Source organism: Nicotiana sylvestris, chromosome 1 (genome assembly GCF_000393655.2).
Source record: "Nicotiana sylvestris chromosome 1, ASM39365v2, whole genome shotgun sequence".
Lineage (NCBI taxonomy): Eukaryota > Viridiplantae > Streptophyta > Magnoliopsida > Solanales > Solanaceae > Nicotiana > Nicotiana sylvestris.
In genome coordinates this window covers 146,952,108-147,024,196 of record NC_091057.1, presented here as the reverse complement: position 1 = coordinate 147,024,196, position 72,089 = coordinate 146,952,108, and the positions used below count along the sequence as shown (strand labels likewise).

The 72,089-nt window shown below is 35.5% G+C and overlaps 2 protein-coding genes and 2 pseudogenes across 2 annotated transcripts; 2 read left to right on the top strand and 2 right to left on the bottom strand.

Annotated features, from left to right (window-relative positions):
• Positions 1 to 23,312: 23,312 nt before the first annotated feature.
• On the top strand, positions 23,313 to 25,476 carry LOC138887227 (acyltransferase Pun1-like). Its single transcript, XM_070168951.1, has 2 exons — positions 23,313 to 24,208; positions 24,743 to 25,476. Exons 1-2 carry the CDS (start codon positions 23,423 to 23,425, stop codon positions 25,346 to 25,348), a joined length of 1,392 nt encoding a protein of 463 aa, XP_070025052.1. The 5' UTR covers positions 23,313 to 23,422; the 3' UTR covers positions 25,349 to 25,476.
• A 127-nt stretch (positions 25,477 to 25,603) lies between these two features.
• On the bottom strand, positions 25,604 to 33,865 carry LOC104215336 (AAA-ATPase At5g17760-like; annotated as a pseudogene).
• Positions 33,866 to 37,252: 3,387 nt separating this feature from the next.
• LOC138887220 (acyltransferase Pun1-like) lies at positions 37,253 to 39,323 on the top strand. Its single transcript, XM_070168946.1, has 2 exons — positions 37,253 to 38,066; positions 38,601 to 39,323. Exons 1-2 carry the CDS (start codon positions 37,281 to 37,283, stop codon positions 39,207 to 39,209), a joined length of 1,395 nt encoding a protein of 464 aa, XP_070025047.1. The 5' UTR covers positions 37,253 to 37,280; the 3' UTR covers positions 39,210 to 39,323.
• A 4,910-nt stretch (positions 39,324 to 44,233) lies between these two features.
• LOC104248575 (AAA-ATPase At5g17760-like) lies at positions 44,234 to 45,972 on the bottom strand (annotated as a pseudogene).
• Positions 45,973 to 72,089: the final 26,117 nt, after the last annotated feature.

Here is a 72,089-nt window from a genome sequence, read left to right as displayed (position 1 = left end):
AATTTTTCATGAATTTTGAGTGTTGGTTCTGGTTTCTTCGCATTTGCGATGTTCTGGTCGCAAATGCGACCATTGCATTTATGAAGAAGCCTCGCATTTGCAAAGCCTGGGCGGCTGGGTAATTTTTCACATATGCGATGAGCCTGCCGCATTTGCAAAAGCTAGTCTTCGCATTTGTGCAGATTTGGTCGCAAATGCGACCTTAACAGGAATCATCCAGGTTTGCAATCGCGATAAGTTTTTTGCATTATGTGAACCCCCCTGTCACAAATGCGACATATGCAACCTGTTAAGTGCTGAGAATTACGAGTCTTTGCTTCATTTTCATATATTTTAAACCCTAGCTTCGATGAGAGGCGATTTTGAGAGGGGATTTTCATACCAAATCATTGGGTAAGTATCTATAATTTTCCAACTATAGTTCATGATTTTATACAAGATTTAACATCAAATTCATGAGAAATCTATGGAAAAATTTGGGGATTTTGTCAAAGTTTTGAAAAATGAAAATTTAGGATTTGATAGTCGAATAGGACTCAGATTTAAAAACAAAACACATATTTGGACTCGTGAGGCTATGGGCGGGTCCGGGGTTTGACTTTTTTTGGCTTTTTAGAAATTGAATAAAAATCACAGCTTTACTAATTGAAATTATTTTCTCTTGCATTGTGTGATGTATTCAAGTTGCCATCGGCTAGATTGAGCCGAGTTGAGGTAAATTGGTAAAGGAAAAACTAAATTTAAATATTGACTTAGCCGAATTAAGGTAAGTGTCTTGCTAACTTTTTCGAGGGAATTTTTTCTCCTATTTGACATTGTTTTCTACATGCGGGGGTGATACATATACGAGGTGACGAGTGTATATGTATGTGCCAGAGTTAATCATGTTCGGAGGTAGATTATGTTATAACTGTGTCTTGTATAATTACATAACCTTCTTGCTTCATGCCTCACTTGACTTCTAGATATTAAGAAAATATTACTAAATATTAGAAATCGAGAGTTAGCCTAATATAACTTGATAAATTTGATGGAATTCTGAGAATACATTGATGCGTCTAATTCGGTCATCTCTATGCATAATCGTTAGTACATTGCTACGACTGATATTTTGAGATGCTATATTCCATACTTGTGTTATTGATAAATTGTGGGATTTCTGGAAGTACTTGAATTATATGGACCTTGAGGGTTCATTGAACCATTGTTGGTTTGGAAAGTAGTGATTGAGAATTTGTTTGGAATATTCGTTTGAACACTCTTCTCGATGTTATTTATACTTCCTGCCTTGCCACTTTATTGATATTCATATGCTTGGTAAGGAAAAGTGTAAAGCACGAAGGGTGATGTCGTGCCATATTGAGAGTAAAAGCATGAAGGGTGACGTTGTACCATTATTGAGAGTAAAAGCACGAAGGGTGATGCCATACCATATCATGTGAGAGTAAAAGCACGAAGGGTGATATCGTGCCATTTCATTTATATTGTTATGATTGTGTGTTATCGTGAGGTCATGGCACGATGTGTGTTTCCGTACAGGCAAGGATGAGGGACATGCATTATGTTTGATATCTGTCTTCCGTGTATATGTTCATGTCTTTACCTTGAACTGTTATTGTCATAATTATCGATCTGATGTGACTTGTTGCTATTGTTCCGTCATTGATCATTGTTTTAATTGTTGTCGTGTTGCTCATACCTTCTACTTGCTTAACTTACAAATACCATGCCTATTTCCTGCTTTTATAATTATGCTCATATTGTATCTATTCTGTTGCACTTTAGTATAAGCCTTCCATGTTAGCCATTTTATGCCATTACTTGTCAACTTTTAAAGATCATGTATTTCTGTCTCATTTGTTATATTTGTACTTAGGCCTCCAATATGCTAGTTAATTGAAGTTGATATTCCTTGTTTTCCAATTGTTGTTACTACTCACATGCTTTCTGCTTAGTCTTTTACTGTTGCCCACATGTATAGCTTTGTCCATTGTTGTTACTTGCGTATTTCCTACTTTGAAATTCCTGTAATCGATATTTCTGTCATCTGGTTGGTTCTATTATACGTACATTTGGAAGGATGAATTGAACGCATGAAAGGTGTTGTCGTGCTGATTGATTTGACACATAAATTATTTATATATGGTAAGGAAGAGATAGAAGCACGAAGGGTGTTACTGTGTCGTTTGACTTTATATCTTGGATATACTTCTCATACCAGGAAAGATTGTAAATCTTCTACTGTGATTCCTTTTAGTAATTGTTGATTGTCTCGCAGAGTTATATACAATACTTTTATTTGTTATGCTTTGAACTGCTTTTACTATTAATCTAATGTACAGGTTATAAAAATAAGCATCTTTTAACTAAAAGCCTCTTCACTAATTTGACGAGGTTAGAAAAATACTTAGCAGTACATGGGGTTGGTTGTACTGATACTATACTTCTATACGATGTGTATAGATTTCTGAAGCAAAGTTGCTGGTGATGTCGGGTGCTGATTCTGAAGATGTTCGCGCATTCCGGATATAGCTTTCTCTTGTCCTTGGTAGCTTAGGTTTTACTATTTTGTTATGTATCTTTCAAACATAACATGTATTTATTCGTACCAGCTTTGTAAATTCCAAGTCTTAGAAGCTCATGAGTCGTATTACTAGGTCTTAGGTAAATTTGTAAATGTTTAGTTACCTATTCTCTATTTTTCTTATAATCTCAGTTGAGTTGTATTTTCTGTTAGTTGGCTTACCTAGCGGGTTGAGTTAAGTGCCATCATGACTTGTGGTTTTTGGATCCTGACAGAAACAATAAGAAATTTACGGAAAGTTAACAACACAGAATCAAGACAGTTAATACAACATGAAAGGAAACAAGGATTTACACGGGAAGGAAACAAAACAACCAAAACAAATACAGGAAATAGAGAAAGATCAGCAAGGGCCACTCCCGAGGTACCGCCTCGTAGTACTAAATCATAAAAGTAACTCCGAGCCTTTATATTTAGTTTTGAAAATTATTTTTTTTCAAAATATCACGCTGCGTTTTAGCGCACCTTATCACACCGCATGAGTTCTAATTGTTCCCCTACTAGCCACACGAATATCTCACCATATGCGTTTCAACACCCAGACCTTATACCACCACATGCGTATCAATATCACAACGTATCACAATTCGCACTTCAAATGCCCAATATCACAACTTGCTAGAAAAATCCGACAATAACAAAAATATCACAATAAGGAGCCCACGTCTCAACCACAATCTACACAAGTCTCAACAATAACAACCGGAGAGTAACTCAATAAAATGACATTTCACAACTTAAACTTTGCCTCAATAAAAATGACGGCTTTTGCAACTCAATACCATACTCAACAACAAGATATTCCAAGAATCGCAAATTTCAAGTAAAGAATCCCACAATTAATTAATGAATACAAAATTAAAGAAAGCGAGTAATTCAGCTAAACATGTATGGCTTATTGCAAATAAGAGATAAGGCAAGTAGGCATGTAAAATTAGACTAAACATGGTGACTATAACATGTTAAAATAACTCAATTAAATCATGAAAGGGAAACTACGTAGGCAAAATCAAAATTTTAATATTTAGCCCGTGTACGCACTCGTCATCTTGCATACACGGCATTCACATTTCACAATTATCATAACATGACCAAATCCTAAGGGGAATTCCCCCCCCCCACAAGGTTAGACAAGTTACTTACCTCAAACCATGCTAAATCAATCGACTAGAAGGCCTTTCTCTCGATTTTCAAACTCCGAACGGCTCGAATCTAGCCAAAATAATTTCATACTATAAACGTAACTATATGAAACTAATTTAAATAATAAAATTATGATCTAAGCAAAGAATTAAAAAATTAACTCAAAAAGTCAACCCGAGCTCGCGTCTCGGAACCCGACCATAAATTATAAAATTCGAACTCACATTCGATTTTGAGTCCAACTGTACAAGAATTATTCAAATCCGGCCTCATTTTGCCTTTCAAAACCCAAAAGCTTAGTCTAAGAAGTTTTACCACCTTTTCCCAATTTTCCAAATCAAATCATTAATTACATGATAAAATCAACGATAGATTAGTGTAATTTAATCATAATCGAATTAAGAACTCTTACCCCAAAAATTCCTCTGAAAATCCCTCAAAATTTCGCCTCAAACCGAGCTCTCTAAGTCCAAATTCTGAAATATGAAATAAACACCCGAGGCCCCTAAGACCTCAACCTAGTATACCAACAAGTCCTAAAACATTATACGAACATGCTAGAAGCGTCAAATCACATTAAACAACACTAGGATCACGAATCGCGCATCGATTCAAACCTAAGAAACTTATGAACTTCCGAATTCCAAAACTAATGCTGATTCATACTAAATCAACTCCGATTGACCTCAAATTTTGCACACAAGTCATAATTGATATTACAGACCTATTCCATATTTTATAATCGGGATCTGACCCCGATGTCAAAAAAGTCCACTCCCGGTCAAACTTTTCAAATTTCTCCAATTTCTAACTTTTGCCAAATCACACTGAAACGATCTACAGACCTCCAAATCAACATTCAGACACATTCCTAAGACCAAAATCACCATACAAAGCTATCAGAACCATCAAAACTCTATTCTGGAGTCGTCTTCATACATGTCAAACTACGGTCAACTCCTACGAGTTGAACTTCCAACTTAGGGACTATATGTCCCATTTCATTCCGAAACTCACCCGAAATCAAAACCAACAACCTCGGCAAGTCACATAACTATAATGTAACATAGAGGAAGCATAAATTAAGAGATCGAGACTAAAGTACTCAAAACGACCGGCCGAGTCGTTACAAAATTAGAAGCTTAAGTTATTGTTACAAATTTAAGAAGGTGTCAGAAGTTCAAATCTATTTACTTCCAAATTTTGGTAAGTATCAAACAAAAGGAGTAGTCTCGACTATTAAAGTACAGTCAAACCTCGTTTGTTCCAGATTTTTTTGGTTGTTATAGCAAAGTGTATAAAGAACATATATTATAACATAACATGGAAATTGGTTCCAAAAGAAACCTGGCTTTTGTAATGAATGATTGTTATATGACGATGTTGATTGTATTTGTTAAAGGTACTATCTTGCAAAAAAAGAGTGGCATTATTTGGGATTGAAGATAGCAGTTGAATCAGGAGTAGAGAACCCAACACGGGCTGAAGTTGTTAGTGCACTTCTTTACAAATGTGCAACAAAGGCAGCTGCAATATCAAGTTCTGGAAATATACAACCATCTAAGTTGGTTCACTACTTAAATGTATGTATGATGATCAAACCTCGTCTACCACAAAGTGCAATTGGAAATCTATTATCCATGTTCTCCGCAGCAGCTACGTGTAAGGGTGGCAAGTGGGTCGGTCCAGGACCGGGATCGGCCCGGGATCGTGGCCCATGTGGGCTCTGGGCCTAAACGGTCCTAGCCCATTTAAGATCGTGACGGGGTGATGTGGGCGTACTAGTGGGCCGGTCTTGTGGTAGGGGCCCACGAGACCGGGACCGTTTGAGCCTGTGACCTGTTGCTAAACTGGCCGGTTCAACTTGTCCTAAACGGGTTCAAATGGGCCCAACGGCTATTTTAAAAATAAAAATTCCAAATTTTTTTAGCCGTTGCAACATTTAAAAATGGCCGTTGGCCTACAAAAATAGCCGCTTGAGCTTTCTAAAATATCCATTTAACTCCCCTAACTTTGTTTTAATCCCAAACTTTTTATATTTACACTTTTCCCCTATTTTCAACTATAAATACCTCCTCATTCTTTTATTTTTCTCACAAAATCATCAATCTCTCTCTAATTTTCTTCTATAATTGGTTACTTTATTGTTGCAATTTGTGTGAAAAATTGTGAAGTTGGTGAATTGAAGTATTCAACGATAATTAATTTTTAACAAGTTGTTCATCAATTCTGTAAACGACCTTCCAACTCTTAAGTTTTAATATTATAGTTTTGTTTTGTTTTATTTACTTTTTTATTGTTTGATTAATTAAGATGTATTTTTCGTTAAAAAAATATTTAGTAAAAATAAGGAAAAATCCAAGAGTGGTGAATCTAGTGGCCAATCTATTCCTCCTCCAATTCCCCGGGTTCCCCTACCCAAACCCCATACCCGTCCCCACTTACTCCTATTCTTGATAGTGATAATACTTTATTACAATTTACTGAGAATCAATATATGCATAATGTTGGTGGTGCTGAACGCTTGATGATGAATATATGAATGCTCTTTATGGTAATCCAACTATTGATGAAGATAATGAGCATGAAATAGATTTGGATGAAATGCAATAGGATGACGATACACCCACTAGTCATGTTGCTGAAGTTAACCCAACTAATTCAAATGATGCCCCGTCTGACCCCCCGTTACTACCCCTACTTTTTCTAGTCAACCTTCTAAACGGGCCAAAACATCTCTTGTTTGGCAATGTTTTATTCAAATAAGAGAAAAAAATAAAGCTAAGTGTAAAACTTGTGGCAAAAAGTTAGCTTTTAACAATGTTACTCGGGGTGGGGGTGGGGGGAGGGGGGGAGAACTTTGAGGAGACACATATTGATACACCCTCAAGATAAAGCCAAATATCTTCATGTGAAAGTTTCGGTCGAGGGGTTAAGTGTACCTAGTCAGCCTGATCCTAATACCGGGTCAAATCAATTTCAATCGGGAATTAATACTATTACTGGTGGTATTTTATATTATGATCGACAAAAAGATACGGAAGAATTGGCAAAAATGGTTACTGTTATGTGCTTACCCTACAATTTTCCTTCTAACCTTCACTTTGTGCATTATATTAGAAGAGTTTTTAATCCTACTTATAAAAGATGGCCTCGCACAATCGTAAAGAGCGATATTTATAAATATAAACATGAATATGAACAATATTTGCGCTATTTATTTACTCATATTAATTATCGTGTTGCTATTACTACTGATATTGGTAGAAGCGGTAATGACTGTGATTATCTTACTGTTATCAGTCATTGGATTGATGAGTATTGGATAATGCAAAAAGCGCATTATCACTTATAGAAGAATTAATTCACGTCACACAGGGCAGTTTATTTCTAGCACGGTTACGAATATTTATAGATATTTTTGCATTAGTGATAAAATAATGCCAATTTCAATGGATAATCCTACTAGTAACACTAATGTTGTAGCCTTGCTTACCACTATACTAAATCCTGCATTTAGTAACATTTTTCATGTTAGATGTATTTTTCATATTTACCATTTAATTGTGGGTGATGGTATGAGAATTTTAAATGTTGAAATTGAAAAGGTTAAAATGGATCTTTACTGGGTTTTTTTATTCAAACCGTAGAAGTAGACTTAGAGAGTATTTTAAAAGATTCGATGAATTTGGCCTAAGAGAAAGAAAGTTTCCTATACCTTGTCCAACTAGATGGAATTACATGTAAGAAAGTTTAGTTGTTGCATATGAATATAGAGACCTCATAAACTCAATGTTTAATGCTTATGTAAGTGATGATGATGAACACCTTACAAATGCGGATTGAGCTAATGTTAAAATGGTTTTAGAATTTTTAGAAAAAATTCATATTGCTACAAATGAATTTTCTGGGCAATATTATCCTACTATTTCTAACTGTTTAGTTTATCTTGCAGAACTTGCAAATTTGTTTGCTTATTTATCAGAGGGTGGGGAAATTTATGAACAAATTATTGATTCTATGACAAATTATTTGCTCAAGGTTCTAGTACTAGTGATTGTTCACAGCTAAATGAGCTTGAAGTTTATTTGTCACAGGGAATTGAGGAAGTGAATCTCGACGGCTCCTTTAATATTTTGGAATGGTGGAAGGACAAAGAAAAACACTTTCCGATTCTTTCAAGGATGGCCCGAGATATTTTAACCATTCAAGCTTCAACAGTGGCATCGAAGAGCGCTTTCAGTCAAGCAAGACTTCACTTGGTGATTGTAGAGTGTCTATGAGGGAGAGCTTGAAAAAATCAGTACTTTTCAGAGATTGGATCTGTTTAGAATGAAGAAATTTTAGACTTGCTGAATCACAACCAGAGGTAGACGAAGCTTACGAAGAAAAGCTAGCTGAACTTGCGGAGGATGCAGCTTCACCCGGAAGCGGTGATGAACAAACCTCTTTTCCGCCACCACCAACGGAAGTTCCTCCGAACCTTGAAAGATTTATGAAATTTATAAGAGATACCATGCAAAATTAATATGTGACTTGTATTTTGGCACATCTTGATTAGTTCTTTTTTCTTCTCAATGGTGGTATTAACATCTTGTTGTACTTATTCCATTGGGGGAAGGAAGGCTAAAAAAAGATATTGCCACGTTTTATTATTGTCATAATAAAAAATATTATAACGCATTCCTTTGAATATCTCTTTACAATATTTTATGTTTTAAATTTGAACTCACAATTCTATAATATAGTTTTTACAAGGAATTGCCTTAACACATTTTTTAAAAAAATAACAAATTTGAAAGTTGGGCACACTTAAGCCCACATAGGCTCCATACTGTCCCACTTAGCCCGGGACTATTAGTTCGTGGTCCCGGTCCGGTTCTAACAAAAAGCTCACGAAGCCCGGGACCATTTAAAATCGGCCCACGAAGCCCGGACCCACTTAGGACCAGCCCGTATAGGCCCGGGACTGGCCCAGAATACACCCTTAGCTACGCAAGATATTGAGTTGCCAAGAATGGTTCATAATCCGAGGAAGGAAGTTGAGGTACAAGAATTACTTCTTTTTGAAAGATTACAAAACTGGGCGAGGCGTGGATGCGCGAGTGATGTTGTAGAAATAACATATGTCTACATTTGAATGTGATGAGGAACTCCTTCAATTTGCCTCCTCCTCAGGAGTTTGAAATCTGCATTTCTGTTGATTTTGTATAATTTTACTACGGTATTTTATGGTTAACACTGATATTGTTCAACTTTAAGCTACTAAGTTATTTCAATGTTCAATATTAAGAATTTAATCCTATTGCCAATTATCTGAGTTATATATTTACTCCCTTGAAATTTATGATTTTAAGCATGTTATAACATTTGTTAAAAATTCATAACAAAAATGAAATTTGTGGAGTTTAAGAAAGAAAGAAATTTATAATTTTAAACACGTCATTATACAATGTAGATTTTGGATGGGGAAAACCTGAAAGAGTGTGTCTAGCAAATGGTCCTTCCAAGAATTACTTCTTCTCGAAAGATTACAAAATTGGGCGAGGCGTGGAGGCGCGAGTGATGTTGCAGAAACAACATATGTCTGCATTTGAATGTGATGAGGAACTCCTTCAGTTTGCCTCCTCCTCAGGAGTTTGAAATCTGCATTTCTGTTGATTTTGTATGATTTTATTACGGTATTTTATGGTTAACACTGATATTGTTCAACTTTAAGCTACTAAGTTATTTCAACGTTCAATATTAAGAATGTAATCCTATTGCCAATTATCTGAGTTATATATTTACTCCCTTGAAATTTATGATTTTAAGCAGGTTATAACATTTGTTAAAAATTCACAACAAAAATGAAATTCGTGGAGTTTAAGGAAGAAAGAAATTTATAATTTTAAATACGTCATTATACAATGTAGATTTTGGATAAGGAAAACCTAAAAGAGTGTGTCTAGCAAATGGTCCTTCCAAGAATTACTTCTTCTTGAAAGATTACAAAACTGGGCGAGGCATGGAGGTGCGAGTAATGTTGCAGAAACAACATATGTCTACATTTGAATGTGGTGAGGAACTCCTTCAGTTTGCCTCCTCCTCAGGAGTTTGAAATCTGCATTTATGTTGATTTTGTATGATTTTACTACGGTATTTTATGGTTAACACTGATATTGTTCAACTTTAAGCTACTAAGTTATTTCAACGTTCAATATTATGAATTTAATCCTATTGCCAATTATCTGAGTTATATATTTACTCCCTTGAAATTTATGATTTTAAGCATGTTATAACATTTGTTAAAAATTTATAATAAAAATGAAATTCGTGGAGTTTATGGAAGAAAGAAATTTGTTATTTTAAACACGTCATTATACAATGTAGATTTTGGATGGGGAAAACCTGAAAAAGTGTGTCTAGCAAATGGTCCTTCCAAGAATTACTTCTTCTTGAAAGATTACAAAATTGGGCGACGCGTGGAGGCGCGAGTGATGTTGCAGAAACAACATATGTCTGCATTTGAATGTGATGAGTAACTCCTTCAGTTTGCCTCCTCCTCAGGAGTTTGAAATCTGCATTTCTATTGATTTTGTATGATTTTATTACGGTATTTTATGGTTAACACTGATATTGTTCTACTTTAAGCTACTAAGTTATTTCAACGTTCAATATTAAGAATTTAATCCTATTGCCAATTATCTGAGTTATATATTTACTCCCTTGAAATTTATGATTTTAAGCATTTTATAACATTTGTTAAAAGTTCATAACAAAAATGAAATTCGTGGAGTTTAAGGAAGAAAGAAATTTATAATTTTAAACACGTCATTATACAATGTAGATTTTGGATGGGGAAAACCTGAAAGAGTGTGTCTAGCAAATGGTCCTTCCAAGAATTACTTCTTCTTGAAAGATTACAAAATTGGGCGAGGCGTGGAGGCGTGAGTGATGTTGCAGAAACAACATATGTCTGCATTTGAATGTGATGAGGAACTCCTTCAGTTTGCCTCCTCCTCAATAGTTTGAAATCTGCATTTCTGTTGATTTTGTATGATTTTATTACGGTATTTTATGGTTAACACTGATATTGTTCAACTTTAAGCTACTAAGTTATTTCAACGTTCAATATTAAGAATTTAATCCTATTAACAATTATCTGAGTTATATATTTACTCCCTTGAAATTTATGATTTTAAGCATGTTATAACATTTGTTAAAAATTCACAACAAAAATGAAATTCGTGGAGTTTAAGGAAGAAAGAAATTTATAATTTTAAACACGTTATTATACAATGTAGATTTTGGATGGGAAAAACCTGAAAGAGTGCGTCTAGCAAATGGTCCTTCCAAGAATTACTTCTTCTTAGAAGATTACAAAACTGGGTGAGGCGTGGAGGCGCGAGTGATGTTGCAGAAACTACATATGTCTGCATTTGAATGCGACGAGGAACTCATTCAGTTTGCCTCCTCCACAGGAGTTTGAAATCTGCATCTCTGTTGTATGATTTTGCATGTTTATTTATTTGGTCCCTTAATATAATTACTATGTGGAATACGTTCCTTTTATTTTGTTTTCTTGCTTTGTCTGATTTTTCTGATATGTAACTCTCACCCAACATATAATTTGTAATTGTATGTTTCATCAATATGATTACTACGGTATTTTATTATTAACATTGATATTGTTCAACTTTAAGCTACTAAGTTTTTTTAATGGTCAATATTAATAATTTAATCTTATTGTCAATTATCTGAGTTATATATTTATTCCCATGAAATTATGATTTTAAGCATGTTATAACATTTGTTAAAAATTCAGAAACTAAAATGAAATTCGTGGAGTTTAAGGAAGAAAGAAAGATTTTTCATATTTTAAATACGTCATAATAGTTACGTGACTATAAAACTTTCGAAACTTATAACTTTAGTTATTGCAAAACACAACAAGAAATTTATGCTCTCTAACCAAAGATAGTATAGTTTAATTATCATGTCCATAAGGGTTGAACGTTAGCGAGGTGGGACGGGTTTGAGAGTTTGCGATTGTAGGGCGGGTTCAATTTTTAATTAAAAAAATAATGCGGGGTGGGACGGGGCGCGGATGGAGATTTAATTTTTTGAACTGACAGAATCTGTTTTGATATCAAAACTTGCTTAACTACACAAGTTGTATATATGAGGTCAATCCTATAATTTTCTTTCTCTGGCGGTTCCTCAACAAAACTATTTTAAAAAATGCATAAAGTTTAGTTTATTAATAGATGCACACTAAGCTTTCAACACCCACTAAATGTTTTCATTTAATCTCTAAACGAACGTCAATTACAGACAAGTTTTCAATTTTATGTCAATATTTTATTAAAAGACATAACTTTTTATATACCCAGAATATTTTATTAAAAGACATTATTTCTATATACTCAGAATATTTGACACTTTTTACCTTCCAAATTTCAGACTAAATAAATAGTGACTTATGATTATAACGTACTTTGCGTTGATATAATTAACTCAGCATCCAATTTCACCTTAACAAATTGATAAAATTCAAACTCAGATGATTGAAAGAAACCAAACAAATAAGATGCTAAGATTTACTCAGAATCAGCGCTTACACTAAATTATATTAAAAATTTATTAAAATAAGATTAAATAGAAACTAAGATAAGATGTACTATATTGATTGTGTAACATGGGAATTTTTTTTTTCTCTTAAACGAAGTCAGTATTTATTTGCTCGACTCGATCCAAAATTAAATTCTTTTTTCTCTTGGTGCTCATGCACTAAACACTCATCAATTGCTCACACCCGACGTATTTTCTCTCGATTTGAAAAAGAAAAGAACAAAACAAGATCAAGGAGAATGATTCAAGTGTTATTCAGTGTTTAAATCCTATCCGGGGTGGGGCGGGGCGGGTCGGGGCAGGTCGGGTGTAAATTGTGCGGGTTCAAATAGAACCCGTCCCGCGCCCGCACCGCCTGCCATTCCTAGCTATTAGGATTTTTTAGAGAAAGCAAATGACAGTCAGCAATGATGGCATGATAAATTTACATAAATAAATTACCCGCTGCAAACGGCTGGCAGCAACAGAAAGCAAACGGACAACTTTGGAATGTTAATTAGGACTTGTAGAGGACGTGACTTTCTGGTTTTTAAGATATCACACAGTAAATGAAAATATGTAGCAAAACTAGGAAAAACTTAAAAATTTGAGAAAAAAATAAATATATTCTTGGGGAGTTATGAACATAATTAATAGAGGATTTATATGGGGAGGGAAAAAGTTTGAAAGAGACAATAATTAGATATTAAGATATCTATTAAAGAAACGGTTATTGTAGTCTTATAGAGATTTTTGGGCTACTAAAAATACGAAAAATACAAAAATGAGGGGGAAAACTCAAAAAAAGGAGAAAAAAGATAAGTAAGTTTGCCACTCACACCTCTCTTTCCCACAATTATATATAGATATAGATTCAATAATACCAATCAACGGAGAAATAGTAAATCCAATGTGTAAGATCTAGTCTAATGGACAAAGTATAGTAAGAGCATTAACTAGCATCTAATAGCAATGACTCATTAAGAAAGAATTTAAAAGAACTGCCTCACGAGAATTTGTTATTAGTAGATTTATTTATATCATATTATCCTGACGCTTCTTAAAACAAAATTTGACACTAATAATATGCCTAGAAAGGGATTTGAAACAAATTCTACTGTCCTAATATACAAAAACTTTCTACAAATGGATATGTGTTATGAATATAATTCTATTTAGAGTGAATGTCTGTCTTGTAGAGAGTTTTACTTTGTGGCTAAGTTATTTTCCCCCTATAAATAGAAGGGTCTTACCCCATTGTAAATCATCCCAAAATTCAATAAGAATTTCCTCTCTCTTTCTCTGCAATATTGTTCTTCTACTTTTATTGTTTTATAACACGTTATCATCACGAGACTCTACCGTCTCAAGAAGCTCTTTGAGAATATTAAGGTATAACTTTTCTCCTCTTTTTAATTATGACTGACAATATGAAAAGAAAGTTTGTTGCCCTTGTAATTTCGGGCAAGAACTATATGACATGGGTGTTGGATGCTGAAATCCATTTAGATGCAATGGGTCTTGGAGACGTCATTAAAGACAAAACTAAAGTCATCCAAGACTGTGCTAAGGCCTTGATTTTCTTGCGCCATCACCTTGATGAAGGGTTGAAAATAGAATATCTCATCATTATCAAGAATGTCTCTGGCCAAAAGAGGGTTATTGAGAAGTTCCCATCTTTATCTTGTGGCCTGTATTGGACAAGAATTAGTGCAATTGAGGCACATTCTACCGTAAACCAAAAGGTTACTGATTCCAATACTTTTGTACTTTGACATGATCGATTATGATGAGACGAATTATAGAAAACTCAAATGGGAATCCATTAAAGAATTTAAAGATTCTTTTAAATAATGAATTTTCTTGCACTTCTTATTATCAAGGCAAGTTAATTATTAGACCATCACCAACAAAGGTTGGAATTGAGTCCCCGACGTTTTTGGAACGTATACAAGGGGATATTTGTGGACCTATTCACCCACCCAGTGGGTCGTTTAGATATTTTATGGTCTTAATAGACGCATCTTCTAGATGGTCTCATGTGTGCCTATTATCATCTTGCAATCTCGCGTTTGCAAAATTAATGGCACAAATAATTCGATTACGGGCACAATTTCCCGATAATCCAATTAATTCTATTAGACTTGATAATGCTGCTGACTTTTCATCCCAAGCAGTTAATGATTATTGCTTATCATTTGGGATAAAAGCGGAACATCCTGTAGCTCATGTTCACACTCAAAATGGTCTTACAAAGTCTTTAATTAAACGTCTGCAATTGATAGCAAGACCGTTACTCATGAAAACGAGGCTGCCCACTTCTGTTTGGGGTCATGCCATTTTGCATGCAGCAATACTAGTTCGTCTCAGACCGATAAATTATCATAATATTCCCCGTTGCAACTAATTTTGGGTCATGAACCTAATATATCCCATTTAAGAATTTTTGGATGCGCAGTATATGTGCCTGTAGCACCGCCATATCACATCAAAATGGGTCTGCAAAAAAGATTAGGAATATATGTTGGGTTCGAATCGCCCTCCATCATTTGCTACCTAGAAACATTGGCGGGGGATTTGTTTACTGCACGATTTGCAGACTGTCGATTTGATGAGACACTTTTCCCAAAATTAGGGGGAGAAGTTGGTGAAACCAAACGGAAAATTTTGTGAAAAAATTCATCATTATCTCATCTTGATCCACATACCTCTATTTGTGAAAAAGAGGTGCAAAAGATTATCCATTTGCAAAGAATCACAAATCAAATTCCAGACGCATTTACGGATTTGAAAAGGATAACAAAATTGCATATCCCTGCAGAGAATGTTCCAATCCGTATTGATGTTCCTATTGGATTATCTTCTAGTGTCATAGCTAATGAGTCAAGAGCACGCCCAAAACATGGCAGACCATTAGGTTCATAGATCGAAATCCTAGAAAAAGGAAAACAAATGATCAAAATGACACTACGAAAGAACCTCATGAAAAAATCCACGATTTAATAAATTCTGAGATTCATGAGGAATCCACTAAGCCCGAGGCTCAAGAAAATAAGGAACTATCAATAAATCCAATCGATATTGGGACAAAGTTGAATCGAGTGGATATAGTGGTGGATTATGTCTTTGCATATAATGTTGCATCTAGCATTATGCAAGAAAGTGAGGATCTTGAACCTCAATCTGTTGGAGAATGTCGACAAAGACTTGATTGGCCAAAATGGCAAGAAGCAATCCAATTAGAGTTGAAATCACTTGCAAAACGTGAAGTTTTTGGGCCTGTAGTCCAAACACCTAATGGTGTTAAGCCTGTTGGCTATAAATGGGTTTTTGTACTCAAGAGAAATGAGAAAAATGAGGTACAAAGATATAAGGCACGCCTTGTTGCACAAGGATTTTCACAAAGGCCTGGTGTCGATTAAGAAGAGACATATTCACTCGTTATGGATGCTATAAATTTCCGCTATCTCATTAGTTTTGTTGTCCACGAAAAGCTTGACATGCATTTAATGGATGTGGTTACCGCCTACCTTTATGGCTCACTTGATAATGAGATATATATGAAAATTCATGATGGATTTAAAATGCCAAACGCAAATAATTCAAAGTCTCGGGAAATATTTTCAATCAAATTGCAAAGATCGTTGTATTGTCTAAAACAATCAGGACGAATGTGGTATAATCGTCTTAGTGAGTATTTATTAAAGGAAGGCTATCTAAATGCTGCCATTTGCCCATGTGTTTTTATAAAGAAAACAACATCGAAATTTGTTGTACTTGCCATATATTAAGTACTCCGATGGTTTTTCGATCACTTGATGCGAATAAGGATCCATTCCGGCCTCAAGAAAATAATGAAGAACTACTTGGTCCTGAAGTACCATATCTTAGTGCAATTGGTGCACTAATGTATCTTGCTAATACTACAAGGCATGACATAACTTTTTTAGTTAATGTCTTAGCAAGATATAGCTCTGCTCCTACAAGGAGACATTGGAATGGAATCAAACACATATTGCAGTATCTAAAAGGGACTACCGATATGGGTTTATTTTATGACAATAATTGCAGTCCTGATCTTGTTGGTTATGCTGATGCTGGGTATTTATCTGACCCACATAATGCTCGATCTCAAACAGGTTATGTGTTTACCTGTGGAGGCACTGCCATATCTTGGCGATCGACTAAGCAATCAATTGTGACTACTTCATCTAATCATGCTGAGATAATTGCTATTCATGAAGCAAGTCGAGAGTGTATGTGGTTAAGGTCTATAATACATCTCATTCGAGACAAATGTGGTTTGAAATGTGACAAACTATCCACGATTTTGTATGAAGACAATGCAGCATGCATAGCTCAATTGAAGGGAGGATTCATAAAAGGAGATAGGACAAAGCACATTTCACCAAAGTTATTTTTCACACATGATCTTCAAAAGAATGGTGATATCAATGTACAACAGATTCGTTCAAGTGATAATATGGCGGATTTGTTCACAAAATCTCTACCGACGTCAACCTTCAAGAAGCTAGTGTACAAGATTGGGATGTGAAGGCTCAAAGATGTGAATTGATGCTCTCATCAGGGGGAGTTAATGCGCGTTGCACTCTTTTTCCCTACAAGGTTTTGTCCCACTGGGTTTTCCTTGCAAGGTTTTTAACGAGGCAACCAAAAGACGTATTATTAAATATGTGTACTCTTTTTCTTTTTTCTAGAATTTTTTTCCCATTGGGTTTTATTTTAGTTAAGGTTTTAATGAGGCACATTACTTATCGAGTAGACATTCAAGGGAGAGTGTTATGAATAGAATTCTATTTAGAGTGAATATCTATCTTGTAGAGAGTTTTACTTTGTGGCTAAGTCAATTTTCCCCTATAAATAGAGGGGTCTTACCCCATTGTAAATCATCCCAAAATTCAATAAGAATTTCCTCTCTCTTTTTCTCTGCAATATTGTTCTTCTACTTTTATTGTTTTATAATAATATGTTAATTAATGTCAAGAGAGATATGGGGAGATAGTAACTGTAGTTAACTGAAAATTTGACACAAATAATATAATGCGCCTATTAATTGTTACTTCTAGTTATAATATATGTCACTTTCATGCGTTAATGACATTTAAATCCTCTGAAATCTTGTCCTTTCCTTTCCGCCGGTATCTACATTGTAGCCCGACTATATTCGGATTTGCGTTGCGTAGGGTCCCATTTGGGGGGAAGCGTTCCCTATCAAGTATTTTTCCATACCAAAGCTCGAACCCTAGATCTCTGGTTAAGGGAAGAGCAACCACATCCGCTATCCTTTGGTGGTTTTCCTTTCCCTTTGTTTCCTCCTTTTTTAGCTCTTTCAAATTATATTGAGAAGTAGGTTTTGGTAGCCAAACTATTTGGTCCCTAAAAATTAAAGAGCATTAACCTCACTTTTTCACTAGAAGAGAAATTAAATACGATTAGACTGCTTCCACATTTTACACGTTAGAAAGTCGCTGTAATGGCAACTTTCATTTATTTCAATAACGAAATATCTCTGAATTCTAGATGTCTCATTTTGAATAATCTTTCAATAAAATTTGAATTTTATATATAAATAATGTGAGGTCCATCCCATAAATCAAGAAAGATAATATTCTTCCTTTGATTGGCAGTAACATTTTTTTTTTGCACTATCAAATATGGTACGCCGCAGAAAAAAATGTCAAACGTAGTAGGCGTGAGAGAGTGAAGTTCTACCTATAAAAGGAGAGATTCGGCTCTCATTTCTATACACGAACAAAGAGAGAAAAGAGAGAGCAAGGTATTCCATAGACTATAAGAAAATAGTCTTTGAAGAAAAATAGAGTGTGAGAGATATTGTAGTGAGGTGAAAAAGCAAAAGAGCAATTTTTCTTTTGAGGGTGTAGTGGTTTTAGGAGTATTTGTACTCGTTACTACACAATATAAAATTCCTCGCTATAGTGATATCAGTTGATCTTCTTGGTCGTGGTTTTTTCCCTTATTCAGAAGGATTTCCATGTAAAATCTTGGTATTATTTTTGCTGCATTTTTATTCTTGCTGATTTAACCATAACTTAGTGGTCCGCGTTTATCACTAATACCGTGAATATTATTTTTACGGTGTTTATTCCCAACAAGTGGTATTAGAGTCAAGGTTTTGTCTGAGTATGCTTTGTGGTTGCAGCACAGTCTGAACTTCCACATCAGCAAAAATTACTTTGGTCTCCTAATAAATAGTATTTGTATTTGTGATAAACAATGGAAGCCAACACTAGTAGAATGGTTACTTTGAATGACACATATTATGCCATTTGGAAGGGCAAAATGGAAGATTTGCTCTATGTCAAGAATTTTCATTAACCTCCCTTCACCACTATAAAGCCTGATAATAAATCAGATGAAGAGTGGAATTTGTTACACAGGCAGGTTTGCGGCTTTATTAGACAGTGGGTTGACGATAATGTTTTGAACCATATTTCTGGGGAGACACATGCTCGGACACTATGGGAGCACCTTGAAAGTTTGTATGTTCGGAAAATTGGAAACAACAAGATGTTTTTGATAAAGCAGATGTTGGGTTTAAAATACCATGATGGTTCGCGATCATAGATCCTCTAAATAATTTTTAGGGGATCATGAACCAGTTATCTGCTATGGGCATTAAATTTGATGAAGAAATTCAAGGTCCGTTTCTACTTGGTTCCCTACCAGATTCTTGGGAAATTCTTAGAACTTCATAATCAAATTCTGCTCCAGATGGTGTGATCTCCATGGATCTTGCCAAAACCAGTCTTTTAAATAAAAAGATGAGAAAAAAATCTCAAGGTTCCTCTTCATCAGATGTATTGGTGACTGACTCTAGGGGGAGAAACAAGAATCAGAGTTCTCAAAATAGAGAACATAATAGAAGCAAATCCAAAAGCAGACTTAAAGATATTGAGTGCTCTCATTGCAGGAAGAAAGGGAACATAAAAAAGTTCTGCCGGATTTTGAAAAAGGAGAATAGAGGCAAAGAAGAACATAAAGAAGATGGAAATCGTGTGGCCACCGTCACTACAGAAGATCTTGTTACTGTCCTTGATGCGGATCTGATAAATATTGCTTGTGATGAGTCAAGCTAGGTTGTGGACAGTGGTGCCGCATCTCATGTGACATCAAATAAGGAATTCTTCTCATCCTATACTCAGGGTGACTTTGGAACTTTGAGTATGAGTAATGAGATTGTATCTAGGGTGGCTGGTATTGGAATAATTTGTTTGGAAACTAGTTTTAAACAATGTAAAACATGCACTTGATGTTCGTTTACACTTGATCTCTGTTTGTGTTTTGGATGATGAGGGATATGTCAGTACCAATGGTGCTGGAAAGTGGAAGCTCACTAAGGGTTCCATAATTGTGGCTCGTGGGGAAAAGCGTTGTGGTCTATACTGGACTACGGCCTCTACCTATGTTAATATGGTGAATGCCGTTGAGAGCAATAACTCTTCAACGTTATGGCATAAGAGGCTTAGCCACATTAGTGAGAAAAGACTAAATGTTCTGGCCAAGAAGAAATTGTTGTCAAATTTTGAAAGTGCAAAATTAGAAAAATATGAGCACTACTTAGCTGGAAAACAAAAAAGAGTTTCTTTCCAGTCTCATCCTTCTTCAAGAAAGACAGAGTTGCTTGAGTTGGTGCATTCAGATTTATGTGGTCCAAAGAAGACAAGGACTTTGGGTGGTGCACTTTATTTTACTACCTTTATTGATGACTGCTCAAGGAAACTTTGGGTCAACATCTTGAAGACTAAAGACCAAGTGTTGGGTATCTTTAAGCAGTTTCAGGCTTCAGTTGAAAGAGAAACTGGAAAAAAGCTGAAATATATTCGTACTGATAACAGTGGTGAATATTGTGGACCATCTGACGAATACTGCAAGCAACAGGGTATCAGGCACCAGAAGACTCCTCCTAAGACTCCTCAACTTAATGGTCTAGCAGAAAGGATGAATAGGACCTTGATGGAAAGAGTCAGATGTTTGCTTTCTGAAGCAAAGTTGCCGAATTCCTTTTGGGGTGAGGCTTTGTTGACTGGCACACATGTTATTAATCTATCCCCTACGGTTGCTTTACAAAGTGATATTCCAAACAGAGTTTGGTATGGCAAGGATGTCGCCTATGACCACTTGAAAGTGTTTGATTACAAAGCTTTTGTACATGTGCCTAAAGATGAGAGGTCAAAATTAACTGCCAAGACAAGGCAATGCATCTTCATTGGTTATGGCCTTGATAAGTTTGGTTACAAGCTATATGATCTAATTGAGAAGAAGGTTGTGATAAGTCGTGATGTTATCTTCGTGGAGGATCAACTATTGAAGATATTAACAAAGCGGAGAAGCTAAAATCTCCAAGTTCTGAAGGTTTAGTTAATCTTGATCAAGTTCCTCATACAAATGCGGATGAAGTTGGTGGGCTCAATGATGACGGTGATGCCCAGAACCATATTCCGGATCAACATATTGATGGTAATGGTGATAACAATGCTAATATTGATGAGGTATATGCTCATACTCACGAAGCTGTGGGCGAGTTAGATATTCCACTCAGGAGGTCTTCTAGACCTCGTACTCCTTCCTCCCGTTATTCATCCAATGAGTATGTATTATTCACTGATGGGGGAGAACCTGAATGTTATGCGGATACCATAGAAGATGAGCATAAAGATCAATGGATTGAAGCCATGCAAGATGAGATGAAATCTTTGCATGAGAACCATACTTATGAGTTAGTGAAATTGCCTAAGGGCATGAGAGCTTTGAAGAACAAGTAGGTGTTCAAAGTTAAAGCTGAAGAACATAGTTTGAAGTCCAGATACAAAGCTAGATTGGTTGTCAAGGGATTTGGTCAAAGGAAAGATATTGACTTTGACGAAATATTTTCTCCTGCCATGAAAATGTCCTCCATTCGGACAGTTCTTGGTTTGACTGCCAGTCTTGATTTGGAGATTGAGTAGATGGATGTAAAGACTGCTTTTCTTCATGGTGACTTAGAAGAGGAGATTTATATGGAACAACCTGAAGACTTCAAGGTAAAAGGTAAAGAAAATCTTGTATGCAAACTTAAGAAGAGTCTATACGAAATGAAGCAAGCTCCCAGACAGTGGTATAAAAAGTTTGAGTCTATTATGGGGGAGCAAGGCTACAAGAAGGCTTCTTCTGATCACTGTGTATTTGTACAAAGATTTTCTGATGATGACTTTATCATCCTCTTGCTATATGTGGATGATATGTTGATTGTGGGCAGGAATGCTTCCAAGATTGACGAGTTAAAGAAACAGTTGAATAAGTCTTTTGCAATTGAAGACTTGGGTCATGCTAAGCAGATTTTAGGCACGAGAATTACTCGTTCGAGAAATGAAAGAAAATTTTACTTGTCATAGGAGAAGTACATAGAACGTGTACTAGAGCGCTTCAATATGAAAAATGCTGAGTTGGTTCGCACACCCCTTTCTGGTCATATGAAGTTGAGCAAGAAGATGTGTCCTACAACAATGGAGGAAAAAGAGAGAATGGCCAAGATTCCATATTCCTCTGCCGTCGGAAGTTTGATGTATGCAATGTTATGCACTCAACCAGGTATTGCTCTTGCAGTCGGTGTTGTTAGCAGATTCCTTGAAAATCCTGGAAAGGAACATTGGGAAACAGTCATGTGGATACTCAGGTACCTAAGATGTACTGTAGGAGATTGCTTATGTTTTGGAGGATCTGATTCAATCTTGAAGGGCTACACGGATGCTGATATTGCAGGTGATCTTGATAATCATAAATCTACTATGGGATACCTGTTCACATTTTCAGGGGGAGCTATCTCATGGAAGTCGAAGTTGCAGAAATGTATTGCACTCTCTACAACTGAAGCAGAGTATATTGCCACTACAGAAGCTGGTAAGGAGATGGTATGGCTAAAGCGGTTTCTTCAAGAGCTGGAATTACATCAAAAGGAGTATGTCATCTATTGTGATAGTCAAAGTGCAATAGACTTGATCAAGAACTCCATGTACCATGCAAGAACAAAGCATATAGATGTGAGATATCATTGGATTCGTTAGCGCGTGGGGAACGAATCTTTACAGGTCAAAAAGATTCACACGAGTAAAAATCTTGCGGATATGCTAACCAAGATAGTACCAAGAGACAAGTTCGAGCTTTGCAAAGAACTTGTCGGCATGCGCTCAAACTAGAATCTCTGGTGTTACCTCCTTCAGGCGAATGAGACTGGAGGGGGAGATTTGTGGGGTCCATCCCATAAATCAAGGAAGATAATTTTCTTCCTTTGATTGGCAGCTACCATTTTTTCTTTTGCACTGTTAAATATGGTAGGCTGCAAAAGAAAAAGAAGTCAAGTTTGGTAGGCATAACAAATCTGTATGAGAGAAAAATGTCAAACGTAGTAGGCGTGAGAGAGTGAGGTTCTGCCTATAAAAGGAGAGATTCAGCTCTCATTTTTATACACCAACAAAGAGAGAAAAGAGAGAGAGCAAGGTATTCCATAGACTATAAGAAAATAGTCTGTGAAGAAAAATAGAGTGTGAGAGATATTGTAGTGAGGTGAAAAAACAAAAGAGCATTTTTTCTTTTGAGGGTGTAGTGATCTTAGGAGTATTTGTACTCGTTACTATACAGTGCAAAATTCCTCGCTATAGTTCAGTTGCTCTTCTTGGCCGTGGTTTTTTCCCTTATTCAGAAGGGTTTCCACGTAAAATCTTGGTGTTATTTTTGCTGCATTTTTATTCTTGCTGATTTAACCATAACTTAGTGGTCCGCATTTATCACTAATACCGTGAATATTATTTTTACGGGTTTTATTCCCAACAGATAAACCTATAAATATCATTTTATAGCATTTAAAATAAATATAAAAATATGTCATTTTTTAGACATATGAAGAAATACCATCATATAAATTAAGATAGAGGGAGTCATCATATATATAGATAAACCTATAAATATCATTTCTACTTTTATTTTTCCCCGGTAAGTGTACATACCTAATTGGTAATACTCAGTATTTCCTTGTGCGCGCGTATATAGTCAACAGTGTCAAAATAATTTCCAATTGTGTGTATATATATGTGTCCATCAAAATGGCGCAGGCAATCAATCTATATCAGTTCATTAACCATGGCCACGGCTTCGGCATTATTATCATCGCCATCACTTGTTTCCATTTGTGACAAATCCTTCATCAAACCTTCTTGTCTTACCCCTCCTAAGCTTAGACTTCACAAGCTCTCTTTCGTCGATCAATTCCTCAGTAATAAGTATATTCCTGTGGCCTTTTTTTACCCTAAACCGCAACGAGAAGAGTCAAACAATAATTCCCAACTTTCCCATATAGCTGATTTATTGCAGAGATCTCTATCACAAACTTTAGTCTCTTACTATCCTTATGCAGGAAAATTGAGAGACAATGCTACTGTTGAGTGTAACGATATAGGAGCTGAGTTCTTGAGTGTTCAAATAAAGTATCCCATGTCTGAAATCCTTAACCATCCTCATGCAACTGATGCAGAGAGTATAGTTTTTCCAAAGGACTTGCCTTGGAAGAATAATTATGAAGGTGGTAATTTACTTGTGGTCCAATTAAGTAAGTTTGATTGTGGGGGAATAGCCATTAGTGCATGTTTATCGCATAAGATTGGTGATGGTTCCTCTGTGATTAATTTCCTTAATGATTGGGCTAATGTCACTCGTGATCATACATTTGTAGTTCCTTCTCCTAGATTTGTAGGAGATTCCATTTTCCCTTCACAAAATGGTCCTCTTATTGCTCCACAAAGTATGTCTAATGTCAGTGAGTGCGTACAGAAAAGACTCATTTTTCCTGCCGCCAAGGTAGATGCTCTTCGAGCTAAGGTAATATACTACCACCAGTTTACTAGCTATTTATATATATATATATATATGTCTTCTAAAATTTGTGCACAACTTTTTAGAAAGATATCGATACTCCCTCTGTTCTCATTTATATGGCGTAGTTCGACCTTTGCACCAAGTTTAAGAAAGAACCAAAAATAAAATTAGTCGTGATATTTGTGTGACTATAAAACTTATCATTCAAATTTAGGGATGTGCCAGAAGTTCAAATTTATTTATTTCCAAATTTAGAAAAGTGTCAAACGAAGGGAGTAGTCTCAACTATTAGGGTACAATCAAACCTCTTTAGAACAACCTCGTTTGTTCCAGATTTTTTTGGTTGTTACAGCGAAGTTTATAAAGAACATATATTATAACATACATGGAAGTTGGTTCCAAAAGAAACTTGGCTTTTATAGTGAATGATTGTTATATGACGATATTGACTGTATTTGTTAAAGGTACTCTTAAATGTGTCACCTACTTAAATAAATTTATCTTGCAAAAAAAGAGTGACATTTTTTGGGATTGAAGATAGCAGTTGAATCAGGAGTAGAGAACCCAACACGGGCTGAAGTTGTTAGTGCACTTCTTTACAAATGTGCAACAAAGTCAAAGGCAGCAGCATCAAGTTCTGGAAATATACAACCATCTAGGTTGGTTCACTACTTAAATGTACGTACGATGATGAAACCTCGTCTACCACGAAGTACAATTGGAAATCTTTTATCCGTGTTCTCCACAGCAGCTACGCAAGATATTGAGTTGCCAAGAATGGTTCGTAATCTGAGGAAGGAAGTTGAGGTAGCGTACAAGAAAGACCAAGTTGAACAAAATGAACTGGTCTTAGAAGTAGTAGAATCCATGAAAAAAGGAAAATTACCATTTGAAGAAAACGACGAAAATAGTACGTATTTTTGCAGCAACCTTTGCAAATTCCCATTATACAGTGTAGATTTTGGATGGGGAAAACCTGAAAGAGTGTGTCTAGCAAATGGTCCTTCCAAGAATTACTTCTTCTTGAAAGATTACAAAACTGGGCGAGGCGTTGAGGCGCGAGTGATGTTGCAGAAACAACATATGTCTGCATTTGAATGTGATGAAGGACTCCTTCAGTTTGCCTCCTCCTCGGGAGTTTGAAATCTGCATTTCTGTTGATTTTGTATGATTTTACTACCGTATTTTATGGTTAACACTGATATTGTTCAACTTTAAGCTACTAAGTTATTTCAACGTTCAATATTAAGAATTTAATCCTATCTGAGTTATATATTTACTCCCTTAAAATTTATGATTTTAAGCATGTTATAACATTTGTTAAAAATTCACAACAAAAATGAAATTCGTGGAGTTTAAGGAAGAAAGAAATTTATAATTTTAAACACGTCATAACAATTACACGACTTCGAAACTTGTAATTTTAATTATTGCAAAACACAACAAGAAATTCATGCTCGCTGGCCAAAGATAGTATAATTTAATTATCGTGTCCACAACATCTTCACTCTTCGTAAGTTTCTCACCAACCTCAGCAGTGGTAACTTGAACACTTTCAATCAACTCTTGTATTTCTTGAAAACAATCATAATTATTCAAATCATAAATTTCCAAATAATTAGTTGCCAACACCTTAAAACTTTCAATTGTGAGGTAAGACATGTGAATATGCTTGTCCATTCGTCCAGGTCGCAACAGAGCTGGATCAAGCTTCTCCTTATGATTCGTCGTAAATATAATAACCCTCTCATCTCCAATACTCGACCATAGCCCGTCTATAAAATTCAGTAATCCACCAAGTGTAAGCCTATCTTGATCTCGTGAACGAGAATGACCATATACTGCGCGATTTTTAGTTCTATCTGGCAAATCAATGCTACAATCAATGTCTTCAATGACAAGTATATATAGACCTATTTTTGGTGCTCATCAACAACCTTCTCAAATCTGCGTCGCTCGTTATATTAGAAAACTCTAAATCATAAACGTCAAACTTTAGATAATTAGCAATTGCTGCAATCAAACTTGATTTCCCTGTCCCTGGCGGTCCATACAATAAATATCCTCTTTTCCTACTCTCTTATAAAAATCATGTTGCGGAAGCCAAATGTATATAGTGTGAATAAGTCACAACTACTATACCAAAAATTTTGACAGCCACTAAATAATAAATAAGACAATAAAACAATAATAAAGGGAATACCAGAATTTACGAGGTTCGGCTAATTTTGCCTACTCCTCGGACACAACCAATATTTTATTCCACTCCAAAAATACAAGTGAAATAATACTAAAGAGAGAAGATACAAATGCCTTAAACAGAGGAAAAGGCAAATGAGAGGTGTGTTTAAATCCTAAACATTATGCCTTCTTTTATAGGGGGAAATCCCCCCAAACTCAAGAGCCCACCGATGTGGGACAAAGAATTTGCCAAACTTCAACAAATCTCCACCTTGGCAAAATTTCACATCTTCAATTTTCTCTCAATAACAAATTTCAAATTTTTGATTGTGTCTAAATCTTCAATCTTCAGTGTTCAACAATGTTGATCAAATCTAAACAATGTTGAAACTTGATCGCATTCACCACCTTTGTCAGCATATCAGCAGGATTCTCCGTAGTATGAATTTTCTTCACCGTGACTCCTCCTTCTTCTATGATTTCTCGTACGAAATGATACCGAACATCAATATGCTTCGTCCTTGCATGATAAACTTGGTTCTTCGCTAATTGAATAGCACTTTGACTATCACAAAAAATTGTGATACCTTTTTGTTCAACACCAAGCTCCTTTAGCAATCCTTGAAGCCAAATTGCCTCCTTCACAGCCTCTGTAATAGCCATGTACTCTGCCTCTGTTGTAGACAAAGCAACTGTTGACTGCAAAGTAGACTTCCAACTAACTGGTGCCTTTGCAAAAGTAAACACATAACCAGTAGTTGATCTTCGTTTGTCCAGATCACCCGCAAAATCTGAGTCACAATATCCAACTACAGACTGATTGTCTTCCTGCTCAAAAACTAACCCGACATCTACAGTATTATGAATATACCGTAGAATCCACTTCACAGCTTGCCAATGCTCCTTCCCTGGATTGTGCATATATCTGCTAATAACTCCAACAGCTTGTGAAATGTCAGGCCTTGTGCAAACCATTGCATACATCAAGCTACCAACAACATTTGCGTATGGTACCTTTGACATATACTCTCGTTCAGCTTCATCCATTGGCGACATAGTAGTACTTAGCTTAAAATGGGAAGCAAGTGGAGTACTAACTGGCTTAGTCTTGTCATCTATGCCAAAACGTTGAAGTACTCTCTTCAAATATTCCTTTTGAGATAAACAGAGTTTCTTTGAACGTCTATCTCTAATTATCTCCATGCCAAGAATTTTCTTTGCCTCACCCAAATCCTTCATCTCGAACTCCTTCTTCAGTTGAATCTTCAACTTATCAATTTCTTCCGAATTCTTGGAAGCTATCAACATATCATCAACATATAGGAGAAGATATACAAAGGAACCATCTTTAAGCTTGTGCAAATACACACAATGATCGTATTTGCTTCTCTTGTACCCTTGCCGCAACATAAACTCGTCAAATCGCTTGTACCATTGTCTAGAAGATTGTTTCAATCCGTACAACGATTTTTCAAGTTTGCACACCATATTTTATTTTCCAACAACTTTGAATCCTTCTAGCTGAGTCATATAGATTTCCTTCTCCAAGTTTCCATGTAAAAACGCAGTTTTTACATCCATATGAACTAGTTCCAAATCTAATTGTGCTACAAAAGCCAACATAATTCTAATGGAGGAATGCTTTACAACTGGAGAAAACACTTCATTGTAATCAATTCCCTCCTTTTGAGCATATCCTTTGGCCACCAATCTTGCTTTGTAGCGAACATCTACTTGGTTAGGAAATCCTTCTTTCTTTGCAAATACCCATTTGCACCCAATTGCTTTCTTTCCCTTCGGGAGATTGGCCAATCTCCATGTATGATTCTGATGAAGGGACTGTATTTCATCATTCATGGCAATCCTCCACTTATCTTCTTCTGAACTTTGGACAGCGTCTTTATAAGTAGTAGGAACATCATCAGCTACAATTGAGGTTGCACAAGCAACCGTCTCTATGAGACGAACAGGTTTCGTTATTGTTCTTTTTGGCCTGCTGGTTGCTATTGATTCAAGTTGTTGTTGAGGTTCCTGAGTTGGAATCTCCTCTACTGGCTCTCCTTCCAGAGGGTAATCTTCATTTGTTTCCTCCTCTGCTTCTTGTGTAGGAAAAATAAATTTTCCCTCAAACTCCACCTGCTTAGAAGCACCTTCATTTTGTTTGGTATCTTCTGTTACCTTATTTACCATAGCAGATTCATCAAAGGTAACATCCCTGCTGAATATTACTTTCTTTGTCATAGGACACCATAAGCGATATCCTTTGACTCCAGAAGTAATTCCCATAAAAATAGCCTTCTTTGCCCTTGGATCCAATTTTGACTCTGTCACATGATAATATGCAGTTGAGCCAAACACGTGCAAAGAGTCATAATCTACAGCAGGCTTTCCATACCATTTTTCAAATGGTGTCTTGCCATCAATAGCAGCAGATGGTAGACGATTAATGAGGTGGCATGCATATGTAATTGCCTCAGCCCAAAATTCTTTGCCCAAGCCAGCATTGGACAACATACACCGTACCTTCTCCAGCAAGGTCCGGTTCATACGTTCTGCCACTCCATTCTGTTGTGGTGTATGTCTAACAGTGAAGTGTCGGACGATGCCATCATTTTCACAGACCTTATTGAAATGATCATTTTTGTATTCACCTCCATTGTCTGTGCGAATACACTTGATCCTCTTGCCTGTTTGATTCTCCACCATCGTCTTCCATTTGAGAAAAATTCCCAACACTTCATCTTTGCTCTTCATTGTATACACCCATACTCTTCGGGAAAAATCATCAACAAAGGTTACAAAATAGTGCTTCCCACCCAATGAAGGTGTTTTGGAAGGACCCCAAACATCAGAGTGTACATAATCCAAAATGCCTTTAGTATTATGGATCGCTGTACCAAATTTAACCCTTGTCTGTTTCCCTTTAACACAATGCTCACAAAACTCCAAGTTGCAAGCCTTGACTCCTTTTAACAATCCTTGATCTGATAGAGTTTTCAAGGATTTTCCTCCAGCATGTCCCAAGCGCATGTGCCATAGCTTGGTTGCTTCTGCCTCTTTGTCGTCACTGGATGTCACTGTCGCTGTCCCAATAACTGTACTGCCACGATAGCGGTACATATTATTATTCTTCCGATTAGCCTTCATTACCACTAGTGCACCGGAGCATACTCTCATCACTCCATTTTCTGCAATGATTTTGAACCCTTTTGATTCTAGGGCTCCCACAGAGATGAGATTCTTCTTCAAATCCGGTACATATCGAACATCTATCAATGTTCTGATCATTCCATCATGGTTCCTTAATCGTATTGAACCAATGCCATATGAGGTAAGAGGGCTGTTATCCGCTGTGTGGATGACTCCATATTCTCCTTCTTGAAATTCCACGAACCAGTCCCTGTTGGGACACATATGATAGCTACAAGCCGAGTCCATCAACCATATGTCTGATGATGTTGATGACTCTGTTGTAACTAATGAGAAATCTGAATCATCACAATCAGCTACATTTGAATCCATAATGGCCTTTCCATTGTTATGTTTGGCCTTATTCTTCAACTTCGGACAGTCTTTCTTCCAATGCCCTTTTTCTCGACAAAAGGCACATTCATCTTTGCTATGTCTGGATCTTGACTTGGATCTTCCCTTCTTAGTCCTCATTTGATTTTGAGGACGACCCCTCACAAATAGTGCTTCTCCTTCTCCGCCCTTCTGTTTTTCTCGCTTTCTTTGTTCATAGCTGTACAAAGCCGAACAAACTTCTCTGAGAGAAACTTCGTCATTTCCATGGAGTAGAGTAGTTTCAAGGTGCTCGTACTCATCAGGAAGTGACGCCAACAACATCAAGGCCAAGTCACCATCATCATAAGTTGTATCCATATTTTGCAAATCTGTGACCAACTTATTGAAACTGGTGATATGTTCATTCATCGTGGTACCAGGAACATAGGTGAAGTGAAACAGTCTCTTCTTCATGTACAATTTATTTTGACTATTTTTCTTTATCCTTCAGTGCTTTCCATAATTTACTTGCAGAAGTTTCCTTTGTGTATGGATATTTCTGCTCTCTAGCAAGGAAGGATCGAATGGTACCGCAAGCAACACGGTTGATAATTTTCCAATCTTCTTCTCCAATAATATCTGGTCTCTTTTCTTCAATGGCAAGATCTAGCCCTTGTTGAAAAAGGACATCTAGAACCTCGCCTTGCCACATCCCAAAATGCCCGGACCCTTCAAAAATTTCTACCGCAAATTTCGCATTTGACACAATTCTTGTCATAAGCGAAGATGCCAATGATGACGTATTATTGACACTTGATGTAGATTCTTTTTGTTTATTGTCTCCCATATTTGACACAAATATTATTTAATAGCTGACGACACAAATCAAGATTATTTCCTTTCTGATGTAGAAGATCAGACTAAGCTACAACCACAGAGCATACTCAGACAGAACCTTGACTCAGTTACCAAGATAAATCTTTTCTGATGTGGAAATCAGACTATGCTGCAACCACAGAGCATACTTAGACAATATCTTGGCTCTGATACCAATTGTTGCAGAAACTAAATGTATATAGTGTGAATAAGTCACAACTACTATACCAAAAATTATGACAACTACCAAATAATAAATAAGAAAATAAAGCAACAATAAAGGGAACACCAGAATTTACGAGGTTCGGCTAATTTTGCCTACTCCTCGGACACAACCAATATTTTATTCTACTCCAAAAATACAAGTGAAATAATACTAAAGAGAGAAGATACAAATGTCTTAAACAGATGAAAAGGCAAATGAGAGGTGTGTTTAAATCCTAAACATTAGGCCTTCTTTTATAGGGGGAAAATCCCCCCAAACTCAAGAGCCCACCGATGTGGGACAAAGAATTTGCCAAACTTCAACAAATCTTTCCTCTTTAAGAACCTATCAAGATCCTCAATTATGGATTTCTTTAGTGCTGGTTCTAATGCTAGTGTATCAAAAGTTGAAGGGTGCTCAAGATTAACTGAATCCCAAGGTTTGGAATTATAAGTAAGAATATTGGCTAGAGAATGCAACTTAACAACTTTTTTCTCATGAAACATGTCTTTGGCTTTGTTGAGTACAAAAGGGATGTAACGATTCATGATTTTGTCCTTGTATTGCTTGTTAAAACTTAGCTCAAAATAACGTTTCTCGTTAGGAAACATACCAGTATCATATTCATATTTTGTCATGGTCTTTTTTTCAGTATCGTGAACAAACCTCCAAACCAATTCAATTCCTTCAAAGGAATCAGTAATTTTCCAACAATTGGCGAATTTAACGTTCACTTTTGGGTCTTTAGGCCTTTTGCTAACGTTGAAATTGGGGGCTGTTTTGGCTGACAAGTAGATTTCAGCAGTGGCATAGACTTCGTTAGTAACCACGCCTTCTTTTTCTTCAATAGCAAGAGTTATGTTTGATGAATGAGGACGAAAATAACTAAGGATTTTGGAGACAATGTAGTTCTGGATTTGAAGAGGAATAACTTGATTCAGAATTGTCTGAAAAAGGGTAATAGTAGCAGACAATGAGGCATAGGCCTGGAATTTGACGAGACTGAAGGCATTCTCATCATCTTTACACAAACCTTAAGAAATTCGTAATACTTGGACGAGCCCTGCTATATGAACTATTTATACTGACTACTTTTGTTTTTTAACTACGATTCCTACTGCAAAAGGAGTGACTTTTCCGTTTTTACACAAGGAAAGAGAAATTTTCCTTTTTAGAACTTGTCACAATTTTTTTCAAAACGGAACCAAACGTTGCTTCTCTAACCAAAAAACTGTCTGTTTTATAGCATGTTGGTGAAACTTCTAAAATTAACTTATTTTGAAAATATTTTTCCAAAAATACTTTTCAGAAAACTTTTCAAAAAAAAGTATTTTTGGTGAGAAAGTTTAATAGGCTAACCAATTTGAAAATACTTTGGAGCAGCAACTAATATTTAACCAAACTTTTAAAAAGTGATTCTAAGTGTATATTTCTCAACAATACTTTTTTAAAAAATGCTCTTGGGAAGTAAAACATATTAACTTTTGGAAAAAAGTATTTTTAGACAAAAGAAAGTTTGGCCAAAAAGGTTATAGTATTAATTTACTCTTCTTCTTTCACCACCCAAAAACACCCGCTTCTATCACCAAACCACCTCTCATTACCATTATCGATCTATTTTAGAATATGATTTTTTATGGGTCGTCAATTTTATGCCAAACTCTAGGGGAGGAATCTCATCTATTTATTACTCTAAGTTATTTGACGGACATACTGAATTAAAGTTTGAATCCTATAAATTGATCCTCTCCCGGCATTTTAAAATACTTAACTCCATATGTATATAGTGTACGCAAGATTCTTACTATATAAATATGTTTGTGTTTGATTTTAAAATATATATCGCGTAGCCATAATGACTTATATTATAGTGGTGTTATGTGTTTTACGCAAAAAATCTTTTCAACAATTACCTACCTTTCATTCCCCATTTATTTTAATTAAACAATAAAAATTGTCAAAAATGTTAAACAATTATTGTAGGGTGAAGATCATTATTTTCGTCCAACTTTGTATCGCACACTTCTTCCCTTCATATATTTCAACTGAATGAATCCAATGCCTATTTCAACTTTGTAACGGTAAGTTATCTCTTTTTAAATCTATTAGTATTAGTACCAGCGCAATGCACGGATAATTAAAAAAAACGATCTACACCATGAAGTTTAATATGTTAGTTTTAAAACCATCTTTACAACCAAATATTAAAAACATATTAAGACTCCGGTAAAACTTTTTTCATCTCCTAATAAATGTTCCATAAGAAATAATGATACTATACAATTTGCTTGATATGAATGTTCCACGAAAAATAATAATGATATACAATTTGCTTGATATGAAGCATGTGCCTAAGGGAACATTATTGTAGCAAATGTTCATGGACATAATTTTCCAAAAGTTGTCCTCCATATTGAGGTTTAATTTATTACTACAAAAAGGCATGGGTAAAAAATCAAGAATTTTTGGTCCTTGAGCGATAATTTTTGACGGAAATGAGAAACAACATATATTGTATTACTGATGAGATAATGAAAACGATATGCCAGAATGATCTTTAGAAGGAAACTTAGTTGGCATCTAAAATTATTGCACACTTTCAGATATTTTGATTAAGTGTAGAAGAAAATATATTCAAATACATCAATAGCTTGGATTCTAGAAAGCCAATAGATCTCATCACGCGAATCTAGATGAGCTTCATGCACTTGGACTGCAGATAACATAGTCACATGCCATTGTTCCATGTCACTACAGGTAATATCTTTTTAGATTTTCTCAATGTATCTAGCTTATATTATGCTCTCTGCAATAAATTATCCAACTTTGCATTAAAGTAAAAAGTTGCATACTACCTCAATATAGAATTCTCCAGTTTCTGGTTCTTTGGCCATTGTTGTTGTCCACCCAGCAGCAGATGAGGATTGCTAGTATAATCCATTAGTATTCTTCATTTCTCACTAATCTACAAGCTCTAACATGACAGTATCACTCAAATATGATAAAATTTGTGGCAGATTAATCACAACAACATGACAATAAAATACACAAATACAGTAACCAATAATGATGGAGAGTAAATTATATATAAAGAAAACAGAGAAATACTTAATTGGCTTCAAGATTCTAGGAGTGAGGCGCTGGAAAAAAGAAAAAGCTAAAATGTCACCTCTGATGAACTGTCACATAACATAGTTATACCAAATTAAAAATATTAACTAAAGAAAATGATGCATAAGACCAAAAGATCATAAGACAATAACAATACTCAATAATTAAATGATAAATCATTTAATAACAACTCTTCCAATAGTTGCATGAATTCGATCTCCCTAAAACAAAAAATTTGAAAAGAAAGTTAAGTTAGTAAGGCGCATAACTTGAAGAAAATACACCACATTGTGTTCTCAAGGACTACCCCTATGGATCATAAAGATCACATTAGTAGCTACTTTTCAATGAGTTTTACTAATAACTTCGGGAAGTACCTAGGCTTCCCTATGCCCAATACCAACCCTACAAAAAAAGACTTCCAATTTATCCTAGATAGACTGAACAATAGACTAACAGGCTGGAAAACTAAATTCCTTAATATGGCAGGTAGGACAACTCTCATAAAAGCCACCTTAGCTGCAATCCCGAACCACGTCATGCAGATTTATGATCTCCCCAAAACAATACTCAACAAGATAGATTCTATTCAAAGGAATTTCCCATGGGGTAGCACGGAGGAAAAAAAGAAATGTCATCTTGTAAAATGGAGCATAGTCACAATGCCTAAAAAACAAGGAGGCCTAGGAATTCCTAACACCCATTTGAAAAGTTCCTCTTTCAATATAGCTTTAGCGTGGAGATATAGAAAAGAGAAAGAGGGTCTATGGGCCAAAAATATACATATTATATACAACCACAGGAAAAGCAAGAATATAGGTTCCCATACTTGGAAGGTAATTGAAAAGGGTACTGAAATATGCAACGCCAATACTAAATGACTAGTAGGTGATGGAACAACCATTAATCTGTGGCATGATAACTGGATAAATCAATCAGGAACACTTAGGGACTCCATCCAAGGCCCTATCCCAGCTGGAGAGCTTGACCATATTCTCTCCAGCTTTATTAAAAATGGAATGTTCGACCTTAGAAACTTATCCTTTGAACTCCTCCCGGACATCATTTCTAAGATAAACTGCACCTACATAAACCAAACCGGACCCACTACGGATTCATACACTTGGAACTCTAAGGATTACAACTTCTTTTCAGTTAAAGCTGCTTATGAAGCTGTCTCAGAATCCATAGGCAACGAAAAACTTAGCCTGGCTATGGAAAATCAACTTTTTAAACAAATTAAAAATTTTCCTGTGGACAATCTTTTGGGATAGGCTACCCACTAAAGATTTGCTAAAAAAAAGAGGGATTTTCCAAGAAGACACTTGTAACATTTGCAACAGGGAAATTGAGGACATAGAACATATTTTATTCCGTTGCAACTACTATAGACAAATCTGGTATCAAATCAATACAAAACACCCGTTCTCTCAGAATCGTGTGGGAAAAAATACACTTCATAATTGGCTTAAAAACAAACTCTTGTCCAAGGTCTTTTTTAATAATTACCTACGCTGGTAATATTTTCTCCCATTTCTCCTATGGCATATATGGAACTTCAGAAATGGGATCCTCTTTAGAGGAATTAAAACACCCATCACCAAAAGTCAACCCATTAGTATGGCCATGGAATTCCTTTACATGGCAAAAAACAGTTGCTTAGAACCTACCAAGAAAACTATCTTTGTAATATGGGAACCACCCAACCCCAGCTTTTACAAACTGAATATCGATGGCTCTTGCGTAGGAAACCCAGGAGTGGGAGGAATAGGAGGGGTGTTTACAGACGAAAGGGGTCGTTGGATTTTAGGGTTCAATATGGGTCTTAACCATGCTACTAACATATATATGGAAATCCTAGCCCTCCTCCATGGAGTCAAACTAGCACTAACAGAAAAACTCCTTCCACTAGTAATAGAGACGGACTGCTTGGAACTATTAAACCTCCTAAAATCTAATAATTGTCTCTACCAAAATTTAATTGATGACTGCAGGTACCTATTATGGGAGGCAAATGATCCACAGCTGAAGCACGTCTTTAGAGAGGCTAATAGAGTAGCGAACCTGTTAGCTAAGAATGGTTGCAGCCTGGACACTTTTTGTACTTTGCAAACTTTTGTTGTTCCGCCTGTTTTTGTTATCCATGTTCTAAAAAGAGACATTCTAGGCACTATGTTACCTAGACTGAGCTCTAATTATAATAACTCTTAGTTGTTGTTGTTGAATAAATCGTTATTACCAAAAAAAAAAAGGGGGATTTGAAACAAATTCCACTGTCCTAAATATACAAAAACTTTCTAGAAATGGATATGTTAATTAATGTCAAGAGAGATATGGGGAGATAGTAACTGTAGTTAACTGAAAATTTGACACAAATAATATAATTAATGCGCCTATTAATTGTTACTTCTATTTATAATCTATGTCACTTTAATGCGTTAATGGCATGAAATTAATGCTTAAATCCTCTGAAATCTTGTCTTTTCTTTTTCGTCGGTATCTGCATTGGAGCCCGACTAGTATATTCGGATTTGCACTGCATAGGGTCCCATTCGGGGGGAAGCGTTCCCTATCAAAAAAATTTCTACACCTAAAGCTCGAACCCAAAATTTCTAGTTAAGGGAAGAACAACGACATCCGCTGCACCACATCCTTAATTTGGTGATTTTCCTTTCTTTTGTCGGTACTCCTTTTTTACCTCTTTAAAATTATATTGAGAAGTAGGTTTTGGTAGCCAAACTATTTGGTCCCTTAAAATTAAAGAGCATTAACCTCTCTTTTTCACTAGAAGAGAAATTAAATACGATTAGGCTGCTTCCAGATTTTACACGTTAGAAAGTCGCTGTAATGGCAACTTTCATTTATTTCAATAACGAAATATCACTGAATTCTAGATATCTCATTTTGAATAATCTTTCAATAAAATTTGAATTATATATAGATAAACTTATAAATATCATTTTATAGCATTTAAAATAAATATAAAAATATGTCATTTTTTAGACATATGAAGAAATACCATCATATAAATTAAGATAGGAGGAGTCATCATATATATAGATAAACCTATAAATATCAATTTCTACTTCTATTTTTCCCCGGTAAGTGTACATACCTAATTAGTCATACTTAGTATTTACCTTGTGCGCGCGTATATAGTCAACAGCGTCATACTAATTTCCAATTGTGTGTATATATATGTGTCCATCAAAATGGCGCAGGCAATCAATCTATATCAGTTCATTAACCATGGCCACGGCTTCGGCATTATTATCATCGCCATCACTTGTTTCCATTTGTGACAAATCCTTCATCAAACCTTCTTGTCTTACCCCTCCTAAGCTTAGACTTCACAAGCTCTCTTTCGTCGATCAATTCCTCAGTAATAAGTATATTCCTGTGGCCTTTTTTTACCCTAAACCGCAACGAGAAGAGTCAAACAATAATTCCCAACTTTCCCATATAGCTGATTTGTTGCAGAGATCTCTATCACAAACGTTAGTCTCTTACTATCCTTATGCAGGAAAATTGAGAGACAATGCTACTGTTGAGTGTAACGATATAGGAGCTGAGTTCTTGAGTGTTCAAATAAAGTATCCCATGTCTGAAATCCTTAACCATCCTCATGCAACTGATGCAGAGAGTATAGTTTTTCCAAAGGACTTGCCTTGGAAGAATAATTATGAAGGTGGTAATTTACTTGTGGTCCAATTAAGTAAGTTTGATTGTGGGGGAATAGCCATTAGTGCATGTTTATCGCATAAGATTGGTGATGGTTCCTCTGTGATTAATTTCCTTAATGATTGGGCTAATGTCACTCGTGATCATACATTTGTAGTTCCTTCTCCTAGATTTGTAGGAGATTCCATTTTCCCTTCACAAAATGGTCCTCTTATTGCTCCACAAAGTATGTCTAATGTCAGTGAGTGCGTACAGAAAAGACTCATTTTTCCTGCCGCCAAGGTAGATGCTCTTCGAGCTAAGGTAATATACTACCACCAGTTTACTAGCTATTTATATATATATATATATATGTCTTCTAAAATTTGTGCACAACTTTTTAGAAAGATATTGATACTCCCTCTGTTCTCATTTATATGGCGTAGTTCGACCTTTGCACCAAGTTTAAGAAAGAACCAAAAATAAAATTAGTCGTGATATTTGTGTGACTATAAAACTTATCATTCAAATTTAGGGATGTGCCAGAAGTTCAAATTTATTTATTTCCAAATTTAGAAAAGTGTCAAACGAAGGGAGTAGTCTCAACTATTAGGGTACAATCAAACCTCTTTAGAACAACCTCGTTTGTTCCAGATTTTTTTGGTTGTTACAGCGAAGTTTATAAAGAACATATATTATAACATACATGGAAGTTGGTTCCAAAAGAAACTTGGCTTTTATAGTGAATGATTGTTATATGACGATATTGACTGTATTTGTTAAAGGTACTCTTAAATGTGTCACCTACTTAAATAAATTTATCTTGCAAAAAAAGAGTGACATTTTTTGGGATTGAAGATAGCAGTTGAATCAGGAGTAGAGAACCCAACACGGGCTGAAGTTGTTAGTGCACTTCTTTACAAATGTGCAACAAAGTCAAAGGCAGCAGCATCAAGTTCTGGAAATATACAACCATCTAGGTTGGTTCACTACTTAAATGTACGTACGATGATGAAACCTCGTCTACCACGAAGTACAATTGGAAATCTTTTATCCGTGTTCTCCACAGCAGCTACGCAAGATATTGAGTTGCCAAGAATGGTTCGTAATCTGAGGAAGGAAGTTGAGGTAGCGTACAAGAAAGACCAAGTTGAACAAAATGAACTGGTCTTAGAAGTAGTAGAATCCATGAAAAAAGGAAAATTACCATTTGAAGAAAACGACGAAAATAGTACGTATTTTTGCAGCAACCTTTGCAAATTCCCATTTTACAGTGTAGATTTTGGATGGGGAAAGCCAGAAAGAGTGTGTATAGCAAATGGTCCTTCCAAGAATTACTTCTTCTTGAAAGATTACAAAACTAGGCGAGGCGTGGAGGCGCAAGTGATGTTGCAGAAACAACATATGTCTGCATTTGAATGTGATGAGGAACTCCTTCAGTTTGCCTCCTCCTCCTCAGGAGTTTGAAATCTGCATTTCTGTTGATTTTGTATGATTTTACTACCGTATTTTATGGTTAACACTGATATTGTTCAACTTTGAGCTACTAAGTTATTTCAACGTTCAATATTAAGAATTTAATCCTATTGCCAATTATCTAAGTTATATATTTACTCCCTTGAAATTTATGATTTTAAGCATGTTATAACATTTGTTAAAAATTCACAACAAAAATGAAATTCGTGGAGTTTAAGGAAGAAAGAAATTTATAATTTTAAACACGTCATAACAGTTACACGACTTCGAAACTTGTACTTTTAATTATCTCAAAACACAACAAGAAATTTATGCTCGCTGGCCAAAGATAGTATAATTTAATTATCGTGTCCACAGGGATTGGATTTATGCGACTATAAAACTTTCAAAACTTGTAACTTTAAATGTGTCCTTATACGTCTATGGTATAAAAGTTTCTCATTAAAGATAAAATGAAAAAAAGTTAAACAAATTATTTTTAATTATCGAAGTACTATATTGCAAACCGACCGACACATAAATCTATTCTATATTAAAAGCACGAAGACCTTTAGCAAAATATCGTTCGTCTTTTTTACCCTTTAAAAACAAATTAAACATTGGACAAAATAGTCATTTAATTATTTTACTAAAATTTTGGAATTTAAAATTAACTAAACTTTTGGCGTTTAACTCTTTCCTTATTTGAATAAAGTAAATCTCTTAATATATAGGAATTTCAAAACAAATACCAATTTATATATATACTAGTTTCTATATATATGTCTCGCACGTATAACTATAGGCGCGTCTAATAGTTAATGTAAGATATATATGTGAAAAGATTTGGCAGGTTTGAACCATAAAATCTTGCTTTCTGTTAAGTCTTTTTATTATATGAGGAGGAGGAACTTTTGGTCTTTGAATATATCAATAATTTTGGTCTTGCAATTTAATTTATCTGGATGTTACCATTCGAATATGTATATTAAATGTATATCTCATAATCTTATATCCAAAAAAGAAGTTACTACTATTTTCGTTTACCTTGATCTCTCTATCCATATTTAGGCTTATAAGTGGCGTCTAACTCCGGCGATTTTTTTTTTACTGTAACTATATTAAGATAGATAGGTGTCTTTTATCCCTTCACCTATTAACTCTTATTTTTATGATTTTATCTCCTTTTTATTTGTCTAGAGAAAACTTTAGCAAAATTGCAAGCAATTGCTATTTTTAGTTGAGTAGGACAATTGTTTTTGAGTCTAAATAATGAAATGTAATAATTTGTTTCCCATAATAATTAGCAAACTCTAAGATATCAATGTAATTAATTGCCAGCTCGGTCTTTTGAGTCTTGAACAACATGGTATCGAGGTCAAATTGACTTTATTTCTTTCACTGCAAAAATAAGACTGTGAAACCAAAAGTACATATCAAGGAGCTAGGCAAAGGTCTATTGAATATCTTTTTTTTTGGGGTAATCAACTGTATTTTATTGGATATCATTTTTGAATCACAAAAAAGAAACGGATTAAATCAGACGCACAAAATCTTCAAAAAACTTGAATGGAAGTAAAGGAAAAGAAATTCCATTATGCAATATTTTTTTCGCCGGAAATTAATTTTTTCTTGCATGCCGTCATAACAGATAAAAAATCTACAAAATCATACCAACAAAAAGGACATTATCTGTGATTTCGATCCTACTTATCTCTCTGTGCTACAAGCAAGACTATATAATAGACTAATATAGTGTATCTATTGAGTGGTATAGCAGTTGCAAGTGCAAAAGTATCTTTGAATAATTAATATAGGCTATTGAAGCTAGCATATCGCTCAATCCAGATGTTCTCTACTTTTCAAAGTAATTTCTGCTATATACTGTAAAGTAATGAGTCTCATGACCAAATACATGAATATAGACACGTTTGAAGAAGCATGTTTATACACCAAGTCAAAATCCTCGCAGGAATACAATAATCGCAGCATACGAGCCTTTGAGAGAGAGAGAGAGAGAGAAACCCTTTTATTTTATGTCTTAGTAGTTTTATTTTATGTTTTTTGAATTTTTAAGTACTTGTACCTGATAATCAACCTAAAGTTTTAACCTTTTTCACACTCAAAAAAAAAAAAAAGGTAACCCTTTTGCCTCACCTCTCTTTTTCAAATAAAAGTAAAATCCTTTGCTCACTCCTCCTAAAAAATAAAAAAAAACTTTTTTAAACGATTGTTTTAACCTTACTCTTCGTCTGCTCAAGCTCGACTTCGACAGCCCGAATCAGCGACGATTATTGAGTTTGAGACTCTTCTTCAACTGAAACAATAATTTTATTTGAGTAATTTTTTTTCTTTTGATAATATTAACATAGCAAAATAATTTGGTATCGAGATTTTGCTTTCTGCAAAGAGCTTTAGAGCCAAAACGTCAACTTAAAGTTTGTATTTTGTTGATAAATAAATTATTATACTCATTATATTTTTATAGAGTTATAAGTCGAACTTTATCACTAGTAATTGGTATGCTTAAGGCAATGGAATCATGGGTCCGCATATGTATACAAAGGATAAAAAATTTATCGACTATATTTTCTCGCGCAACGAATACAGCTAGCGAAATACAGAAATACAGAAAAATAAATATTCTTGTTTAGATTCGACTCAAGACCTTCGCTAGCTAAACGAGCACTCTACCCAAGTGAGCTACGAGAGCTTGTTGCTTTCTTGTTTCAGTTCAAAACTATTAATCTTTTATTTCATGAATTTGCTATAAAATTGAAATAGAGCTACGAATAGTTTGCAAGTATATGTACGAATGATAAATACAGTAAATGTTTGATGTGTTGCGTAATTTAAAAGGTAATTTTTCATCATATTGACAGAAAAAGAATTGCAAATTATAATACTTTTTGTATAGTTTTTGAATTTCTATTTTGACTTTAAAATACTAAGTTGATCTAATTCAATTTAGCTTCAAAGATTAGTAAAATTGACTTTCAATAAACAAAAGGTGCCACATAATAGCCACAAAAATTCTCAAAACTACAAGTTTTGTATACTTTAATTACACTACATAACTTATTATTATACCCTCCTAAAAATATATTTGAACTATATATTGTAAATGAGTTTACAAAGCGAAGTCTCATTTGATAAATAAATCAACTAAACCAAAGATAAAGATGGACTTTGAATCAAGAATTCGAAAGATCGGCTATAGAGGGTTGAATCGGCATACTAATGACATGAAAAATTTTCGAGACTTTCTTTAGCGACTTTGCTCTGTTTTTCTTTTTAGTCTACAACTCATATATGGTGCCACCCTTGAAGCTTTAAATTAAACAAGAGAAACTAGCAGACACTGTAAAAATCCTAATTTTGGTATTCAAATATATTTTCAAGTTCGGAAATTATGAAAAATCTGGCGAAATTTGTATCAAAAATATCCGCAATGAATTAATCTCCCTGCAAGGTATTTATAAAATTGTCTCAAAGGATAATGTCTTTCTTCTTGGCCTTGCCTGCACATGGATTGTGGACATCTGAGGCTGATGCGAAATTTGTGTTAATAATCAACAAGAAATATGAAGATTTCCATCTTAGAAATCTGGGTAAAATCTATGGGACGAATATAATAAAATTATCCTTAAATACGAACCAATAGAATAGTGCCATATGTATTGTATAAAATCTCACTTGGTCAAAAAGTTAGTAGTTAATTTAAAGGGCACTTTTAAGACAAAACCTAACGTTAAGGGCAATTTATGGCCCAATAGGTGGAAGGAGGGCAAATTGAGCCATTTTCAATACCGGGCATTTTGGCCCTTTTTCGAATTTCAATTTTCACATATTAGTCTGGAAAGAGAAATGTTGAAAAATCGTGAGAGTAAATTTTGGTTAATTCGGATATGTACAAGTTAATTTATGTTCAAAAAAAATTCATAACTTCAACCTAATTATTTGTTGGAAAAATGACATTGTATACCCGTTGTAAAAATAATAGCCGAAAAAATATATAAAATTTGTATATTTTTGTATATATACATTTTGTATGTTATATACAAATTTTATATATTTTTTTGGCTACCAAATATAAATAGTTTCTGGCGCGAGCCTAAAGTGAAAATAATCCTTGTTGGGTTAGCATTCTTTTTGTTTGAAAACATAAACTACTATATGTGTTTATTTCTTGACCCAAAATATTTTGGTGATATTCAAATAAAATGTCTATGAATTCAACTTTTCATGCCTATTCAAAGGGATCAGGAAGAAATAGGAGTAGCAAACGAATGTGAAGAAGCTATATATGTAAAGATTTTTAAAACAGAGACAAAACATAAGACGAGCCATTAAATTTTATGTATGATTTTGTGATATCTAGAATGTGTATGATTTTGTGATATGCGGATACGTTACTAATTTTTTTCTGCATTTCCAACTGGAATAGTGATTTCAGCTGAATCAACCGAACTAGCTCTAAATCCGCCTATATATATGTGTGTTGATTCCTAATTATCGAAATTTTGATTCTCTCGTCCTAACTATCAAAATTTCATCAATATGGATTGGGAGGTTGGATTACATGTATACTCGTGTGGTAATTGGTAATCCCTCCGTCCCATTTATGTAGCACTTTTTGGTTCCCTAGATTCAAATTATATGAAATTTGACTAATATTTTAAAAGCCATTTTTTCATCATATTGACATGAGAAGAATTGCAAATTATAATATTTTTTGTATAGTTTTTGAATATTTAATTTTAACTTTAAAATATTAAATTGATCTAATTCAATTTGGCTTCAAAGATTAGTCAAATTGACTTTCAATAAACAAAATGTGCCATATAAATTGGGACATAGTGAATATTTAAAATGCAATTTCATCGTAATCTTTTTTACTTTAAAGGTCAAAATCTTTTATGATTTGCGGAAGTTAATTAACAAAACAAACCTTGAGCAATAATAAATAAAGCAAACAAAAAAAATATCGAGACACAATAACGTTTGGTCAATTGAATTATGTTATACTCAAAGATTTACTCCTTTGTTGTAGCATCATCAGTTGTCTCCTCTTCAGTATTATTGATTCTTTTACTCTTGAGAAAATTGACAAGACCTGAAAGACAAACATCAGCATCTTCACTCTTCGTAAGTTCCTCACCAACCTCAGCAGTGGTAACTTGAACACTTTCAATCAACTCTTGTATTTCTTGAAAACAATCATAATTATTCAAATCATAAATTTCCAAATAATTAGTTGCCAACACCTTAAAACTTTCAATTGTCAGGTAAGACATGTGAATATGCTTGTCCATTCGTCCAGGTCGCAACAGAGCTGGATCAAGCTTCTCCTTATGATTCGTCGTAAATATAATAACCCTCTCATCTCCAATACTCGACCATAGCCCGTTTATAAAATTCAGCAATCCACCAAGTGGCATCCTATCTTGATCTCGTGAACGAGAATGACCATATACTGCGCGATTTTTAGTTCTATCTGGCAAATCAATGCTACAATCAATGTCTTCAATGACAAGTATATATAGACCTATTTTTGGTGCTCATCAACAACCTTCTCAAATCTGCGTCGCTCGTTATATTAGAAAACTCTAAATCATAAACGTCAAACTTTAGATAATTAGCAATTGCTGCAATCAAACTTGATTTCCCTGTCCCTGGCGGTCCATACAATAAATATCCTCTTTTCCTACTCTCCTATAAAAATCTTGTTGCGGAAGCCAAATGTATATAGTGTGAATAAGTCACAACTACTATACCAAAAATTATGACAGCCATCAAATAATAAATAAGACAATAAAACAACAATAAAGGGAATACCAGAATTTACGAGGTTCGGCTAATTTTGCCTACTCCTCGGACACAACCAATATTTTATTCCACTCCAAAAATACAAGTGAAATAATACTAAAGAGAGAAGATACAAATGCCTTAAACAGATGAAAAGGCAAATGAGAGGTGTGCTTAAATCCTAAACATTAGGCCTTCTTTTATAGGGGGAAAATCCCCCAAACTCAAGAGCCCACCAATGTGGGACAAAGAATTTGCCAAACTTCAACAAATCTTTCCTCTTTAAAAACCTATCAAGATCCTCAATTATGGATTTCTTTAGTGCTGGTTCTAATGCTAGTGTATCAAAAGTTGAAGGATGCTCAAGATTAACTGAATCCCAAGGTTTGAAATTATAAGTAAGAATATTGGCTAGAGAATGCAACTTAACAACTTTTTTCTCATGAGACATATCTTTGGCTTTGTTGAGTACAAAAGGGATGTAACAGTTCATGATTTTGTTCTTGTACTGCTTATTAAAGCTTAGCTCAAAGTAATGTTTCTCGTTAGGAAATATACCAGTATCATATTCATCTTTTGTCATGGTCTTTTTCTCAGTATCGTGAACAAACCTCCAAACCAATTCAATTCCTTCAAAGGTTTTCCCACAATTGGCGAATTTGACGTTCACTTTCGGGTCTTTAGGCCTTTTGCTAACGTTGAAACGTTGAAATTGGGGGCTGGTTTTGGCTGACAAGTAGATTTCAGCAGTGGCATAGACTTCGTTAGTAACCACGCCTTCTTTTTCTTCAATAGCAAGAGTTATGTTTGATGAATGAGGACGAAAATAACTAAGGATTTTGGAGACTATGTAGTTCTGGATTTGAAGAGGAATAACTTGATTCAGAATTGTCTGAAAAAGTGTAATAGTAGCAGACAATGAGGCATAGGCCTGGAATATTGACGAGACTGAAGGCATTCTCATCATCTTTACACAAACCTTAAGAAATTCGTAATACTTGGACGAGCCCTGCTATATGAACTATTTATACTGACTACTTTTGTTTTTTAACTACGATTCCTACTGCAAAAAGAGTGACTTTTCCGTTTTTACACAAGGAAACAGAAATTTTCCTTTTTAGAACTTGTCACAATTATTTTCAAAACGGAACCAAACGTTGCTTCTCTAACCAAAAAACTCGGTCTGTTTTATAGCATGTTGGTGAAACTTCTAAATTAACTTATTTTGAAAATATTTTTCCAAAAATACTTTTCAGAAAACTTTTCAAAAAAAAGTATTGTTGGTGAGAAAGTTTAATAGGCTAACCAATTTGAAAATACTTTGGAGCAGCAATTAATGTTTAACCAAACTTTTAAAAAGTGATTCTAAGTGTATATTTCTCAACAGTACTTTTTAAAAAAATGCTCTTGGGAAGAAAAACATATTAACTTTTGGAAAAAAGTATTTTTAGACAAAAGAAAGTTTGGCCAAAAAGGTTATAGTATTAATTTACTCTTCTTCTTTCACCACCCAAAAACACCAGCTTCTATCACCAAACCACCTCTCATTACCATTATCGATCTATTTTAGAATATGATTTTTTATGGGTCGTCAATTTTATGCCAAACTCTAGGGGAGGAATCTCATCTGTTTATTACTCTAAGTTATTTGACGGACATACTGAATTAAAGTTAGAATCTTATAAATTGATCCTCTCCCGGCATTTTAAAATACTTAACTCCATATGTATATAGTGTATGCAAGATTCTTACTATATAAATATGTTTGTGTTTGATTTTAAAATATATATCGCGTAGCCATAATGACTTATATTATAGTGGTGTTATGTGTTTTACGCAAAAAATCTTTTCAACAATTACCTACCTTTCATTCCCCATTTATTTTAATTAAACAATAAAAATTGTCAAAAATGTTAAACAATTATTGTAGGGTGAAGATCATTATTTTCCTCCAACTTTGTATCGCACACTTCTTCCCTTCATATATTTCAACTGAATGAATCCAATGCCTATTTCAACTTTGTAACGGTAAGTTATCTCTTTTTAAATCTATTAGTATTAGTACCCGCGCAATGCGCGGATAATTAAAAAATATGATCTACACCATAAAGTTTAATATGTTAGTTTTAAAACCATCTTTACAACCAAATATTAAAAACATATTAAGACTCCGGTAAAACTTTCATTCCATCTCCTAATAAATGTTCCATAAGAAATAATGATACTATACAATTTGCTTGATATGAATGTTCCACGAAAAATAATAATGCTATACAATTTGCTTGATATGAAGCATGTGCCTAAGGGAACATTATTGTAGCAAATGCTCATGGACATAATTTTCCAGAAGTTGTCCTCCATATTGAGGTTTAATTTATCACTACAAAAAGGCATGGGTAAAAATTCAAGAATTTTTGGTCCTTGAGCGATAATTTTTTACGAAAATGAGAAACAACATATATTGTATTACTGATGAGATAATGAAGACGACATGCCAGAATGATCTTTAGAAGGAAACTTAGTTGGCATCTAAAATTATTGCACACTTTCAGATATTTTGATTAAGTGTAAAATAAAATATATTCAAATACATCAATAGCTTGGATTCTAGGAAGCTAATAGATCTCATCACGCGAATCTAGATGAGCTTCATGCACTTGGACTGCAGATAACATAGTCACATGCCATTGTTTCATGTCACTACAGGTGATATCTTTTTAGATTTTCTCAATGCATCTAGCTTATATTATGCTCTCTGCAATAAATTATCCAACTTTGCATTAAAGTAAAAAGTTGCATACTACCTCAATATAGAATTCTCTAGTTTCTGGTTCTTTGGCCATTGTTGTTGTCCACCCAGCAGCAGATGAGGATTGCTAGTATAATCCATTAGTATTCTTCATTTCTCACTAATCTGCAAGCTCTAACATGACAGTATCACTCAAATATGATAAAATTTGTGGCAGATTAATCACAACAACATGACAATAAAATACACAAATACAGTAACCAATAATGATGGAGAGTAAATCATATATAAAGAAAACAGAGAAATACTTAATTGGCTTCAAGATTCTAGGAGTGAGGCGCTGGAAAAAAGAAGAAGCTAAAATGTCGCCTCTGACGAACTGTCACATAACATAGTTATACCAAATTAAAAATATTAACTAAAGAAAATGATGCATAAGACCAAAAGATTATAAGACAATACAATACTCAATAATTAAATGATAAATTATTTAATAACAACTCTTCCAATAGTTGCATGAATTCGATCTCCCTAAAACAAAAAATTTGAAAAGAAAGTTAAGTTAGTAAGGCGCATAACTTGAAGAAAATACACCACAACTCGAAAAAATAACAACAGCTAAAAGAGTATGCACCTTTCATCTTGAATAATTAATTCAATTGAAATTAGGATTTTCTGGTTTCTTGCGGTCTGGAACGTGCCATAATCTAACAACACGAACCTTCAAATTCTAACTCATTTGGACGTTGATATTTTGCTGATATGGTTATAGTTTGGAGCCATACTTTACAGTGGTTTGTGCATAAGCTAAACCCTAAGCAATGTAGAGAAGGCAAACCTAAATAAAAGTTGCTTAAATAAAGATTTGTAAGGAAAGACTATCGTAGTAAATCAATTTTTAAGGCATCTGATCAATGTGTAAGAGCGAGTGCGCTCAAGAAATGATGCAGATCTTCATTTTTTAGCTTTGGGCTTTTTGAATTTTCAACCTTGCGTTTATTTTTTTTGTTAACCACCAAGCTTTAATTTTTCTTGTTTTTTTCCTTTCTCCTCTTGTTAATAATATTATTTTCTTTAATATAATATAGATGTAAGATACAAAATGTTTATTTAATTAATTCTTTCTTAAAAAAGAATACCTACCATCACTGAATTATACACAAAACTTAATTAAAGATATCTATAATAATGTATATTGTTCACAAATAAGGTCAAATACAAAGCTTGTACTAAACAAAAATTATTATTTCAACTTAAAATTAATGTGTAAGATACAAAACGAAATTAACAAAATTTTAATTAATTCTTTCTTAAAAAATGATATCTACCATAACTGAATTATACACAAAATTTAATTAAAGATACGTATAGTAATGTATATTGTTCACAAATAAGGTTAGATACAAAGCTTGTACTAAATAAAGAATTATTATTTCAACTTAAAATAAATGTGTAAGATACAAAACGAAATTTAGCGAAATTTTAATTAATTCTTTCTCAAAAAAAGATACTTACCATAACTGAATTATACACAAAATTTAATTAAATATACCTATAGTTATGTATATGATATCTATAGTAATGTATATTGTTCACAAATAATGTCAAATACAAAGCTTGTACTAAATAAAGAATTATTATTTTAACTTAAAATTAATGTGTAAGATACAATGATTCTTTCTCAAAAAAGGATTCATACTATTACTGAATTATACACAAAATCTATATTATACACAAATTTAATAAAGATACATATAGTTATAGTATATTGGCTTGTTTAATGAAAATTGCATCCTTTTTTTTGGTGTACGTCTTTGGTCATTAATAAGATAAAAAAAAAATTAGTTTAAATCTTAAAATAATTGGCTTTGATTAATTAAAAAATAAAATTCAACTTACATTAAATCTTGGACTACTACTTCCATTAAATACGTTTTCATTTATAATTCAAATTTGTTATGTTGTCTTAAAATTGCCAAATGGCTTCATTTTAGTTTGTCACTTGGCTTAACCACACGCTTCACTACTCTTCTTTTAATATAATATATGTTATGAATGTGCCTATAGAACACGTCACGTGTTATTGTAAAACTTACATGTTTGTATTGAAAGAGAAAAATGGACGAAAAATATTTTTGTCCCTACACCTTCAAATAAGGACATTATTCATTGATTCTTAAAATATTTTAAACTTTTGTTTGTTCAAATAAGAACTTTATCTTTGTCTACATTAAGAGAGTATTAGATTTATCAAATCGGAACTAATTCCTTGATTTGCTAACTTTCTGCTATTATTATTATTATTATACCAATAAAATAATTTTTATTATACTATTCAATTTTTGAAACTACTAACTCGACTAATTCGGATTCAAGCATGAAGTAAAATACTCCCTATTATAAAATTCTTCATTTCCAAACTTAAATTCGGAACCTCTAAACCTTCAAGCTAGTATACTTATAAAATTCTTAGTAAGAAATTAAAAGGCAATATAACTATCTATTCTAAGTATTGAGGTTTTATATTTTCGTTGGCAGGGTTACGTTTTTCCCCCTTGAAAGAGGGAACTGTAATGGGTTTTTAATATTATTTTTTACTATTTCTACTTTTTTCGGTCAATTTTTCCTCTCGCATACCTATGCATACAAAACGAGGATTTGTTCATATACCATCAATACTTCACTTGTTCCACCCTAATTCAAAGGACCTTTTACATTTGTCGATGGTGCATTGGGTAGATCTTCAAAGTTAAATAGGATACCTAGATTAAATTATATTTTAAAGTAAGGCTCATATGCTTCTGCGAGTTGCAGTTATGTGAGACTAACATTTTTATCCCTCACTTATTCTTTATTAAAATTTTAATAGATTTATGCTTAAACTCATTCCATAAAAAGAATTATATATTTGAAATTAATATTTCAAAGAAAGTAAAAGATTATTAAGTCAATTACTAGTAATGTCACGACCCGATCAGTAGTTTTGAGCTCTAGCGCGTCGTTCGGCGATTTGAGATCACGAGCAGTTTCACTTCAAGTATTATGACTTGTACGCATGGATGAATTTTGGGAAGTTCAGAGCTGAATTTGAAAGAAAATTCGCATTTCGAAAGCTTTATGTTGGAAGAATTGACTAAGATTGGATTTTAGAGTAAACGGCCTCGGAATCGGGATTTGAAGGTTCCAGCAGGTTCATACGATGATTTCGGACTTGGGCGTATGTTCGGATCGGGTTTCGAATGACCCGAGAGCGTTTCGGCGCCTATTGTGGAAGTTAACATTTTGGAAGAATTTCATAAATTTGGGTTGAAGTGCATTTCAATGTTATCGATGATGATTCAGGTATTGGGAGCGTGTCCGAAAGTGGATTTGGAGGTCAGTATGTCATTTTGGAATCTTTGGCAAAAGTTAGAAATTTGAAGGTTTTTGAGAAGTTTGACCGGAAGTAGACTTTTTAATATCGGGATCGGATTCCGATTTCGGAAGTTGGAGTAGGTCCGTAATTTCAAATGCCACTTGTGTGCAAAATTTGAGGTCAATCGGACGTGATTTAATAGGTTTCAGTATCGAATGTAGAAGTTTGAAGTTCTAAAGTTCATTAAGCTTGAATTGGAGTGCGATTCATGGTTTTAGCATTCTTTGATGTGATTTGAAGCCTCGAGCAGGTCTGCATCATATTTGGAACTGGTCGGTATGATTGGACGGGGTCCCAGGTGCTTCGAGTGAATTTCGGGTGGTTAACGGATTGAATTCGACCTTATGAAGATTTCTAAGTGTGTTTTCATCTGGTGTAACCGCACCTGAGAGGTTTTGGCCGCAGGTGTGAAACCGCAGAAGCTGCCAAAGGGGCGCAAATGCGATTTGGCGGGGAAGTGATGAGACTGCAGATGCGGTTATCTCGCCGCAGAAGCGAGACCGCACCTGCGGAAAGGAAGGCGCTGCTGGGGGATTCACTGCAGAAGCGGTAGTTGGGCCGCACCTGGGAAACCGCAGAAGCGGTCAAGTGACCACAGGTGCGGAAGTCGGGGCTGGCAATGTCTTCTTTAAAAATGAGGGTTTGGTTCTATTTCATTTCATTTCGCCCATGGGAGCCGATTTTGGAGCACATTGGAGTGCCATTTTCATCAAACATAATGGGGTAAGTACTTTCAACGTAATTTTGAGTTAAATACATGAGTTTACGTAGATTTGAACATGGAAACTAGTAGAAATTGGGGTTTTGGTGAAAAAACCTAGAATCTTGTATATTTGGATTTTGACCACGAATTTTGGACATGGAATTAAGAATGAATTATATATCTGAGTTCGTGATGTCATGGGCAAAGTTTATCTTCAAAAATTTCGGAATCCGGGCAAGTGGGCCCGAGGGTGATTTTATCAACTTTTCAAGCGAAATTGGGAATTTATTGTAAATAGGATTTTAATGAGTATTTGAGTATATATTACTGAGTTTGCATCATTATTGACTAGATTTGGAGCGTTGGACGTCGGTTTGAGTCATTGGACGGGTTTGGGAGCCGGTTATGGAACTTCGGAACTAGGTAAGTCTCCTTTCTAACCTTGTAAGAGGAAATTAACCACATAGGTGAACAAAATTATTATGTGATTCTATTTGTGGGGGCTACGTACGCACGAGGTGACGAGAGTTCGTATGTAGCTACTAGCTATGCCTATGTTCGGGTAGGTTTAGGCTTACATCATGCCTTGTTGATATTGTTGTTAAATTATGTTTATTGCTTGTCTGGAGAAAAAACGAGATTGAGTTAACTTATTAAATATTTTGAAAGGAGTTGAAATTTAGGAAAGGCTGGGAACTTAAAAAACTTTCATATGAAATTCGTAATTTAAAGAGAATCGAGGAATACCTTAATAACTTAAGAAATCAATGTGCAACCGCGTCGCACATATGATCCATGAGCGTATTAATTCTTTAAATATATATTCTACCGCATTGCATGTATGATTCGCGGGTGGGGTAACTCCTTAAATTTATATTTGACCGTGTCGCACGTATGATTCGCGAGCGGGGTATTTGTAATGACCCGGCCGGTCATTTCATGAGTTACCGCTCCGTTTCCCCCATTTCTACTTCTTATTGCCTTGTTCAGCTGTATTATGGGTTATCGGGTTGGTTGGCTTGGGTTTGGAGAGGTTTTGGTAAGGTTTGAGACACTTAGTCTCTTTTGAGTAAGCTTAAGTTGGAAAAGTCAACCGGATGTTTACATATGTGATAAAGGGATCGGATGTGAGTTTTGATAGTTCGGATAGCTTCGGGAGATGATTTGGGACTTAGGAGCGTGATCGGAATATATTTTGGAGGTCCGGAGTAGATTTAGGTTTGAATTGGCGAAATTAGAATTTTGGCGTTTTCCGGTTGATAGGTGGGATTTTGATATAGTGGTCGGAATAGAATTCCGGAAGTTGGAGTAGGTTTGTTGTGCCATTTTTGACGTGTGTGCAAAATTTCAGGTCATTCGGACGAGGTTTGATAGACTTTTTGATCGAAAGTGAAATTTGGAAGTTTTTAGAATTCTTGGGCTTGAATTCGATGCAAATTTGGTGTTTTGATGGTGTTTTAAGCGTTAGGTTGGAACAAGTTTGAATGATATTATGGGATAAGTTGGCATGTTTGGTTGATGTCCCGAGGGCCTCGGGTTTCGGGTGGTAAAACGGACCATTTCACCTTGGAGGAAATTGTAGAGAAATTGTTGTTGGTGTTGCAGGTTTTTGACCTTCGCGTTCGCGATGCATGTCCCGCGTTCGCGAAGGGTTAGGTTGGGAGGCTGTAAAGTTGGCTTCTTGTTCGTGAAAGTGGTCCCGCGATCGCGAAGGGTTGAGCTTAATGGTCATCGCGTTCGCGTAGAGGAAAGGCAAGCAGCTGGGTCCAAGTCAGTTTATTCTTTGTGTTCGCGAGTGGGTAGCCGCGTTCGCGATGAGTTGTGAAGCTAAGGCTTCGCGTTCGCATGCATGGGGTCACGTTCGCGATGAAGGAAAAGATGGTCAACTTAAGTTTGTGCTTCGCGAACACGAGGCATTGACCGCGTTCGCGAAGAAGGATTTTGAATAGCTAGGCAGAATGATTTAAAAGGCCATATCCGCGATTTTTAGCCTAAGTTTCACCATTGTTGGGCGATTTTAGAGGTTTTTGAGGAAGATTGAAGAGGGAAACACTTGGAGGTACGATTTATGCACTTAATACTCAATCCTAATGTGATTTCTACCTAATTAATCATGGAATTTGTGGAATTTAAGCCTAAACATTGTAAGTTAGGGCTTGGAAAATGGAGACCTAAATCTAGGGATTTGAGGGGTCATTTGTGGTCGGATTTTGATGTATTTGATATGTATGAACTCGTGGGAAGACAAGGATTCTATTGATGTATTATCGAATTTTTGAGACGTGGGCTCGGGGGTCGAGTTTGGTCATTTTCGGGAATTGTGTTGTAATTTGATTACTTTCGAGTGGGCTTTGTTCCCTTAGCATATTTTAATGGTTATGTACTGATTTTGGATAGATTTGGAGCATCCGGAGGCCGATTCGAGAGGCAAAGGCATCGCGGGCTAGAGTTTAGACCGGATAGAGGTGAGTAATGATTGTAAATATTGTCCTGAGGGTTTGAAACCCCGGATTTTACATCGTTGTGCTACTTTGAGGTGACGCGCATGCTAGATGACGAGCATGGGGTCATGCACCGTAGGGGATTGTGACTTAGTCCATCCCGTATGACTGTTTAACTACGTAATTGATTGAAAAATGTCTGTCATCATCATGTTTTGGGCTAAATGCCATATTTGGGCCTCGTGCCAACTATTTTGGACCCTCTGGGGATTTTTACTACTATTCCTAAATGTTTTGACTTTATATTTGTACTCAGTCATGCTACATTCCACTATTTTCATAACTCAGCCATGTTTACTCTGTTTTGACATCTTAAATGATATTTTGAGTTGAGCATCATATTTTACTGTGTCTGAGTGACTTTTAGAGATTTTTGACTGAGTAGGAACGAGGACCTGTATTGTGAGGCTATTATAGGATCGGGCTGCGAGTTATTAGGCCGGCGGCCTGAGTTGTACGCCACAAGGTGGCTTGATATAAGGCCGATAGCTTGTTTGATTATGCCACGAGATGGCTTGTTATTGCGCTAGGGCTTTAAGGGCCCCTCCCGGAGTCTGTACACCCTCAGTGAGCGCGGGTACCCAGTGTGAGTTGTGATATAGCCCGAGGGGCTGATATTGTTCCATGTTATTGCCCGAGGAGCAGGTTCAGTTGGTATTTTGCCCGAGGGGCTGATTTATGTTTCTGTCCTTTCTCCATGTTTTTATTCATTTGTTTGAACTGCTAAAAGGTGTTTTAAAGAGGTTTTTACTTAACTAAGGTGTTTCTACGAGCTTTTACTATTTTATTGCATTGTTCTGGTTTTATACTGCCTCTTTGTAGCATTTTGCTGTGTTTTACGTGTTTTCTTATCGCTCAGATGCCTCACTGAGTTGGCGTACTCACATTACTCCCTGCACTCTGTGTGTAGATTCAGGAACTTCGGGTCCCGCTAGTGAGGGTTTATTGCTTCCAACAGGCTGTTCAGAGTTCACTAGGTAGCTGCTCGGCGTTCGCAGCTTAGTGTTTCTCCTTCCTATCTTTATTTTCCTTATACTAGCCTTGTACTAGACTGTGTAGACTATTCATACTCTTAGACGGATATTTTAGATGCTTATAACTGGTGACACCCAAATGTCAGGCAATGTTTATTTCTGCATTTGTTCTGTTTCACTCTATTTTGGGATTTATCACTTATTAATGACTTAAATTGAATTATTATAACTGTTTAAATGGATTGGGGATTTGTATCAGCTGGCCTTGTTTCACGATAGGCGTCATCACGACCGGGTCCGGGTTTAGGGTTGTGACAAGTTGGTATCAGAGCCTAGGTTACATAGGTCTCACGAGTCAGAGCAGGTTTAGTAGAGTCTCGTAGATCGGTACGGAGACGTCTGTATTTATCTTCAAGAGGCTGCAGAACCTTTAAGAAAAACTTCATATTCTTGAAATTCTTGTTGTGTGAATCTGTTGATCCGAGTACTAAACTTTTGTTGTTCTATTCTCTCACAGATGGTGAGGACACGAGCGACCGGTTAGGATGGACGACCACCAGTACCACCAGTTGGGGCCACTAGAGGCCGATGATGCGGTCGAGGTAGGGGCAGGGGTGTAGCCCGCACAATAGCTAGGGCAGCACTTGCAGATCCACCAGTCGCCCCAGTTCAGGATCAGGTCCCAGTTATGGATGCTCCAACAGCACCAGCTCAAGCACCAGCTATGCCCATTGTGATTTCGAGTCTTCAGGAGGCCCTGGATCAGATTCTATCAGTATGCACTGGCCTAGCTCAGGCTGTCTTAGTTACTACAGCCGCAGCTACTTCTCAGGCCGGGGGATGCACTCAGACTCCCGCCGCTCGCACACCTGAGTAGGTCGTGTAGGGACTTCATACACCGGGGGCACCTCCAACCCAGTCGGTTGTAGCTGTTTAGGACTATATAGCTCCTACTATGCCAGAGGACGAGTAACGCAGGTTGGAGAGATTTGGTAGACTTCAGCCTCCGACTTTCAGTGTTGCAGAGGTCAAGGATGCCCAGGGTTTCTTGGACAAGTGTCAGAGGATTCTTCATACAACGGGTATTCTGGAGACCAGCGGGGTCACTTTCACTACTTTTCAGTTTTCTGGAGCTGCCTTCACTTAGTGGGAGGCTTATGAGAGGTGTATATTAGTGCAACACCCCTTACCTAGCAGCAGTTCTCCGTTCACTTCTTGGAGAAGTATGTACCATAGTCTCGCAGAGAGGAGCTGTGCAGGCAGTTCGAGTGGTTGCGTCAAGGAGAGATGATTGTGACGCAGTATGAGATGAGGTTCTCGGAGTTAGATCGTCATGTTGTTTGGTTGGTTCCTACGGAGAGACAGAGGATTAGGAGGTTCGTTGATGGCCTTACGTATCAACTCCGTATTCTCATGACTAAGGAGAGGGTGTCTGGTGCTACCTTCGAGGAGGTTGTTGATATTGCTCGCGAGATTGAGTCATTTCGTCGCCAGGAGTGATATGAGAGGGAGGCCAAGAGGCCTCGAGGATCTAGTAGTTATGGTGGTGCTCCTTCGAGGGGTCAATTTCAGCACGGCAGAGGCTGTCCATTCAGGCATGCTCAGTCAGCTCGCCCAGGTTATCGTGGGCCGTCATCGGGTCCTGGTTCTCACAGTTCTCATTAGGTCTAGTCATCACTCAGTGCCCTTCCAGCCTAGAGTTCGTCCCGTGCTCCATCAGTTCAGGGCTTTTCTATGCCAGGTGCATCTGCTAGTCATTCCGGTGATAGGGGTTCCCTTCAGTCCCCGTTTCCAGCACCCGGGAGTTGCTATGAGTATGGAGAGTTGGGTCATATGTGGAGGCAGTGTCCTCGGCGTCTTGGGGGTTCATTTTAGCAAAGGAGTCAGCTATCGGCTTCAGCACCAGTTACTTCACCACCACCCACCCACCCAGCTAGGGGTGGAGGTGTTACACCCCATGTTTTCATATGTGGAAGTATGACAAAAGTAAATTGATATAAGATCCGAAATGAGATACTACATCATGCATTTTTGTACGTTAAAGTTTCGTCATAAGTTAATCAATGTAAGTTCGGGAATGAGATTATTTTGAGATTATAAGCATTATGTTATTTCAAACAAGTAATGAGTAAATTCATGAAGTTGAGAGGGTAAGCAAATCGAAAAAAAGAATTTGTCGAAGTTTGATATTTTGGAATAAAATATGGCCCAAGCTATAATACCCGTTACTTATGGACTAATGTTATACAAGGTATTGTAGACATGTGAGTTTTGACCCTCCCCAAGATTTTTTATATATTAGCGCAAAATATTTAATTTAGGCATAATATAGATATTTCAAGTAATTTTAGCTCTTTTGCTTTATTTTATTACAAGAAAACAAAAAATCACAAAAATAGGTTCATTAATGTTTTTGTAGTCATTTTTAATCTAAAAAAAATCTTTAAAAAAAATATATAAAAATAGTATAGTATTTTAATTTTAATATGATATTTGAAAATGCCAAAAATAGGTTTGTTTTAATGGTTAGTTTTATTTTGGTAATTATTTGAATAGTAGGATTAATTAATAAATGGGCACGTATTTTTAATCTCGTTCGCATGGAAAGATTAGAGCTTGGACTCGAGCAACCCATTTTTAGGCCTAATTTTGGACCTAGCCCATAATTCCTAGGCCCATGCTCCTAACCTAATTCCTACCCCTATATAATAATACCTAATCCCAAATAGAAAAAAACAATACAACACATCCACCGTTTGTAAAAAGGGACCTTCTGCCCGTCTTCTTCTTCATCTTCATGGAGACGTTCTAGCTCAAAAAGAGAAGGTAGTGAAACGCGGCAACTGCTGCCCAGAAACCACCCCAACTTCACCTGTTAAACATCACTGATCAACTTATTAAAACCCAACACTCAAAGGACATCCGCCATTTTTTTTGGGAACAAATGAAGAAGGCTTAAAAAACCTTTCAGCTGCTAGACGCAAAGAAGACAGACCCTTCCCCTCGTCCCCGTTTCTTCTACTTCACTTCACACCACCAAATCTCCAAATTTCAGATACCACTCAACCTCATCAAACCTTCAATGGCCAGATCTTCTATTCTCTGATTTTTGGAGTAACAAGAAAAATAAAATAGCCACCCAAAGCCTACAAAACGTAGCGGCTTCGTCCCTGTTGAGTCGGATTTCTCGAAAGTTGTCGATGTTATTTTTTCGTCGTGGTTCCGTTGCCGGCGAGCTCTAATACAAGTTGTTCCTGGTCTGAGACATTATCAGATGCAAATAAATTGGTTATGGAGTTGATTCCTTGAGGTCTTCTTCTAATCTCTTTTTTTTAATTCATTGCTCTTGTGTGTATATGGAGTTTCTTCAAGTAGTTATGTGACATGGTGATATATCTGCTTGCATTCTTTTAGCATGGTTTTAAATGAATTATGTTTGTTTACTATTTTATATAAGCTAGTTGCAAGTGTATTTATTCTTTTGGATTATATAAGTTAAAAATAAAATAAAAAAGAGTATCAATTTTGCTCGTAATTTCAGTCCTGAGTATTTTATGTGTACAAGCGTGTGTTATTTTATTTCTCAACCTGTTTGAAGCTCGACATGCTGCAAGTTTCGTATACTCCAATAGCATCAAGATACCAACCATCGAGTATTCTTCATTCATGATTAAATTTAGAACGTATTTTGCATGCCCACATTTTGAACTCTCAGTGTGGTTGCGGAACGACATAAAATTGGGTTTGCTCTCGAAGTCAGTTTGCGGCAGCCTATGGGCAATTAAAAATATTGAATTTGACATGTTCTTTTTTTAATTCTTTTCTCTGGTTACTTGGGTATGAAGGTCTCAGAACTTTAGCATAAATTTGATAAGTGGGTTGTAGGAATTCTTGTAGACTTGAGTTGCTTTTATCAACTAATGGTTTGTTTGGTTAATATTTAAGCTAGTTGGGGCGTTTAATCTCAAGTGGAGCCAAAGAACAATTCAATAATGAATATTCGTGAAAAAGCCTTTAGGCGCGTTTAATATACAATTGTGATTGTGTACACATTCGCGTGACATGATTGCAATTTTAAAAACCAATTCTGAGTATGCGTTCGCGCAACTTCAAACAAACTTTCTTAATAATAAAATTGATTTTCATAGGCTACTAATAGTCCGGGGTGTGCCATCCACGACTTAATCATACATGGCCCTCGTATTAATTTAGATATAAAACTGAAAAATGTTCGTAGTTTGCTTTAGGCATGTTTAATACACTATCGTGGTTGTGGACACGTTCGCGTGACATGATTACGATTTCTAAAACAAAACCGGAGTATGCGTTCGCGCAATTTCGGCCGAATTTTCTAGTAATAATAAAGTGTTATTAATTGTGGACATGTTCGCGTGACATGATTTTTTGACGTGCCAAACGAAATGAGTTCACGTACGTGTGGCTCCTTTTAAGGTGATTTCAAAATTACGAATAATCGAGAAACTAAAGCAGTTAAAGAAATAAATGCACATAGGTCCTAAAAATGAGTAGTTAAACAATTAAAGTCAAGTAATAATTACTAAGCGACCGTGATAGAACCACGGAACTCGGGAGTGTCTAACACCTTCTCCCAGATTAACAGAATTCCTTACCCGGATCTCTGTATTCGCAGACTGTAAATAGAGTCAGTTTTCCTCGATTCGAGATTTAAACCGGTGACTTGGGACACCCTAAATTATCCCAAGTGGCGACTCTGATTTTTAATAAACAAACGATCCCGTTTTGATTGTCCTTTAGTTGAAAAAACTCCCTTGTATTTATACCCTTTACGGGGTGTAGTAAAAAGGAGGTGTGACATCTCTTCATATTCAAACAAATCAGCCCTTCAGCTAATTCAACAAAAGCAATTACGCGAGATTCTACACCTGATTAAACCATTTCAATAACAAATTACACCTCATGAGACTTCTAAATAAGTGAATCTAAACTTGAACAATAGACTCATATTTAACATGTTTACAAATAATCAAGGTAATTCCATATACGTCTTAGACCCTGAAGTGACGAGCCGAAATATTTTTCTTGTCCAAAATACTATAAAACTGAATACTAGCTTAAAACCTGTCCAATCAGCCAATTCATGAAAACCAAATACTATTTAAGTACATCAAGCCTGCCGTGACAGTTCAAATAAATTACGCAGCAAAAGAAGCTTTCATACAGTCCACATTACTCGATTTGCATGATTGATGGTAAAGTATAACTACTGATTCGACTAAACAAATTATTCATCAAGCTTCTATGACAGTCTAGGATCAGATTCAGGGATAGGAGTTCAACATGCCCAAAACCAACATTTAACTATGAGACATTTGATAGAAAATGGAGTCACCCACCAATTACAAACAAATTCAGCTCTCAGAAGGGTACTATCAACAACCAGAAGAATACAATGCACTATATGATTCCAAAATAAGGCAATTAAAACAAAATAAAGCTAAATCTATGAGCAAACAAGGTGACATTATGCTCAAATTTCCAGATTTTCATTTCATCTTTGAATCAGGCCTCACATTAGATAGAACTCAGAGATTATGTACCTGGGAATAAGAGGAAAACAAGAAGGAGTAAGGATCAATAGGCAGCAGCAACAGAACAAAGTCCCAAACTCAGCAGCAGAATAGTGAAATCAGCTCAAGAATAATCAATGAAATAGTAACCTTGACCCAGAACTCAACCTCAAACTTTAAAAGAAGAATAAGTTCAAGCCATCTCATACACCCATTGAACCACAGATTGCCTTAAGCAAGTTGGAATCCAAAAAAATCAGAAATGTATTCAATGGAACAGTGATTTTTTTTCAAATTTTAGTTGTTCTCTTTTCTGAGTTTCTTAGCTCTCTCCCCTCTGCCTTGAATGATAAGGAAAAGATGCCTTTATAGGAAAGCAAGTAGGGAAACCTAACTAACCAACAGATTTGTACTTCGACCCTTTTTGAATTTCCATTTTAGCTTAGACACCCCTAGTTTTAATTCAGTTTTTTGCAAAGTAGTCCCCTCCCCAGCTTCCTAGAAGCTTCCTTGTTCAGTTATTGAAGATTCCCCAACTTAGAATTCCTAAAATAATCCCCCAAACCCCCCATTTTTCTTAGGAAACCAATGGGTCAAATTAACCCAATGGTTCAAACCAGACCTCTTCTACAAGATCGGGTTGAATCCTTTCTCCTGGGCCTCCCCTCCGTCTAACAGAGCCCACATAGAATCGTTGGGCTAGACAGAATTGCCCGAGAGAAATTCAGATGTATAAAGTGTGTTAAAAGTGAGTAGTATTTTGAGTAACTTGAGATAATTCTTGATGAGTAAATTCATGAAGTTGAGAGGGTAAGCAAATTGAAAAAAAGAATTTGTCGAAGTTTGATATTTTGGAAAAAAATAGGGCCCGAGTTATAATACTCGTTACTTATGGACTAATGTTATACAAGGTATCACATGACTATGATAGCAAGATGTATAACGTGTGTTAAAAGTGAGTAGTATTTTGAGTAACTTGAAATAATTCTTGATTATGTGGATAATTGGATAATTATTGGTTAGTGGAAGATTAACAAGTTAATTAAGAGATTAGTAGATAAATATTAAAATTATGGATAAGATTAAATGCCTCAATGTGGCAGCCAAGGGAGTAGGTAATAAGTGACTCTTAAGTCACACTTTAAGGTGGCAAATTAGTGAGCTTAGTTGGCTTAGTCACCATACAGTGTGGGGCCCACCTAATCATTAAGGATAACATTCCTAATTAAAAAAATTATCTTTCAAGTCTCTTAAGAAAGGCACATATAGTAACATTCCTTCTAAGAATTCAAGCCAAGATTCCTTCCATTCTTAATGTTGTTATTTCAGCAATAGTAACGTTCTTTCTCAGGTCATTTCTCATCTCTTAAGGAAAGAGGAAAGCAACGATAATTTTTCAAATAGCAATGTTATTGCTTCGGGTATTTCACACGAATTGTTCCCTATTTCGATCTTGTGGCTTCGTGTTTCATCACAATTGGTGTGTGTTAGAAGGATTGTCTAGAGGATTGGCTCAGGTATGTTAAGGCTATCCCTTCTTTCCTTTTGGCATGATCTAATACGACACAAACGAAATGAGCAAATGCACAATTTCCATAAATGACTCTATTCGTAGAAATACTAGAGGTTCATATGTTCTTGATTCCCCATATGTATTATTATTCTATTGTCTGTTCATGGGTCTTAAAATACGTAAGTTGGTAAAGTTTATTTCATGGTACTACTCAAAGGCATAATGGTCTTTGTAAGCACGTGATTTTTGCCCTTTATGAGAAATACTCCCAAAAAATGCAAAATAAAATGACTTTCCTTGGTGTGCAATTTTGAGTATTTTTTGTGATATTTTTTTGGATAATTATTTATATTTGTCTGTGTTTGCTTATTTGTTAAATTAATAAAAATATAAAAATATGTCGCATTTTGCATGTAGGATTTAATTCTGCAATTGTTAGTAATTAAATGAGTTTTACAAAAATTAAAAATTACAAAAATAGGCATCTTTTGCATTTTTAGCATTTTACGTCCAAATGAACAATTTTATGTCTAATTATTACCTAATTGTGCGTCAATTGTTATTGGGAGTTAATTTGCGCTTTTATAACTTAATTTAGTTCTTAATAATAATTTAAGCATTTTTATAATTTAGTTTTAGGAAATAAAAGAAGAAAAGATAATAAAAATACAAAGAAAAATCAGATTGGGCCACTTCTTCAAATTTCAACCTCAGGCCCAAATAATTGCCCAATCTTCTCCATGACCCAGTCCACTTCAGACCGGGTCGACCCGGTCCGCCCCATTAACCCATTGACCCAACACCCCTTCTTCATTTTTTCAAAACACAAAACAAAAGAAAAAAAAACAAAGAACAAAAAACCCTAAAAAGGACCTAAACCATCCGCCCCCATTTTTGGCTTCTTCTTCTCCAAAATACCAACACCCCAAGCCAACCATGGCTACCTCCCCTTCCACACGAGCAGCTCCCATGGCTGCCTCCCCATCGACAACACACACACACACACATCAACCACACACAAGCTCCACCTCCCTCGCGTCCAAGTAAACCCCGTGACTGCTGCGTCTTCGTCGAGCTCAAGCTTGAGCTCGGCATCCATGGTCGCCGCTACTGCGTCGTCTACGGCAACCTCAGTTCCGCCATGGACCCAGCAGGAGCTGCTGCCCCATCGACCAAACCTGCAACCTCAGTTCCGCTTCAAGCTCGTGCAACTGCTACTGCTGTCACTGCCTTCATATTCCCCATCCAAACCACACAGCAGCTCGTCGCTGTTGAATCCATGGCTGAGCTGCATCTGTTCCAGCTCGTCATCCATGGATGCGTTGCTGCGTCTGTTCCATCACCTTCTTCCACCGTTACACCCAGTCGTTTCCATGGCCAAGCTCATCGTCCAGTTCGAAGCCCCCCGTCCCCATCTGCCGCGTCTTTGCTGTCCGTCGACCTCTCATATGGGTCTGTACTGAAACCTCGTCGTCCATGGATGTCGTTGCTGCTCGAGCATCGCTTCTGCCATGTCGACTGTTGTTGTTGCTTCAGTTGCTTTGTAGGTTCATGTTCGTCGTCGTTTGCTCGAGTTTTGGTCGAGGCTCGTCGAAACAGTCCGTACATATTTCGTTTCGATCCGGTTAGTAGTTTTTGAGTTTTATTTTGTCCGTGTTTCGTTTGGATATTTTTCGAATCTAAAATCGGCGAATGTTTGTTTTGTTCATGTCTATGGTTAGATATTTGGTTTTTTGTTTTGTTCATGTTCATATGTTTTGTTAAATTAATTTTCAGATTTCAAAATGGAAATTTAATTAGTTGTTTTTCATGTTTATTTCATGTTTGTATTATTGTTTAGGTAAATATTTGTTAGTTTAATGTTTGTTAGATTCAAATTGAAATTTAATTAATTATTTCTTCAATTTGTCTCATGTTGTTATGTATTTTCCAGAAATTAGTAATGTTGTTTGAATTATTTAATCCGTCATGTTTGTTGCTTAAAAACAGATTTAATTCATGTTCATCTTTGTTTGAAGTTCATGTTTAAATCCAGTGATTTAATGTGAGTTTATGTTTGTTTGTAATTTGTTGATTTAATTTGAATCATGCATATTGTTGTTTGTATTGTTGTCTCTTTGTTCATCCATTGATGGTCTAAATTAACCAAGATTGGTTCCCGATATGGTTACTTTATTTCCATTAATTTTGAGTTGTGTTGTTCATCGTGTTCATATAATTGTTGTTGAAGATTGTTGAGAAATTGGTCATCTTGACTATATTTTGGTCAAGTTATGATTAATTGAGTGTTTAGAGCTGATGGGGGTAATTTGGTAAATTGCATTGCATTCAGGGGTAGATTTGTAATTGCAATAAGGTCGGAGGGGTAGTTTGGTAATTGAACATTATTTTGATTCTTTATGCTAAGCATGGGGGACAAAATATAATGGGGTGGGTTTTTGATGTACTTGTTTAACATAATGGGGGACAAGACAAAACATAATGGGGAGGAATCTTGTACTTGTTTAATGTGGGCATGGGGGACATATTGTAATGGGTTGGGAATGTGGTATTTATTTAATGTAGGCATGGGGGACAAAGTTTAAAATAAAGAAGACATTTAATAGTGGGACAAAGCATGTCATTGGGGGAATAATTTGGGGTTGGGAATTGAAGACTTGTCTTGCTATATATATAGGGTCATTTGACACATTTTGGAGAGGATTTTTAGGAGAGTTTTTAGGACTTGAACAACAAGGAAGACTTAGAGATTATTGGGAGAATATTTTTGAGAGTAATACATTCTGGAAAATTTCAAGAGTGTTAGAGAGTAAAAGAGAAAGACAACTTGAACTTCTACTTGAATAAATTCCGTTTGTCTTTTCTCGAGTGTTATTGAAAATCAGTAAACTATTGCATCTTGTATCCGTCTCTCTTCTGCTTTGACTACAATTGCACTTTGGTATTGCTGAGTTTTCAATCTGTTACTGGGTTATTCTACTGGTTGTTACTGGTTTGCGGTGTTGCTGAACCTGCTGTTGCTGTAGTATTATTGCTTGCTGACTCCTACTTCTTTTGTTCTTGTACTGCTGTTTCCAGGTACACATTTGTACAATCTCGGCTTGAAGCAAAAATGAAATATTAATCAGGCTTTGTTCCTGTTGAATTCCTCCTGTTTAGATTTGTGGTTGAATATAATTTTTCTTTCTTCGTATAAAGATGTAGTTGAATGATTAATGAATAATGAGGTTGCATATGTATACTTTCTTCATCTAATAATGTTAGTTTAAATTAATCGGAGAATAATTAATCTGTTTTGATATTATGGTCAATCTCATGTTCTAGTATTATTGAATAACAGAATATAAAATGAAAGCAGTTTTTCTTTGTACAAACTCGATCGCAATTTTCCATTCGCATTAGCCGTAAACTAATAACTAATAAGTTACGTTTTTCAGCATGTAAATAATTAAGAGATTTTCTTTTATTTTAGAGACGAACTTAATAGAAAATATAGTCATTGTAGGTTTATCCTTTAAAAATAAAAATGAGACGAGCCTCGCCAAATAAAACGTATAGATTGCGGGGCCCTCACAAAATGTATGGTTTAATTAGAATTCGGAAGGACCGTTTAGCGAATTTCACGGTCTTCCCAAAATAATAACGCGATAGTCTCTTTAGGCGCGTGTTTAATATTTTACTTTCTTAAGCCTGGGTGTGCATTTCATGCGACCCGAATCCAAATCCCAAAACATCAAATAAAACGAGTTCCGGATTGTGGGTGCATTTCATGTGACGCAGTCCAAAGACGTGTTTTAAGCGATGTTCACATTTCTTTTAAAAACAATAATAATAAAGCGGTTAAAAGATAAAATTTGCACATAAGTTCATATTTGTATAAAATCAGATAATCAAGCCGAATATAACAGTTGAGCGACCGTGCTAGAACCACGGAACTCGGGAATGCCTAACACCTTCTCCCGGGTTAACAGAATTCCTTATCCGGATTTCTGGTACGCAGACTGTAATATGGAGTCATTCTTTTCCTCGATTCGGGATTAAAATTGGTGACTTGGGACACCCTAAATCTCCCAAGTGGCGACTCTGAAATAAATAAACCAATCCCGTTTCGATTGTCCTTTAAATTGGAAAAACTCCCTTGTACCCTTGCGGGTACGGAAAAAGGAGGTGTGACAGCTCTGGCGACTCTGCTGGGGATTTTTTGACCCAGAACCACTGGTTCAGGGTTAGAAATTCGAGCTTAGATAAATTGTTATATTGGCTTTATCTGATTTTTACATGTTTTGAGCCTAATGTGCTAAATGCTGCTTTTAACGCTTTGATATTATTTGAACTGTATATAAACTGTGTCGAAACCCATCTTCTCTCTGAGTCTTCTGAATCATGAAGAAGGGTGTACTTCGTACGACTTCTTTTCTGTATAGTGTCAAGTCCCAATTTAGAATGAGGTTTGGATAAGTCGCAAAGCCGGTGAAGCTTCTGTATTCCCGGACTGCCCCCCCCTCGGCTCGAGCTGTCCGCTCGGGTAAGCCAGGTCTAGAACAAACACCCAGGTTCTGAACCTAGTATAACAAAGCCACATGCCGGATCCCTAGTAGGAACGCTTATCTGCATCATGTGCATCTGACTTTGGAGGCTCAACGCAGGGGTTGGGTCTGTCTAGGACAGGTGTACCAAAAAATGAAAATGACCATCCTGATGCATCTTACATGCTACTACTTGCGCATTTATTTGATTCGGACTTGTGTGCTGACTGACTTGTGAATATCAGGAATAATATTTTGAAATTGAAAAAAAAAAAAGAAATCGCGGTTAGGGAATTGATTGTTTATTTTTGAAAAGAAAACAAATGCCCAAATATTGTCAAACTCTGCCGAAATTTAAAGAAAATGAAAAAAAAATGTCTTATTAGTTTGTTTTATTAAAAGCTAAGAAAAGAAAAAAAGTCGTTGTTCTGTTTTGTTTTTCAAAAAAAAAATAGAAAAAATATATAGTTTGTCTTGCCATGAAAATGAAAATGAAAATGAAAAAGAGTCTTATTTTTAAAATGGTTTTTTTTATTATTTATTTGCTTATGAAAATGCAAAAAATAAAAAAATAAATAAATAAAAGAGTCTTTCATTATTTGTCGCAAATATATATATATCTTTCATTATTTGTCGCAAATATATATATATATAAATCCGAAAAGTTTTTTTATTTCCAAAAGATATATATATCTTTATTTGTTGCAAAGAGTATTTGTCTTGCCAAGAAAATTCAAAGTAAAATTCCAAAAAGATATGTCTTGCAAAAATAATATAAATATCTTTATTTTCCATTATTGATAAAACAAAAATAATAAAAATGTTTTCTTTTTAAAAAAAATATCCGAAAATATTTTGATTCTTCTTTCAAAATTGAAAAGAAAATTCAAAATTCAAAAAATATTTTTTAGAAGCATTTCTTTTATTAAAAGTAAAATTCCAAAAATATTTTCTTTTTTCTTTAGAATAAGAAAAAAAAACAAATGAAAATTCAGAAAAAAAATATATCTTCCTTTTACTTTTGAAATTCTCAAAGTTCAAATCAAAAGAAAAGGAATTTTTACAAGTCTTTCTTTCAATAAGAAATTAATCAAAAAAATATATATATACTTCCTTTCTTCTTTTGAAGCAGTTTCTCTCACAAATTCCAATTAAAAAAAAATGTTAAGTCCGAACAACGCGGGTCTGATTCTCACCGGATGTGAGATACGTAGGCAAACCTCTTCGGTTCCGGCACACCATATTCAAAAAAAATTCAAAAAATATTTTCCATTACTCAGTCTTTTAGACCTCAATTAAAAAAAAATACAAAAATATTTCCTTCTAATCTCTCTCAAAATCCAAAATATTTGTTTAAGAATTCAAAAGAAAATTCAACCTTCAAAAATATTTTTTCTTTTCTTTTGTAGTATTTCTTTCAGAAATTTAGAGTAATAGTCCAAAAATATTTCCTTTTCTTTAGAAGATTTTCGAATTTTCCAAAAAAAAAGGGAGTTAGTTTATTTACTCATGATGGCCCGAACTACGCGGGTTTGATTCTCACCGGATGTGAGATACGTAGGCAACCCTCATCGGGTCCAACCCCCATTTTACTAAATAGCCAAAATAAATAATAAAAAATATGTCAAAAAAGGGGGTCATAAATAAGTCGGGTGATGCTGTTTTGTCAAAAATAGCCGAATGTTCCCGAAAGGGACGCCGGAAGGCTGACTTTGCATAAACAGTCGCTTTTTGGGTCATGTTTAAGATTTGGTCTAGTTGACCCACACAGCCTTATAAATCTTCGTCCCTGAGGCGCTGAAGGGCCGTGTTTGCAACACCAGGTTTGAAAAGAAAAAAAAGAGTCAACGGTAAGGTGAATACCGTTTGAATTTTGTCCAAAAATAATCCAAGCCAGCTTCGGCCGCGTCTTAAACCGTTCTTGCCGAAATAGCCTTAGAGTATCTTTCAGTTGTCGAAAGGTTATTTTCGTAAAAGAATGGACAAGTGTGTAAAGTGTCATAAAATAATCCTCCCCGGCCTCAAAAATTCTTGTGAAGTTTAGAAGGGGCCACATTTGCAAAAAACAACCATTTGGTTAAAATTAGCAAACGGAGGAAGGAAGTTGGCCATTTATTTTTGAAGTTTGTAAATCTTTTGACTAGAATATGTGGGTTGTTTGATTTTCGAGTTTGTAGGTCATCTTCAAACCTTTGAAACCCAGTTTGTTTTAATATGAAAATTGAAAAAAAATGTTTATTATTGTTTATCTTTTATTGTTCCGAACTACGCTCGGTCTGATTCATGCGGGGTCATGATACGTAGGCAATCTCCATAAGATTTGACCACAACAAAAAAAAAAGCAAAAAAAAAGAGAATGAAAAAAGAGAATGAAAAAAAAACAAAATGAAAAAAAAATGTAAAAAATGAAAAATGAAAAAAAAATAGAAAAAAAGAAGAATGAAAAAAATCGAAAAAAAAGAAAAAGAAAAAAGATGTTAATAATGGAGGCCGACTGAGTCCATTCTAACCTGTTTTGTTTTGAATCGCAAAGAAGGTGGTTGGTTTGTGGTAAGCCGGAAATACAAGACCCAGAAGCACACTTTGCGGGGATTGGGCCTGATAGCAGAAGCACTCAAATCCTATTGGGGACTTGTTGACGGAGGTTGTTGATATTGAAGCTGGCAATGGTCTTGACAATACCGATGCAAAGCTCAGTGGCTAAGATGCCAGTTTTGATAAAGTGGGAGGACGCTCCGTTCCTTGGTTAGCAAGAAAGAGGCATTTGGTGGCTTATTTTGTTGTCATTTCTTTTGTTCGGATTATTAGGATTGTAATTCGGATTTTGTCTTGTGTCAAACTTTCTTATCTTTCCATTTTGTCATATCGGTTTGTTTAAGTTTTGTCCAGGTTATTATAGGATTTCATTCTGGTTTGTTTCGTTTGTTTTGTTATTCAAACCATTTCACCGGTAGTCTAATACAAAATCCTGTCTTTTATTATTTCCATTCATCTCTTTGTTTAGTCCTTTTGTCATTTTGTTCAGCGCCGATTCTAGTGACATGACATGCGCACACAGTTTGGGCCTAGTCTTTAAAGTTAATCATAAAACCCCGAAAATGTGATCAGACCATTTAAAGGAAATAAGGACGGTTGAGATTATTCGGAGCTCGAGTCACGTGGAACTAGGGCAAGTTAAATACAAAGAAAAACTGTTAAAAGCAAGATTCCCCAAATTGGCATGAGGGTCGTTCAAAATAATGAGAGTGTCGCCCAACGGTGCTTTAGAAATGACAAAGGAAAATAAAAGGTTTAACATAATTGTCAAGACCAGCACCATCGGAAGAGACTATAAATCTATGTTCAATTGTGTTGTTTGCACTTGGCATGTTTTGAAAACTGGAATGACGAAGGCATTTTGTTCTGCTACCTAAACTCTTTATCCTTCGTTAATCCCTTTTGAGCCTTATTGTTTTTTTCTTTCGTACCCCTCTTTCGAAATTATTAGAAACGACTAGAAAACGCAAACATGACAGGTAAACAAAAAGAAAAAAAAGAAAGAAAAGAAAGAAAAGAAAAAAAAAAAGAAAAAAAGAAGAATAAAAGAAAAAAAAAGAGAAAGAAAAGAAAAAAAAACGAACGACAAAAAGAAAGGAGAAATGAGAAAAGAAAAGAAAATGATAACGAAAAAAAGAGAAAGTCAAATGTAAAAGAGGAATTGGGAACTACGTTTGACCTGATTCCTCAAAGAGGATACGTAGGCGCTTCACGGCTCGGTCATAATTTTGAAAAATGAAAAAACAATCAATTAAAATATCCCCAAGCAAGAAACTGGGGCAGAGGTTGAGTTTGTTGTAAATAAATCTAGTTCCGAAGGTTGTAATTAATAACCCAAAATCGATTCATTTTTTGAGCCTTTAATACCCTTTCTTTCTAGCCCTATCCAAAAACCCACATTACGGTCCAAAGAAAGACCTTCTGATCAGTCTTCAAAAGATGCCAAGTCAGACAAATGAGAGTCTTACCGGCGAACATAACATTCTGTTCCACAGCAGAAAGGACTCTAATCTCCAGCAGAAAGAGTCATACCGGCGACACTCCAAATCCCCAGCTGGAAAGTGATACAAATGAGAGAGTCTTATCGGTGAAAACCTTCACAGGCACCATAAGGCGACGAAAAATGAGAGAGAAACCAAAATGAGAGAGACTTGATAGTGAAAACCTTCGGGCACTACAAGTCGAATAAGATTGAGAATCAGATGGGGAATTGCCAATTGAAGGTCTTGAAAGACGATTGACGGCGGAGGATAGGCCACATGTGCATGTCATGACCATTAGAGTCGGTGTCTGCGTTTGATAGGTTTTTATTTATAGTTTCTTTTGTTAAAGAGTCATCGTTTCCATTTGTCTTTTTATCCCGTTCCCTTTTATCGTTTTCCTTTCATAGAAAAATTCCCCAATAGAGTCTGTTTGGTCAGAACAAGTGAGAATTGACTTCAAAATATGCCATCAGCTTTCCAATTATACAAAATAAGATCTGGCTAGTACATCCAAATGGTATAGTCAGCAAGGAACAAGCGCGAGGCCAGTGTCAAGAAAGATATCCCCAGCAAAAGGGAATTGACAAAGGATTGACGAGTGTCAAGAGGGATATCCTTGCCAAAACCAAGGTTATAAACCTCAAGGCCAAGGCCCGTAAACAAAGCAAGGAAAGCAGTGAGCATGATTTGGGAAATTCATCCAAGACTAAAAGGTTAGGGAAATGGCAGTTTCCGAGCTATGCCACAAAAGAAGAGGGATATCCCCAGCAGAAAGGGATTATCCCCAGCAAATGGCATCGTCCCCAACGAGTTGTGGAGCACCGAGCAAGGAAGGAGAAAGGGAAAACCATCCCAGTGGGAGTATCACAACCAACCACCGCGTTTTGTTGGATTTGAAACAGGTAAAGGAAATGACATTGATGCCAGGAATGCATGCCACAAGAGATATTATCAAACTGGGGCAGAAAATTTTCTTTTCATTTAGAAAATTTTCTGAAAGTCAGATACTCATTCGGGGAAGAATAAAGATAACGTCAGTCTCAAGGGAAATGGTCTTAGAACCAGTGTTGCCCCCAACATAATAAGTTTCAATGGAGGAAGTTGTTCTCCAGCAAAGGGATAAAACTTGAACTCA

Coding starts and splice junctions, on each gene's coding strand:
- LOC138887227 (XM_070168951.1), top strand. CDS start 23,423: ATGTGTCCATCAAAATGGCGCAGGCAATCAATCTATATCAGTTCATTA. Junction 24,209..24,742: donor TAGATGCTCTTCGAGCTAAG/GTAATATACTAC, acceptor TTGGGATTGAAG/ATAGCAGTTGAATCAGGAGT.
- LOC138887220 (XM_070168946.1), top strand. CDS start 37,281: ATGTGTCCATCAAAATGGCGCAGGCAATCAATCTATATCAGTTCATTA. Junction 38,067..38,600: donor TAGATGCTCTTCGAGCTAAG/GTAATATACTAC, acceptor TTGGGATTGAAG/ATAGCAGTTGAATCAGGAGT.